Below are 72,089 nucleotides of genomic sequence, written 5' to 3' on the forward strand. Positions count from 1 at the left end.
TAAAAATATGGATGGATGGATATGAATTCAAATTAGTTGGCACTTCTATTCAAAGATCAGGGAAATCGATGTTCTCCATCATTCCTATTTAAATTGGAAGGAAGGTTCCTCCTTCCTAGACTTGTCTGCATATTCTCAAGCACAAAACAAACTTTTCTGAAATAATGGAGGCCTTCAATTTCATTGCTATGTTTCACATTTTCTGCCAGTAATTCTGTGTTCCCTCTCAAAATATTTCCCACGTGAGACTTTCATATACTGATCTTATCACCATATTCTTCCATAACAGTATTAATGTTTATTTTCTTTCAGGATTCATTTTTTTTTTGTATCAAGAAACCACGTTACTCAGTGTGGGGAAGAGTTGGGCCTCTTGAAGATGTTCCCTTGCAAGCTGATGAAAACGTATGTTTTCCAGGTCTTGATCACAAAGCACCTTTCAAAATCTGGATCTTGGTCCCAGTGCAATGACTTGAATGGTACCCTCAGCACCACCTGTGATAATCTGTACTATCTCTGTTTCTTCCATTTTTGCTAAAATAGAAGAAATTAATACTAGATAATAGATAATAAAGGCTGTAATGAGCATCATTTTAGTAGTCAAGAGTTTAGAGCATCAAGTAGTAGTGAGAGACTTTGGGAGGTTTCTTTAAGATCACTTGCTGGAGAAAAAAAACCAAAAAGGAACTTGGAAAATATCAAGTAAATGTAATGGTGTGATTTGCTAGAGTTTACACTAAGAAAAGATTAGTAATGTTCAACTATGATGAAAATATTCTAATGGTTTCTGTCAGTTCCTCAGGCCAAAATGTGAAAACAGATATTTACAGGGATATTGAAGGGCTAATTGGTCTAATTTCTCTTAACAGATGCGAATACTGAAGGCATCATAAAGCTAAAATGGGAGAAACATAATGAGTACTTTAGTTTCAAGCAGAGACATACACTTAGGTAGAAGCTAAATATTGATCTAGATATGCATGTAGTAGGAAAGAAACAAAGCTCCTTTCATTAAATTAACAGTGTGAGACAATTTCCTAGGTAGTTCCAGTAGAGCAGACTTAGACATCCTACAATATAACTGATAAATCAGAATAAGCTTTCATCAAACTGTCATCGGTCCCAGTCTGTGAATCCTGTGAATCCACCTGGGTTACCTCTGATGGCAAAAAAAAAAGTGTTTAAAAGAGATCTTATTTTGCAGTCATCTAGTTCCTCTTCGCCCATAGGTCACTAGCCAAACTTAGGAGAAAAAAAATCCAGAAGCTGTTGTTTTTTAAACAACATTTCATTTTGAAGTTTGCCCTCCTCCCCTCCTTTTACAGATCCCTAATGGCCATCACTCTAATTAGATTTCACAAGGGAAGTAATGAATTCCAAACTCTAACCAGTGTGCTGAAGAACTTCAAAGTAAACATTCCTCCTAGCGGCTGAAAGACCAAAGCCTGGCTGACTTAATTATAAGGCTTTGCAGTCAAGATGCGCTACCAGCCTTTGGTCCAATGTAATTCAATTTTCCCAGTTTAGTAGAACTGGTTCCATATTTGCACCATCCACCATAGGCACCTATAGAAGAGATCAAACTGCTCCTTAGCAGGATATCTGATGCCCTTCAAGATTGACTGGGATAGTTTTCCACTGCTACTCTTTTTGGTTCAGGCATGGTTTTGGTGATCTCTCTTGAACTTCTTCCATTAAGGGAAGGGATAAAATAGAATGGAAATGAAATGGTCCTTTGCATTCTGTGGCATTCGTGAGGTCTTTGCAAACCCATAAATGAACAAGGTACAGCGTCACCCTTCTTCTCTCATGTCCTCATGTCACTATAGGGTCTTGGCCAACAGTATTCCATTCTTCTCCTGTTTTTATGGGAGGTCTTGCACTCTTTAGAAATAAAGTGGTTTTTTTTTTCATGCCAAATTATCTGTGATTATTTATTCACCTGAATTTTTAAACACACCCTCTTTGGCAACACTTCTGCTCTCTATATTCGTGTTTTGACAAGCTTTTATTCATTTTTTTTCTTGGCATTCACCTCTTAAAAAGAGAATTTTGAACTCATGTCCATAACCACACTTGCATTTCCCAAGCACTTACACATAGAGAAAGGTAATTCAGACTCCTTCAAACAAAGAACCAATCTGATCAATCACAGCTGCTCAGTAAATTCAAAACACAAGCAATGGTCTCAAAGAAACATTTATTTGTGATCCATCCACAAGGTTGAAAATATCAAATACTGCTGGGCACCCTAAAAACAGCAATCTGCAAACAGCAGAAAAAAATACTACAGCAACTTCAAATTGTTCCCCCAGCTCTCTGATAAATAAATAAGAATAAAAGTTCTGCTTCCCACAGTGGATAAGGCAGGAAGTAGGAAAGAATCCAAAATTTCCTGAGATGGTCTGTAGAAACTGCATACTCAATCAGAATTTGAGAACAAAATGGTCAAAGTTGTTTTTACTTGATTCATTAAGCCAGATGATTTGTGAAAACAGTAACTTGGAGTGTAACTACTACATTATTGCAACAGCACTGATTTTCTCTGAAAAGGCCCTTACCTATGCCTGGAAATTTTGACTACTTACTTATGGAAGAAAGTTTTATGTCATGCTTCTATCTAGAATAAAAATGTGTCCTGACATTCCTATCCTTTTAAAAACTGCATTCCACACAGTGAGTCCTCTAACACTAGCCAAACTGGTCTAAAAACTTGAAAGGACATTTTAGTATCCAGGGGTAGACAATTATAGCTTTTGAGAGACATGAGGTTCACAAGCTTTTCAGCACAATTTTCAAAACTATTTTATGTCCCAAAATTCATAGAAGAGAGCTGGTTTTTTTTTTTTTTTTTTTTTGCTGTTGTTGTTTCATTTTGTTTTCTTTGCAGGTATTATGCTACTGGGGTGCCCTATTGCAGATCCAGCTGAAAACTCACCTGCAGATGTCATTCAAATACATCTTGTGCAAAGCCATGGGATTTCCATTATTTTGGTGTCTTCTAGGAATTCTCCCCTCCCTCTTAATAGCTTTAAGAGTATCTAATACATGTCTGATGGCTCTGAAATTTTGGGATGCTGCTTGCATGGCCTAGAATCCTGGCACAACCCTACAAATGTCTTGGTCTGTGAGTCTATCTAAAATTAAATACGAGAAGATTTCCTCAGTTGCATATGCAGTTTCTCATCTTGTGAGCTATGCCAGTGGAATTACTGACTCTACAGCAGCATTGCCCCCACAGAAGAATAAAAACACTGCAAATACGCAGGTGAGAAGCTTCTCCCTAGTGCTTTCAAAGTATTCAGCCACCCCACGTCTTGAAGAACAACCAGTACTAAAATGTTTGAACCTCTCACCAGGCAGTAGCTGTGGTGAAGGACACCAGAAATGTCTGTTGTTCCAAAAGAAATAATGGTCAAAATCATAGAATTGTAGAATCATTTGAGTTGGAAGGGACTTGTAAGAGTCATCTGGTCCAGCTCTTCTGCAATGAACAGGGACACCTACAGCTAGGATGCCCATCCAGCCTGACCTCAATTGTCTCTAGGAATGGGGCATTCACCACCTCTCTGTGTGTCACTGCTACATTCCTTTTATGATCCGCATCCTCTCAGCACGGCATGCTTGCCCAGAGTCTTAGGTGGTTACCATGTAATTAAGGAATAAATTCATCATATTTAGCACGTTTCTCCCCTTTGCCCTCCTAGGATGATCAGGTCCTGTCTCTGCCATGTCCACTGTGAACTGAATTCTGCCATAGACAGAGTAGTGAGGCTGAGAGTAGAAATGTTAACAGTAAGTATTCACAGGGGAGAGTACTTCTGCCTTTTAGTCAAGATATTCAGATGGGGCCCCACAGCAGCAGGGAGCCTGAACTTCTAAGTAAGAAATATGGGATTATCTCCATAACAAACAAGAAAAGATTCTTCAAAAATCTTAAACTCTCAGCTCGTGAGCCAAACATACCTCATGTCATTTATTCTCACAGTTAACTTCAGAGAAATATTGTTATAGAAAACCTTCCAAGTCTGCCGACTTGGGCTGTTGGCCAAGCTGAGTGAAATTTCAAAAAGCAGCTTCTCGTCTGCATCTTCAGCTCTGAAAGACAGCTGTGCTAGGCGAGGTCTGCCCATCATTGCCATCATCCTAGTCCTAATGGGATTCCACGGTCCTGCCCATAGATAATAGGTGCAGTGGTCATTCTTTGCTTCCCATGGTTAATTGTGATCCCCCTTTTTGATAGACTGAAAGCTTGCAAATGCATAGTATGCCTACGTAGAATTGAATTGGTTGGAGGGAGAGAGGGGAACTGGGACAAGTCCATAAGCATTCCATAGTCCAACTACGCCACGTTCTCAGGAAGAATTCTAACTATATGAAGACATCTTGATAGAATCATAGAATCACCAAAGTTGGTAAAGACTTCTAAGAGAATCCAATCCAATTGTCATCTACCACAAATATTTCCCACCAAACCATGTCCCTCAATACAACATCTGAATATTTCTTGAACACTTCCAGAGTTGGTAATTCCATCAGCTCCTTGGGCAACCCATTCCAGTGCCTGATCACTCTCTTGGAGAAGAAGTATTTCCTAATGTCCAACCTGAATCTCCCCTGGTGCAACTTGAGGCCATTCTCTCTTGTCCTATTGCTAGTCACATGGGAGAAGAGGCTGACTCCCACCTCAGCACAACCTCTCTCCAGGTCACTCCTGAGCCTCCTCTTTTCCAGCCTGAACAATTCCAGTTCCCTCATCTGCTCCTCATAAGGCCTGTGCTCCTGACTCTTCAGCAGCTCCATTGCCCTACTCTGGATGTGCTCCCAGGCCTCCGTGTCTCTCTTGTAGGGAGGGGTCCAAAACTGAACAAAGTACTTGAGGTGCAGCCTCAGCAGTGCTAAGTACAGAGGAGGCAACTGTTTCCACCTGAATTGTGGAGGGGTTTATTCTGCTCCCCATCCAAGACCTCCAGGTCAGAGAGTAGAGTACCCTGAGGATAATTGGTCTGACTTTTAAAGATAGATGTTAAGAAGCCATTGGGATCCTCAGCCTTTTCTTTGTCCTCAGTGGCCTCACTCCCCATTGCAACCAGTAAAGGATGAAGATTCTCTTTAGCCCCCCTCTTACTGTTAATATATTTGTTAAAAAAAAAAAAAAAAAAAAGTTTTTTGTTCTCTTTTACCCCAATGGTCAAGTAGAGTTCAAACTGGGCTTGTGCCTTTCTAATTTTCTCCCTGTACATTCTAACAACTTCTTTGTACTCTCCTCGAATTGTCCATCCCTTCTTCCACAGGTGGTAGATTCTCTTTTTTTCCTAGAGCCTCAGGAAAAGCTCCTTGTTCATCTACGGCAGTCTTCTTCCCTGCCAGCTCATCTTGTGGCACAGGGGATCACCTGCTCTCATGTCTTTAAGACTTCCTTCTTGAGGAGCAATCAGCCTTCCAGGAGCCCTTTTTTAACCCTCAGGACTGAATCCCAAGGGACTCTCTGAACCAATGTACTGAACAGCTTTAGAACCTGTGGAAAACAGCTAAGCATAGGAAGAAGCTTGTCAACATTGCTCTCTGCTTCTGACAGTATGGCGAGGAGGGAACTTTTCCTCATGGATGAACTCCCCTTTCACTACGTCTTTAATGTGCAGGCATAGAAATGTCTTCAAGATCATGATGCTGTCTTTTAATGCCTCTTCTATCCAACAGTACCTCAGCATGAGTATCTGTTTCAGGCTTGCTATATCCCAAGGCTGATTTTTGTTCCCTGATTCTGTTTGTTTCTGCTATGGCAGCCTCCAAGACTGCTGCAGAGCCAAGGAATGACGGGCTGTTTTTACAGCCTCAAATTTTGGCTTGAAAGAAAGTGGTTCATCATTAGCACGAGCAGTCTTTAACTCACTTGCTACAGGAATGCTGCTGTGTGCCCGATCTCTGATATCAATTGTAAGAGTGGGCACAGAACATCACCCTTTCCTTCCAGCCTTATCCATCTAGATGAGGATAAATCAGTATGTACAAATGCAAAACATAATTCAAGGGATGAATATCCACTCACACACTGTTAAACTTTTTTGTTATTTTTTTTCACTGTAGAAACTAGGAAATTATATCCCCCTCTTAGTTTCCTTATGCTAGCTTTCCAACATTAGGTTTTAAAGCTTTTTGCTAAAGTTAAAAATATTCTCCTACTATAAATCCTGTGTCAGCTCAAAAATACCGACTATTTTTCACTCACTGAATTGAGCCTCGTTCATGAAGATTGCTTCTGGAACAATGTGACAGATTATGAGTTCTAGCAGGGAAGCCTAAAATAAATCCTAATTGAAGTGCAATAGAGTATGACTCTTTTGAAAAAGAAGGAATAGAGGGAGGCCAAGGTTATTCAATTAAGGCTCCTTCAAGCTTTTTTCGCACTGAGAAGCATAGCTTTGTGAAAAAAAAACAGTCCCTTGACAAAGTTCAAATGTCATTCTCTTTCTGAAAGAGCATGCAAGTGAAAACTGATTATCACCAAATTGACATTAATAGGGCAGAATTTAGAGAATTAAAGGCTGGAAGGATCATCTCATGAAAGACTAATGGAGTTAAATATCATAGCTAAACATTTACCAAAGGGAGCATAACAATCTACAATCTAGGAAGGAAATGTTTACTGAAGAAATAAGAGGATTGGCTCATGCACATGGATACACACAAATAGTAATGAGAGCTCTGTGGACAGTAGGCTCTCTTTTTTCAGCATGAATTGAGATCACAAAATTTGTTTTAATTTACAAGGGCACATTTAGCTTTAAATGTTGTATTTTCAGCCTGTTTGTAATTTTCAAAACCAGAAGAGTTGCTCTGAAAGATGGATGGAAACGTGTCATTCTGAAGAAATCAGCCATCAGCTTTGTTTGAATCTTTACTCTTTGTCCTACAGGACATTTGAGTCAGAGCGATGTGAGCCCTCCATTTTGCAGGGCCTGCACTTTTTGCTAGAAGACTTTTATGCTAAAATGCTAATATTTACTAATGTAAGGACTTCAGCTAAATTTTGCAGTTAGTGGTCAACATATATGGAGGCATTCTTCACTTAGGAATCTATTCTTAAAGGAAATGACAGAAATATAATTTTTTAGAATCAGTACACTGGACCAGACATAGAAAACCAAACCATGTTGCAAAGAGATACGTTCCAGATTTTGAAACTATCTTTAGTTCTCACAGTCTTGTGAAGAACAAAAAAGCACTACTGATTTATAGCCCCTAAAATCTCAAGTAAATGTGGGGCAGCTCAGAAGATTTTTAGGGCTATCTCACCACTGTGCAATAATGATTTTTTTGACAGTATTGCTTATCATAGAACCACAGAATCATAGAACGGCCTGGGTTGAAAAGGACCTCAAAGATCATCTGGTTTCAACCCCTCTGCTATGTGCAGGGTCACCAACCACCAGGCTGCCCAGATCCACATCCAGCCTGGCCTTGAATGCCTGCAGGGATGGGGCATCCACAACCTCCTTGGGCAACCTGTTCCTGTGTGTCACCACCCTCTGAGTGGTGCCTTATGCTGACATCAGTGCAGACTGAAGGACTGCTGATACACAGATGTCACTATCAGGGCTACTCCTGTGTTGCAGCCATTGCTAAGCACATGGTTACACAAGCTGGGCTGTTTCAGTGGTGGGATAACCTAACGAGGGTTCCAAGCTAATCAAGGGAACTGAAGAAAGTCTGAGCATCAGATGTGGCAAGAAATGTCCACATCTACCCATAGGAGTTTCTCTAATTCACTTTTTACTCTGCTTACCTTTCAAGTTCTGAAAGATTTCTATGGGGATCATGTAGAACAGAAAGCAGAGATTCAGAAAGAAAAAGTGGTCTGGATAACCCTGTTTCATTTAATACCAATTTTATGAAGTGCCTATTAGAAGCAGCTATTAAAACCTACTAGAAGATCTGAGCTACCTGCCACAACTTTGTTTTTAGAACTGACGTTTTTTGACATTCATTCATGCGCAGGAAAGCCAAGCTCATAGCTTTCAAACAAAGAAAGCCAAAGCAGCACAGAAATGTTTTGCTTCACCAGTGCATGCACTTGAATATTCCTTTAGGACAGAGCCCAAAGAGAAATGTGAAAATACTTATATCAGATAGATAGGGCTTTCTATTGCTGTTACTGATAAAATCAGTTGAAACTGAAACACTGGGCCAAAATTATGAATCACCGTCTAAAAACATTACATCACATAACAGAAAGTGAAATTATACATCTTGAAATACAAACATTGCTTTTAGCTTCCCTTATAAAATGCTCTGTTGTGTGGGCAGGCGCACCCCGCATTTTCAGGTCTCAACCCATTTCGGATGTTTAGATGAAAAACAATCATGGTTATAAGTCATGAACCACATTTGACCAAGAACAGAGGAAACGATCCCTTGGATAAAATTGTGAAAATGAACTCCTGTAGTGGAGTGGCATATTGATTTTGTCTCAGATCCCTTTTCTCTTTCAGGAATCAAATGGAAATCCATCTCTTGCCCTTGCTCCTATGACTGTCAGAATCCAGGTTGCCCTGGAGACACAACGTCAGAATTGCAGAAGCAGAGCAGAGGCATCGGCCCTGCGGCCCTCCAGGGACTGTGCTGCTGAAATTCTTCTGCGGGCCTCCTTTGACCCTCATGAGCTTGCAGACAAAGAGAGGCAGCAAAGTATTTGTAACACGAGATGCTACTATAAATTAAATGCTTACTAATGACAAATCAGAAGGATGAATTTAAAAAGCTAGCTTCCCTGTTTCTCTGCATGCCTAAGGGAAAGCTAGTAATGTTTTTTAGCAGCATGGCCACAGGCACTATGTACTTAATGCAAGAAGAGCAGCAAAAGCTCTTGTTCTTGTGAAAACGTGATACCAGATAGCAATTAATAGCATCCTGGATACAAGAATATACCCAGTTGAGACAGTCCGTAAATCCACATACATTTCTAAATGAGCCATTCATCTGGAAACAGTGGGTAGTATCTGCTGGAAACAGAAAGTAGAACAAGTCTGCATCGCAGGATGAGCTTGCAGCCCATCCGCAGAGGGATGCAAATCTCTCAGCAGGTCAATACATAATTTCCTCTGTCACATATACGATTTGCTGTTCCTGCCACTGCACTGTCCTGTTAAATTACTGAACAGGAGGCTGCAGCTCAGAGAGGACGTAGGCTCTCTGAGAACAAAAGCCTGGTGCACACGACATCAGTGTGCACACATACACACGCTGAGCCATGGGACAAATGAGCGCAGCGCAGCTCCCTCTCTGCATCACCCAACGGCAAATCGAGCATGGAGTGGAAATGAGGACGGCAATGAGGGAATCCGGGAATACTGACTTGTTTGTTGTGTAGGGTAGGCACTACGAGCTCCTGCAGAAACCTGGAAAATGGGAATGGGTTAGAGGATAAAAGTTTCACGCTGCTGCTAGAATTAAAAAAAAATGGTATATGCATACAATGGAAAGGAACAATTGTGCTGCTTTGCAGAGAATGGACCCATAGTCCCTGCAGGGGGATTGTGAGTGGTGCTGTACAGAAAGACAGCAACGGGCAAGAGTTAAGCATGAGGAAAAGAAGAAGGGAGGCAAAAAAAAGATAGCTTTAGAAACCACGTTACGGTTGGGAAAGAGACACCAGAACTGCAGTGGCGCTGCATCACCATTTTACAGAAATAAAAAATAAAGCCTTTCTCAAACATATATCATACACTCCATTTTGATATATGAATGCAATTAAAGAGACCCATGTTCAGCACTGACATGAGCAAAAAATGTTAACTGCACAGTAATATTTACCCAAACCAATATTCAGTGTGATCCTGTATTTGCGCTCTCCTCAGGGCAAACCACAATCATAATTAATAATGCTCTTTAATAACTTAATAATGGGGCAGAGGCAGCTAATTTATTCATGGGTGAGGTTAATGAATGAGAGCAGGTCAATAGGAAGGCACAGACGAACAGTTCATGAAGTTTTTTAGGAGCTTCCCCAGCGGCAGTGAATCAGGTACAATCTGCTTGGGACCTTTAAGTGAGCAGCAGTAATAAAAACGAATAAATAAAAATCCTTCCATACAGATGCAAAATAATGTTTTCTGCTTTTTATCATGACCTCGCTTTAAGCTTCATTATTATTATTTTTTAATCAGAAATAAATGCGTTATTTTTGGCAGTGACTCTGCATAATATACAACTCAACCTGTTTGGAAACTCAGTATTATTATTATTATTTATTTATTGAAGTTCTCCACCTCAGTGATCTATATACAAAAGCCCGCTTCCTGTCTTGACAGGTTTATAGTGTAGGTTAATTTAGTGCAAAAGAACTAATGATCAAAGACTGTGCAATAAATTTGCCTTCTAAAAGGTAAAGCCTGTGGTGTTTCTTCTCATTCCCACACCCTGCCCAGCTTGTACAGTCCTACCGTGACCTGTAAATGGTATTTTTCTAAACAGAAAAAGTCTTTGCTGTTGTTCTTAAGCAAGTAGCAACAAGCCAGGGTTTACCATCACTATCAAGTTACTGTTACTTACTGAGCATTTGAACTGTGGTAACCAGCACGGCCTCAAGGTCTTTTTACTCACTACAAAGCAAAATGCATTATTGTAAAAACCATCTTGGAGGTGAGCTGGGCTAACAGCAGGCACGTGGGTATCTGTAATGTGCTTCAGCAGCTGAGCAGTGCCTTGTAAGCTGAGTAACTCCGCTGCTTTGGATTGCATGCTCTCAACCCACCCAGGAAGAAGATTAGGAGAAGGAAGCTGACAAGCTCTGTCAGAGCTGTAGGTGCAGGGATTGAATGAAGGCAGCATGGTGCTGCTGCCTCCGTGCTTGAAACAGCAGAAGGGAAGTTGCCTGCATCATTCCCCTGCTACATCAATCAGTGCCCGTAAAATGGTTCACACTGAGATACTGGGGCACAGGGGCAGAACTGAAAGGTGAAAGCAGGTTGCTTTAACCCAGCACATCAAGACAAGTCTTTAAGCGTACTTATATCATTCTATACTTGGAATAAGTTGATAATACACATATATACATACACACAATACATACACATGCCACATATGATTAGCAGTCATGCAGTAACATGCTTGGTAGCTTTAAGCTTGCAGAGCGTTGTTCCTCCTGGATCTTGAACATCCAGTCTGACCCCAGCTGTGAACATCACCACAGTGCATTTACAGAAACCAAGAATGATGAAAATCATGGTGAGGTTTTTAAGAGGTAACTGGACCTTAATTCTGAAGAACTGTGGTACTACAGCAGAAGGCGGATAATATTTCTAATAAAGTAGGAGAATTGGAGGAAATATTTTTAGTATTTAGTTATAGTCGGAAGGCAACATACTCAGTACCAAGTCTTTCTCTGACAAGTGCCATTCAAAAGCAAAATAAAAGCTTTGAAAATATCTGTTCTTGCAGAGGACAAGGAAACTAAAACAAGGATTCAACAGTTCTGAATCAGAGCCCAACAAAATGAAAAACAGATCTCTCTTCAAGCAACTATATCGGAATAACATGGCAGATGATGACACGGGCAAAAGTGCTCTACAGTGCTTTACAAAATTCTGTTTGAAAACCCAAATATACACAGCAGCCAAGGACGGAAGAGCAAAGTGAGCGAGCACTGACCTCTAGTGGACAAAACACAACCGAACTTGAAGAGAGTGGGAAGTTTCACTGTTCACATGTCAAAAACTATCACGCAGAAGCATAGTATTAGAGAATGGTTTGGGTTGGAATGGATCTTAAAGCCCATCCAGTTGCAACCCGACTGCCATAAGCAGGGACACCTCCCACTACACCAGGTTGTTCAAAGCCCCCAATGCAACCTGGTCTTTCGACATCTGTTGCAACATCTGGAGGCAAATTTTCTATGGCCATAAGAAAACAGTTGCACACTTTGAATTTATTAGGAACATAAGCATGCCAACTGCTGGAAAATTAACTGAGGCTATATTCTCTCTCATTTTTTTTATATTTATTAAATAACTTGGCACTACAGAACTATCTAAGTGAACGTTAGCAAAGCACGACTGATTTAAAGAAAAAATCCTCAGGAAACATGAACACACATGCTATCTTATCTAGCTTATATTGAGTCTTAGTTGTATTTTTTTTACAATTAAGGAGTGTTCAAATGAATAACACGAAATTGTTATTCATTTGGAACACAATAAATGAAACATTAATATGTTTGCAGTATCTTTCCCAAGGGATCTTGCTTCTGTCCTACCTTCACATTATTTTCTTTAAGTACCTTGGAGCACTTCCTTAAACTAATCCAAACAGAAACAATCCCAGGCACATAATTTCATATTGTGAATCTTTTGCTGAAATTACTACAGTGGGGTGTAACCCAAAGAGTTAATACAGGTTTCCTTTTCTTCATTAGTAATGTCAACCTTAAATTAATTCAGAAGACTAATCCAGGAGCTAATTAAGACTTTAGTGGCTTTTTTGTGTGTGTTTTTACTACCTTAAGATAGTGAAGTTTATGGGAAATATTTGGTCAAGAGGGCAAGATAATAGAGGCTTGCATCTGGCTGGGAACATGCACCTGGCATTACAGAAGTGCTTCATTACTGTTGTGGATTGTCCTTGTTTCCTTCTGAATTATTGGCTCCTTACACAAGGCAGCTCTTCTTTCCTCAGAATGGCAGGGAAGGGAAGAAGCAGGCGAATCTCAAGTCCTTTGTACTTCCCATTGCAAGTTCGTGAAACAAAGAAGGAAGAAATTCTGTGAGGAGAGCACGAGGCAACCAGATTATTGTCTAAATAATACTTCATATTATGGAGTACTCTGTCAGTCTTTGATTGATATGAAACCAATCTGTGTACCAAAGTTAGTGCCATCACGAAAGTGAGAATAAAATTTATCAGGGTGGCATGCAGTACAGAAAGTGATGTTTTGGTTCTGGTCTGTGACAGAATCATCTTGGATGTTCTCAGGAAGAATGCCACCACTCTCCAGAAGAATCCTTCAAAGAAGACAAACAGAAAACAAAACTTTTTTTTTTACATATACACATTTAATGGGAACAGTTTTAAACTGAGACAGGGGAGGTTTAGGTTAGATATTAGGAGGAAGTTTTTCTCTCGGATGGTGGTGACACACTGGAACAGGTTGCCCAAGGAGGTTGTGGATGCCCATTCCCTGGGGGCATTGAAGGCCAGGCTGGATGTGGCTCTGGGCAGCCTGGTCTGCTGGTTGGCGACCCTGCACACAGCAGGGGGTTGAAAGTAGATGATCATTGTGGTTCTTTTCAACCCAGGCCATTCTATGATTCTGTAATTCACACTATTCAGAAAGAAGCTCAAGCATCAACTGAACTAATTGTGCTCATATTGTGGTCTGGACCACCATATGCAATCTTTTCTGCAGCCATTAGAAACACTTAATTTGAAATAAATATATATACATATATTTCAAATTAAATGTTTCTAATATATATATATATATAAAATCCAAAAACTAAAAGTATGACAGCAGAATAATAGTTGAATCCCAGCAAAGGTGAGTAGATACCTTTCATTCAAAAGGTATCATTTGTTGACTTACAAAGTACTAGAAAGCACTTTAGGATGGAGAGGACCCTCATCATAATACTGCTGGGCAATGCTATTTTGATAACTAATGTGGAATTAGCACTATGAGTTCTTTTGCTTTCATATCTAGTTTACTCAGCACAAAAATAGCCAAAATAAAAAAGCTATTTGCCAAGGAAATGCACTCCGCAGACTTACCGTGTTGCTCTTCTAATATCAATGTATGGAGCTGCAGAGTCAAACTGTCGCACACACTTTGGATCAATTCTGTGAAACTCTTCAGCTGATTCACGAGGAAGTTTATAGCAGCAAGGTCCTACAGATGGACCCAGGACCACAAGGATATCTTTCACATTACATCTGTATTCAGATACCATAGCATTTACTGTGGCCATGGAAACTCCTAACAGTGTGCCTTTCCATCCTGTAAGAAATGAGAGGGTGAAAAAAAAATCTAAATTTTCTCTTCAACTTTATATTAAGTAAAAGTATGTTATTAATTAAGATTCAGCAAAAGTAGTGTTTAAAAAATAAACAACTGTCATGTTTTGTATGATGATGTGACATGATGATTACGTCATCATTTTATGGAGATTTAAAGTGGAGATAAATGTTTGCATTAGGATTCCAGAATTCCTTCCTCCAAGTGTCCTAGTTTCGGCAACTGGAACCTATTTTACAACTCCTCTGATCCCGCAACATTTAAAGCAGCTGAAGAAGCTGGGATTGTTCAGTCTGGAGAAGAGGAGGCTCAAGGGAGACCTCATTGCTCTCTGTAACTGCCTGAAGGGAGGTTGCACTGAGCTGGGGGTCGGCTTCTTCTCTCACGTAACCGGTGATAGGACCAGAGGGAATGGCTTCAAGCTGTGCCAGGGGAGATTTAGGTTGGACGTTAGGAAATACTACTTCTCTGAAAGAGTGGTCAAGCACTGAATGGGCTGCCCAGGGAGGTGGTGGAGTCACCGACCCTGGAGGTGTTCAAGGAACATTTGGATGTTGTGTTGAGGGACATGGCTTAGTGAGAACTATTGGTGATGGGCGGATGGTTGGATTGGATAATCTTGTAGGTCTTGTCCAACCTTGGTGTTTCTGTGATTTTATAAGTGGGGATATATCATGACAGAAACATGCTACAATCAGAAGTGTATTTTTGTAATATGTTGAAAATATTTTTACTGTTATTTGAGAGAAAAAAAAAAAAAAAAAAAAAAAAAGAAGGCTCAGGCCTACAGCCTCAGACTTCACACTCTGACATTATTCAGAATAGTTTGAAGGAAACACATCTTTGAGTCTTTCTATCTCAATTTGAGTCCTAGGAAGTCTTTGCATTGCAGTGTCTCACTCTGAAGGCCAGGTTATCCTAATAACATTTCCTGTTTTCTACATCCAAAGACTGAAATGACCCTATATCTGATTGTCTGTGTTTGTATTTGTAGCAACATGTGTTCAAGTTAGACATCAACTGAGGTGGGACTGGACAGGAAGGAAAGGATTTAGGAAAGGAAAATTTTAAGACTGTGAAGACTGTGATATGGGAATGAGGGCCAAAACTGGGGAGACAGACTGTGGGAGTTCAGACTGCAGATGGGAGATATTGTTGGAGAAGGCACTAGTATGTGTTCAGGGAACCACGTGGTAGGTCAGAAAAGGCAGGACTAGAAAAATGAAGAGGCAGCAAAGAAAGGAACAACTGCAGATCAACCATATTTTACAGTTTTTAGTGTTGAATACTTAACAGTTAATAACTTCAAATTCTTAAAACTTTCAAGAGCGGATAAAATTCTCCCCATCCCTTCTCCTCATTATAAACCACAGCTTTCCCCTTTCTCCCAGACAGTCATGATAGACTTCGCACTCCTATTCATTTCCCTGACCCAAACTCACTATGCTGGAGAACAACAACTTTATTGAAGGAATGTCAAAGTCTTCATCCTCTTAGAATGAGTCACAGATCTGTCTTTATTTTGGATAATTTTTTTGAAGGCATGAACAACTGTATGAAGTAGACGGTTACTCACAAGTTCCATGTAGGGGTGAAGCTTCCCACCATATAAAGGTGAGTACTAGCATCAAAGCTGTGAATAAGCTCTTAGTTCTGCATTATCCCTGATAAATACAATGTTTTTATGAAATAAAAAAGCTCCAACAGGAAAATCTTATCACAGTATACATGATCTAGCCTAACATTTGGGACGTATACTAAAGTCAGACATATCTGCATACTGTCATACCCATCCCTGCTTTGGTTTTACACTCATTGTCTAGGCCAACCAAACTTTTCATCCGATCCAAAATGATTTTTGTGGGCACTGGATTTATAAATGTTCTTTCCACAAGAAGTTTGATGGTGCACAGAAAATAATTATTTAGTTTTCACATCCAAAAAGTACACATAATTATTATTACAGCTATGAAATCAACAAATTTCATAGCTTAGTAAACAAGCTATTCTTCTAGTTATTCTTCTAGTCTTCTAGTTATTTTGATCTCTGTGTTTTAAAGTCCTTACCAGAATGAGCAGCACCACAGACTTTTCTGACAGGATCAGCAAACAGCAATGGTATGCAATCAGCCCCTGGAGCTGCTATTGTAACACCTTTCTGATTTGTAACTATTCCATCATAGCTGTTAGGCTCTGTCTTTCCCATAACACACACAGCGTTAGCATGATCAGTCTGTCAAAATAAAAGCACAATGTGTACAGTGGTGAGACAGTAAAAAACATTCTGATTAATGCAAGTTGGTTGTGGTTTTGGTTGGGATTTTTCTTGCTTAGAAAAATCTCTTCTGCACCAATTGCTATGCATGGAAATCAGGCACTCTCTTGTTCAAATGCCATGCAGATGTAACAGTAGAGAGACACTAAAGAAGTGGTATTGTTTGTTTGTTTGTTTTTTAAGAAAACCTGCATTGATTGTTTATCTGATTATTCTACTCTGTGGTAAATCAAAAGTTAGAATATACTTGGAAGAAACAATGCTGCTGCTCCATATTGTACCAACGGCTGACAGTCTGGATGGCAATTTCCTCATTTAAAGTGCCAGGATAAATGTTTTAATTGCTCTGCTTTTTGCAGGTCCTTGCTTAGAAAGATAAAAGTAATACCTTTTAGCCAGTGGTATATGAAGGAAGATTTGATTATTTTACATAAACCCGTTGTTTGATAATATACCTTGACTCTGTGAAAGTTCTCTGGATTAAATCCCGCAGCATTAGCAAGCCTGCGGAGGTTTTCTTTAACAACAGCTTGTGGATCCCTCCGCTTAGAACTGCTGAAAAGATTGCAGGAGCTTAGAGTTGGTATGTAGGAGATCCCACCTGTCCTTGTGGTGAATCCATGTAGGAAGATGTCATCTGACAAAGAGAGAAAGACAACAAGCACTTGCTTTCAACACAAGACTAGTCCAAATATTACATGTCTTTATACTGAAGAGAACTGAATCAGACAAAGAAGTTCAGTGCTGCTTTACCTCTTATTCAACTCTGCTATTTAAATTCTCCCTCTTGCTCATAATCATAATTCTCTGAGAGGTTTGAGGAGATGGAGGCCTGGCAGATGTTGCCTGGCTCCTGACAGAGGTGTTGTGCAAATCCAAGAGAAGAGGCAACTCACTCAGGAAAGGAGAATAGATTTTTTAATCAACATTTTAAAATGTTTAAGATGCCCCATCCCTGGAGGCATTCAAGGCCAGGCTGGATGTGGCTCTGGGCAGCTTGGTCTGGTGGTTGGCAACCCTGCACATAGCAGGGGGGTTGAAACTAGATAATCATTGAGTTCCTTTTCAACTCAGGCCATTCTACGATTCTATTATTTCAAGGTGGCAAATGAAGTACCAGTTCTCAAGACTTCAAGAATCTCAAACAGCTTTTTGAAGTGCAGTGGAAGGATCAAGAATTTCTCACATTACTGGAAAAGTCCTCTGTTTTTTACAGTACAGAGTCTGTACTGTGATCTCATGCACCAAAAGGAATTGCTGGGTTTCATGTTGGGGTGAGGGTTCTGCATGGCAAAGCTGGATCCTGAAAGAAAGCCCCAGAACTGGTATTTACTATCTTGATGGTTGACAAACTTAGTGACATAATCAGAGTTAAGTTTTGAAATATCTTTTGTGCAGTTGGGTAAAAGTCGCAGAAAAGAACTTGAAACATAATGAAGGCAGATGGTTTTAAGTAATCTGCATTCCTTTTATTTCCTGGATCACTTCAGACATGTTTTTAAGGGAAACAGAGTTCCAAATTTTTGCAGTAGGGAACCTCTTAGCTTTCCTCTGAACCAAGAGACTCCATAATTGTTTGAGAGTCATGATGCAGTAAGCTGGGCCATGTCATAGCGGGGACACTGAGCCATGAGTCTGATTAACCAGGTGTGCATGAGGCTGCAGACTGGGGAAAAAGTCCTACCCTGCCTTTCCAGAACGTGACAGTAATTCTCAAAGCGTGTAATTCCCAGATAGAGGGGAAGGGATTTTACTGTCTGCAAAAGTGCTCTCATTAGACCTAGGCCTCTTTCTCCTCTGACCATGTTCTGGAAAAGACTTGCAGGTCCTTTACTGTATTTGCACTGTCACTTCCACTCTTACAGACATGATACGCTATCACAATACCACACGGAGATATTTGCTTCGGTATTTCCACATCTTACCCATTTTGCAATACCCTTGAAGAGATGCATTCAGGAGCAGTCTACATAAAATCTGTTAGCTGGGATAGCACTCTACCTGGAATTAGGGAAGATTTGAGGATGGTGAGCTCCCCTTTCAGGCTTGGCAGGCTTTCCAAGTGCATCTGAATCTCATTTCGGATGAGTGCCATGTCCTGTGTAGAAACTGTTTGCTTTTCACTCTTTGGTCCAATTGTCTGCAGGTTATTACAATCAGATGCCGCAATTAAATCCTCAAATTCAAACTGGTAGACTGCAGTAAAGAGATGGTCTATATATACTTTCATTAATTCTTTCCTTAGGGGGGGGAGAATGACTTTAATGATGCTTAAGTCCTTTTCATCAAGTATTTGTTTGATGGTGTACAACACAGCAGCTGTAGTCTGAGCACATACCACCTTAAGTCCTTCCTTCATACTCTGGAAATCTCTTAGAGCTGGAAACAAGGATTCTTGTTCACCTTTCCTTTCACTCTCTGGCATCTGGCAGCACATGACATAAACAAATGGAGCAGGAGTGGAAGAGCACTTCTCAATAGTTTCCAGGGTGTTACGCAGTACTCCTTGAATGTCACTGTGTAAGTTGGCTGGCAGGCTGAACAGATCAATCAGTACTGCTTCCACCATATTCCTGGCTACTTAAAAATTCCTACAGGTAGCAAAAAAAAAAAAAAAAAAAGAAAAAAAAGGGGAGTGGGGGACACTGACACCTTCAGTTTAAACACAGTTATGTTGTTCAAGCAATGCTTTTAATGGTAACATGTAGATAACGTGACAGAGCAGTAGTACTTTTCTTAGAATTTCCTTTACTCCATAAAAAGATGATGCAGAAGTATGGCAGCAAAGTAAGTTTATGACAGAAGGGGACCTGGACAACCTTGAGAAGCAGGCCCACTTGAACCTAATGAAATCCAACAAGGTCAAGTGCAAGTTGTTGCATTTGGGTTGCAGCAGTTCCATATGTGTGTACAGACAGAGAGAACTCCTTGAAAGCATCCCAGCAGAGAAGGACTTGGGGGTTCTGGTGGATGAATAAGTTGAAGTAAGCCAGCAGTGTGCATTTGCAGCTCAAATCCAGGCTAAATGTATCCTGAGCTACATCAAAAGAGGAGTGACCAGCAGGATAAGGGATAATATTGTTCCCCTCTGCTCTACCCTTGTGATGCCCCACATGGAGTTCTGTGTCTGATCTGTGTCTGTTTGACCTGGGCTCCCAACGCAAGAAAAATATGGAGCTGTTGGAGCAAGGCCAGAAGAGGCCATGAAGATCATCAGAAGGCTAGAGCACCTCTCCTATGGGGAAAAGATAAAGGAGCTGGGCTTCTTCAGCCTGTAGAAGTGTCCAGGGAGATCTCATTGCCTAAAGGGAGCTTACAAAGAGAGATGGAATTAATACATGAGCAGATAGTGATAAGACAAGGGGGGACAGTTTTAAACTAAATGAAGGGAGCTTTAGGTTGGATGTTAGGAGGAAATTATTTACTCAGGATGGTGAGGCCCTGGGGCAGGCTGCCCAGAGAAGCTGTGGGTGCCCCATCCCTGGGGGCACTCAATGCCAGGTTGGATGGGCCCCTGGGCAGCCTGAGCTGGTGGCTGGCAACCTTGCCTGCTGCAGGGGGCTTGGAACTCGATGGGCTTTATGGTCCCTTCCAACCTCAAGCCACTCTCTGATATTGTGATTCTATGAAAACTACAGGAAATTGAAATTATTTTACATACTTTTTAATTTGTCTACTATCTCAGCTAAGTTTTATCCGAGATCAGAGATGAAAAAGGGTTTGTTCTTAACATTAGATTTATTGAATCACTTAACACACATTAACGTACCGATCTTCTTGATCTCTGACTGCCAAGACCTTCTGTGAGGGGTATCAAAGAGGGAGGTTTTCACAATTTAAACTTGCTGGGAGACAAGGAGTTTCTAGAACAATTTTTTGGAGGCACTTCATACATTTGCTGCTGAGGTAGAGCTCGTATCTGATACCCCTACTGGCAGTATTGGTGTTGGGTTCTGAATACAGCCACATGTTTTCTCCTCATAAGATATTTACTTCTTCCCTTTCGCATTACCAACAGCATCAGTTTGCTCATTTCTGACTTCTGTTCTGGGGGTTATATGTTAGGCATAGTTCTTCTTCTCAGGACACACAGGAACTCAGCACAGCATACTGAAACTTTGCCAAGCAGCGCAAGAAATAAACAATCCTCGTGTTTCAGTTTCTGCTAGCTGCTATCATCCTGTAGTACATAGCTTGTCTTGTGGATTGTGAGATACTTCTACTTTTTATTATATATTCCTATATTTTTATTATATATTCCTACACAGAAATGAACTGTTCATGAACACAAATTACTAGTTTACAGGAACAAAGAATTTGAGTGTTATGAGTCTTTAAACTTAGTGCTCTATTACCAGAGCCATATATATCAGATAATATCTGGGACCATTCTTCTGCCCCAGTTCCTCATTTTCCTCTAACTACACACGCTGACTTCACAGTATTTCATTATCAAGCAGAACATGCAGTGTGTCAGTGTGTACTTGAGACCTATCACCATGAGACACTTGGTGCCCTTCCTGGCATTTTGTGTCTGATAGTAGACCCTAGTTTCTACACTCAAATGAGAGGTCAAATACTCTTCTTGTTTTAATGGATTGTTTATTCAGAGCGGGTTTTACAGAAAACATCCTTTGTGTTCTTCATTGTTCTTTCCTCCAGACTGGAAGAAAAACAATCCTGACTGAAAATGGTGTTTTCCTTTCTGCGAATTGAACACTTACAAAGATTAATTAGAGACTATCAAAGCTGTTGAGCTGAAAGTATCAAAATGTGACAGCAGATAAAAGCATCTGGCAAGGAATTTACGACTCTTGATTTTGCTCAGGGTATTATTTACACAGAACTGATCACAGACATTAGAGAAAACAGCTTGCTCAGGAAACAGCGTCAAAAGAGGCTCATGTTAAAGATCGCGACTTGGGAAATCAGGAGATTTCCTTCCTTACCTTGGCACTCTCTGTGGGAGGTCGATAAGAGTATGACAAGTCCTCATCTAGGTATAGCTAATTGCCCCAGCAAAGGCAGTACAACAGAGGGTGTGGTAGAAAAATAGATTACTGTTCCACATACTGCTTCAGATATGTCAATAGAGGAGAGTTAAGTAGAGCTCATGGCTGTCCTCATACTTCCCCATAGAAATACCACCAAAGAAAGGGTGGAAGGAAAGTGTTTGCTGAAGGAGAGGTAACTGCCTGCATAGTTATTAAGCCATCTGTGCATTATCAGAAGTGTGCAGAGGCAGTTATTGAGATGTATGTACAGAAACAATGGGGCTGATTCAACCTCCAACCCTTCCAGTTTTGTAGCAGAGGCCTACTGTTTCATAGCAGTGTCAGAAGTACATTTGCTTAGAGTTATAGTAGAAATATATCATATAGTGGAAATATAGTTCATGTCTGCTTTCTAAGTCCCCTCCAAAAAATCCGACTCAAAATACAGTCTTGCCAAGCAAAGCAATGTTTTGGCTTATTACAGAATCACAGAATCACAGAATTGTAGGGGTTGGAAGGGACCTCCAGAGATCATTGTGTCCAACACCCCTGCCAAAGCAGGGTCCCTACACCAGGTCACACAAGTAGGCATCCAGGCAGGTCTTGAACATCTCCAGAGAAGGAGACTCCACGACCTCCCTGGGCAGCCTGTTCCAGTGCTCCGTCACCTCACTGTAAAGAAGTTCTTGTGCACATTTGTTCGAAACTTCCTATGCTGCAGCTTGTGTCCGTTTCCCCTTCTCCTGTCTCCACGTACCGCTGAAAAGAGACTGGCCTCACCAGAAATGCATTCCTGATTATTCAGGTTTTAAGCAACACGCTCTACACTCCCAGTGTTCCATGGAAAGTCACATTACACGTAACTGCATGAAATGCATTCAAAAACTGAGTTGCACGTTTCTGTACACAACGTAAGACAAATACTTGCACCAACTTCAAGTCAAGGCCACTTGTTAACTGTTTCACTTACCCTCTGAATCTCTGTCCGCACAAAAATTTAGACAGTAAAATGATCCTCTGGCACAGATTTCAAGAAAATATAATAAAAAATGATAGATGAGGAGAGGAGATCGAGAGTGACAGAGAAAGGCAAAGGTAATATAGAAAAGAAACTGTAAATTAAATAAAACCAAGTGGTAGAGGCAACCCTGAAAGATGCCTTGCTTTTTAGCAATTTTCAAAAAACCCAGATGTCTAATTCATAAGATTGGTCTAGACAAGATTGCTGGCAACTTCCTGCATCTGTGAATATTACTGGTCACGGTCACATTATCTTACAGAAACTCAGAGAAGGAAAGAAATATTTAACACTGGAAAAAAAGAGATACCCAGAGGAAACAGACCACTAAAGCAATCCAAATGAACAGGTACAAGAGCACACTTGCACTAAAATTTCAAAAACAAAGAACTAAAAAGGGAAAAAAGTCATAAAGAGCTCTTAACTTTGATTAAAATATTCTGCTTCTCTTAACTTAGAAGTATTCAGGAAAGGTGGAAGAAACAAACCACCACTTAGAATGAAAATACTAAAGTATACACAGTTTTTATCAGTAAACTCGAGAGTTTAAAGCACAGGAATTTACTTACACAGGCAGGAAGTTCTTTCAACCTCTTGAAAGTTATCATCTGATGTAAGCACACATTGCCAGCTTTATATATATTACATCTCACAGTCAGTCCTGCAGCTGATTTGCACAAAGTGGAAATTCCTATTCTAGGTAAGATTGGAGTGGGAACCTGTATTTCTTCTTCATAATGAGACTCTGCTCTGTTGCTGTCACTGGGCACAGGAAATAACAAACGGCACTGAAAAGCACTGCTGTGATTCAGTGCCTGGCTAGCACTAACCCCGGAAGCAGCATTAACTCCACCATGAAACCCACTTCTGTCATCACACCTAATTCATTAGCATTGCACAACCTTGGATTCAGAGATGCACTGCACACCAGAGCAGAACAAGGACACAAAGAAGTTAAGGAAGCACTTGTGCAGACCCAGAGGTTCCTCTTTTAAGGTACATGCAAGGCAAGGCACATGTAGCTGCATGTTCCAGCCAAGGATTTGGCAGTCAGTCAAGAAAAAGCACATTCAGCAGGACTCAGGGGTTACGAGAGGCCAACCCTCACCACAGCCTGCAACATGGAAGGCAGCTTGGCTTTGGAGCAGAGGGAAATTTCGCAGAGCTCAGTAAAAAGAGTCTGAGTGTTTGGACAGGGCAAAGAAGTGGTCAAAAGGCAAGTAGGGGAAAGAGGAATTTGCATCAGGGTTGTTCCAAGCCATTTGGTAATAAATGTGTTTTCTCAGCTGTGTTAAAATCAGTCATAGCAGATAAGTATATGGTAACTGAAGAAGCAAGCAAAAAAGAAAAAAAAGAAAAAAAAAAAAAAAAGAGAAAGAGAAAGAAAATATTTTTTTCCATGAACAGAGGAATTAGGGAAGTCTGATTTCCTACAAATTGCTCTCCTGTGACTCCTGTACCTCCTTTCCTGCTAGATGCCAAACACTCCTTGGGGGTCCTCTGTCATTTCTCCTCCCTTTTTCCTTCCAGCACATACTGAGCAAAGGGAGGAGAGCTCAACTGTCCCAGTTTTCTGTCCCAAAGAAAACTGAGGTGACTGTGTCCTCCTTCAAGTATCCAGGTACCTGTTTTCATGTTGTTTGCAGATACTGGGTGTCTTTGAGGCTTTCAGCCCACTGTCAGACATGGATGAAGTAGGATAGAGCGTAAAAATTAACAGCATGACTTGACAGGCAGACCAACAAAACCACTTCCTTCCCTTCAACCAGACTAAGCAAACGAAAAAAAAAACCAACAAAACACTGCAATTACTAGGGTTACTTTCAGTACATAGTGCTGAAAAGGGATAAAGAAAAGGCTAGAAAACAGCCAAGATACAAACCACACAATGTCAGGATACAAACAACAAATTGGTGGAAGGTCTCCAGCTGATGTGTTACATTCAGCTTCCACCACCTCAAAAAAGGGATTAAATAAACAGATCATGGGCAGAGATGAGCTTATTAAACGATAAAAATGGTTGGATTTAAGGCTAAAGCTATTTCCCCTGGCATTCAGAGGGATCAGTGTGGATGTGACACAAGACTATACATTAAGGAGTGGTTGGCGCTCCCTGGAGGACGGTGGGCCGCGCTTTGGGCGGGAAGGGGCAGTGAGGGCTGAGGTGGCTGTTGTGATGTTCTGAGGGTGGGCAGCACAGCGAGAATGTTTCTTGGGGGGACTGATTTATGACTTACAGTCTGACATCTTGGTCTTCTTTTGTCTTAAGCTAAGAATAATTTAATAAATTACACACAGTTGCTATATAGTAATGGCAATGATGTAAATATTCAGGCTGATTATGAAGGTGTGCTCTAAAGACCATTTAGGATTGCTGTATTAAAATACTAAGGTCCTACAGAGAAAAAAGCACTGATAATTCATTTTAAAATAGGCCTGTAGAAAGAGTTCTAATTCTTACTCACGGGCTTTGAGCAGCCACCCACTGGTCCACAAACAAAACAAAATTGTGTGTATGCAACCAAACAAAATTTCCCACAGGAAAGTCCTTATTATTGTTCTCTAATGTTAACAGGAAATAAAATGATGATAAGACAATTCACTTCTGTGTTCACAAAATCACAGAATCATTGGGTTGGAAGGGACATTAAGGGCCATCCAGGTCCAACCCTGTGCTATGGGCAGTGCCACCCACCAGCTCAGGCTGCTCAGGGCCCCATCCAACCTGGTCTTGAATGTCTTCAGTGATGGGGCATTCTCAGCTTCTCTGGGCAGCTGTGCCAGGGCCTCACTGCCCTTTCACGTCTTTTATAGGTCATTCATTTTGTCTGAAATGGCTGAGGAGAATTATCCTTCACTAACTGAAGTTGTAAAACAAGTTGCTGAGCAGCAGCATTTGCAGTCATCAGAGATAGAAAAAAACAAAAACATTCTTTTCCAATCACAGGTAATAAACCTTCTTTAGAGTAGCTTAATTCATTTAATTTATTCATTAGATATGGATGCATTCTGATGAAAAAGACATGAACATATTTGATTTTTTTCTGGGTGTTTGCATTTAAGCATAAGCTGTTCAGTTCTTCTCTGTGGTGTTTAGCCATTGCCAAAACTGTGTGTGTATCATTTTAAGGCTGCTCCTTAGCTAAGGCTTCCTTAAAGCAAGTTGTAGCAGAAACATTTATTTAATGCTATTTTGAGGATAAAACATTGAAGTAACCATCCCACAAAATACTCCATTTCAACTTAGAGCTTATTGCATTTATCCCACTGATTGCTTGAAAAATGAATGGGAGGAAAAAAAAAAAAAAAGAAAAAAAAGGAGGTTTTGAGAGCATCACTTTGGATAGATTTTTTTCTTGTAGTGCAGAATTTCTTTTTCCATACAGTTTTTAATTTGCATGTGTAATAGGTGTCCTATAGAGTTGTTAAATACCAAATTTACCTATCTATCTATCTATCTATCTATCTATCTATCTATCTACCTATTTGGTAGAATATTGGACATGTGTAGCTTTCCTGAAGACTGAGTACTCATTTCCATTGTAATCTTTCACAGAATTTAAGTTTCCAATTGTCACTCGTGCTTTGAGACCAAATGTCTGTTGAGAGGCGAACATTTAAGTCTGAGGAAACCCACAGTACTGTTCAGGCAATTTTAAGTGTGAGTGATTACTAAATGGAGATCGTATGATAACATCTGTGAATAGCTGTACAACTGAAATAATTGATGTTTGAGTTCCTGCACAAGGATAATTTCTCATAAGGAGCAGTGGATGGTTGGACTAAATGATCTTAGGGGTCTTTTCCAACCTTGATGATTCTATGATAACTCTGTGATTTTAATTGGTTAGGAATGGCTAATTAGCCAAGCCTTGCAGGAAGTTTTTTCTTACTGTACTGTAATATGCCATGGTTATTTTGTAACAATTAATTTTTGATCAAGAAATTTAAATAATTGTTTCAGTTTTCAAAAACTGACAGAACTCCAGAATCTTAGATAATTAATTTAGCTCATTTCTTCCTCTCTGACATCTTTTTTCCTTTAAAAAATCCCCCAAACCTTAGGAAATTCCATGCAGCCATAATTAGTAGTAGAACAACAAGGTTAAATAATTAGGAACTGTATGCAGAAGTGTGTTTTCATCTTTCAGTCTATTCCTACATGCATGTGTCCCATAAGACATGTAAAATGGTGATTTCCTGAACTGAAGATCTTTTCCATTAAAATCTTCTGTTTTCCTGTACTCAATAAATGGTGGCAGAGATACCAATCCTGCAAGAACTTTAACCCTGTTTACTGTAAGTTATGCTGAAACATTTTCTTCTTAAGAGCTGACAGTGTCTTATTAGGTTCAAAATATTGAATAGGAGACTCCATAGCACTCGTAATGCTTCCATTAGGGAAAAGATAATAGGCAGCTTCAATCGCGGTGCAAAATTCTCTCACTTAATACACAGTAGTTGGCTGTTACCCAGGGTGGGCTTCATCACAGCCGTCTTGCATCACCTGCAGATCATATTTAAGCCCATATTAGTCATCTAGGCTCCCTCTGGACAACGAAAAGAGACAAGCATTTCTGTGGCAGTGATTGAGTCCTCCCATATTATGATGGGATGATGAAGTACTGGTTCCTGGAAATGTTCACTTCTCATCCGTGAGAAGACACAGAAGCCCTTGTAGGGCTAGGTGCCTATTTCTTAAAGGTTTTAAAATAGCTGACATTAGTCCTTCACTCGGATATTACAGCGATGAGAGCAGGATAAAGTCTTCAGCAGAACAGGCTAGTTAATCTCCCTCATCGCAAGTACCCATCTATGTGTTTGTGTGTGTGTGTCTAAGTGTGTTTTTAGCACCGTGTGGTTTTAGTCTGATTTCTGTCTCTAAAAAGCATTAAGATTGCATTTGATCCTATGTAACTTAAAGTGATTCAAGGAATGCCTTATTTCATATTTTAGACTCTATTTAAGGATATACATCTAAAATAGCATTCCTCCATTATGTCTCTAAGGTGATGATTCTATGATTTCACGAAATGTATCCCTGATTATCTTCCAGTCAAACACATTTAAAGAAGTGAAAAAGAATCTTCTGGTAGATAAATTTGAATTACAGTGTTTAACAAGATACATGACATCCTCTCAAACAAAAGCACTCTTAAATGAATGCTGACATGTTTTACAGGTTAGATATCAGGAACTAGAAAAAAAAATGGATTCTATTATGTTAGAAATGAAGACAACAGAAAGGGAAATATATCTGCAAGATGATGCCATAGTGGTGACGAAGTATCACTGCGAAAGTCTAGAAGCTGAAGTAAGAGCTCTATATTCTGAAAATATGAAGCTGAGGTTTGATACAGAAACAATACAGGAAGAATATGAGATGACAGCTGCAAGAAATAGTAAATATCGGGAAAAAATAAAAGCTCATAAAAGTCTCTTTTGGGAGATGGAAAGTAAAATGCCCATTGTGATTGAGCTTGCTGAAAAGAAAGCTATTGTTATAGGGATGAGAACAAAGAAAGAAGAGTTAATGAGTGACCTCCAGAATCCAGAAGGCTCTGCTATAAAGCAAATGCAGGTATTGTATTTCCTCATTGATTCATTTCTTTTCCTGTGCAACAATTTTGGCGCAGCTTAACTGATACAATTATTTGGTCTAATAACTCTATATCTGTGATGAACTGACTAGGGGAATAAAGATTCATTTAAAATGATAAATTAATTGAAGAAAATAAGTTATCAGCTGCAGTAAAAAAATCATCAGCCCCTGTTATATTATTGTGGAGTTCATTCTCTTTAGCTGAATGAGCTCAGTTATGAAAATATTAGGGAGCTCTTAATTAAAATATACTATTGCCAAGTGATTTTGTGGTTAGTAGGATAAAGTTAAATGCATACTTTTAATAATTCTGTGGAACACTGCCGTGATGTTACACTTTTCTTGTAACAGCACTGCATTCATTCAATGCTGGATGAGGAGCTACGAGAGATGGTTTAGTAGCTTGTGGCACTGATAGGAATGGGAGGGTGGTTGGACTAGATGATCTTGCAGGTCGTTTCCAACCTTGTGTTTCTGTGATTCTGTGATTCTGTGTAATGTTCTTTCTAGGGATCAAACCACAGCTGAGCCAACAGAAAATAGGTTCGATGAGAGGGTGATAGAAAGCAGGAGATAAGAAACATTAAATTGTTTTTGGCGTTCTAGTTTTTTTGACTGTAATTGCAAGAATCATTAAAAACTAAAAATAAGCTGGCAGTTCCCACCACAAAAATTTGCTAATATATGAGTGAACACATGCATGAAGGTGAAATGGTTTCAAGCTACGGCAGGGGAGATTCAGGCTGGACATGAGGAAGTATTACTTTTCAGAAAGGATGGTCAGGCACTGGAATGGACTGCCCAGGGAGGTGGTGGAGTCACCGACCCTGGGGGTGTTCAAGGAAAGGCTGGATGTTGTCTTGAGGGACATGGTTTAGTGGGAGCTACTGGGAATAGGTGAACGGTTGGACTGGGTGATCTTTTAGGTCTTTTCCAACCTTGGTGATTCTATGATTCTATGAAATGAAATCACAAATTGCAACTCTGATACAAGTGGCATTGTTGAAAATGCAGTATTACATTATTCAAGTAAAATGATAAAAATTTTTTATGCAAGGAATTTTTGAAACTCCAATAAAATAAATACCATTTATGCTATCATTATATTATTATATTTACACTTTCCCACGAGAAAGAAAAAGTCTATCTCAAATATTACAGTAAATATTCCTTGATTTTGAAAAAAACAAACAAACGAAAATATTTAAAACAAGATTATAAGCATCCAAATGAGTTCAGATTTCTGTGTTGTAGTTTCTTGCATACTACAGACCAATAGTGCATCTTTTAAAGTACATAAAACCATAGATTCAGGTTGGCTATTGGGAAAAATTGCTTCTCTGAAAGAGCAGTCAAGTGCTGGAATGGGCTGCCCAGGGAGGTGGTTGAGTCACTGATCCTGGAGGTGTGCAAGGATCATTTAGATGTCATACTGAGGGACGTGGTTTAGTGGGGAAATATTGGTGGTAGATGGATGGTTGGACTGGATGATCTTGGAGGTCTTCTCCAACTTTGGTGATTCTATGATTTTATGATATTTTTAATTACTATTTTAATTATCTTTAATTACTAATTTCTTATTATTTGAGTGTGAAATTATATATTAGAGATTTTCAACCCATTTTTATTAACTAAATGCGACTGTTAAGTAGACAGTGAGTAGATATATTGTGCAACCTTTGAAACGAGGGGATTTCTTTATCTTAACTTAAATCTGCAGGAAGAAATTGCACTTATAAAACAGGAAATTACATCAGTGAAGGATTTCATCAAGAAAAAAACAGATTTGCTGGAAGAAATTCAAAAAGCTCATGCTAAGCTTAGAAAAGAAATTGAGGTGAGTCATTTTAAATAAAACATAATTGCAGTTCTCTGACAGATTGTAGATAGTACAGATGAAGTTTGAAGTACTTGATGCATGGTTGCTGGCCGTGCATTATTCAAGTATATACAGTAACTAGACTGTCTTAAATTCATGGTACTGCTAATTTTTCTGAAGTCCAGATCTTCACTGGGCTCATGAGAAAAAGCTAAGAAAATTTTTTCTTAAGTCTTCTAAGACTTAATCTGTAAATTGTGTTCTGAAGAGGCCACTGAATTATAGTAAAGTACGTTTTATTTCTGCAGTATATTTTGAAATATTTTAATTCTCACTGCTGACTTGATTATTCATTACTTGTCCCCCCACTGCTGATACCTCATCAATGGCAGAATGAATTGCACCAAAAAAATGGCTTTCCAGTGAATCTCCCTAATTCGAGTTACGTTGAATTAGGGATAACACAGGAGCTCCTAATTAGCTGCCAAGATAAAATTCTGATAGATAGTTTAGCTCTTCTCTTTTTCAGTAATTAAATTGAATTTTTATGGTTTGTTCCACACTGAAATAATTTGCATGTCTGGAAAGTTTTTTAGTTTGGAAGTTGCACTTCATTTGTCTTTTTAATTCAAATAAATTGCACAAAATGTGATGATCAAAGCATGATAATGTAAGGATTAACTGAACTGAGGTTACCTCTGGTGCCCACTGTAAAAAGCAGGAGGAAAAAAGAATAATTTTTCAAGTGATGGAGAGCAGCACAGAATTTTTATACTAAAGAGCAAAGCACAGCTACTTTGGTGTTGGTCTCTGCTATTCAGCATCTGAAAAATATTTTATTACCAAGGCAACAGCTTCTTAATAAAGTTCTCTAAACCCATAGTGAAATTAGGCAGCCTAAAAACAATGTTGTGCTCTGTTATCAAAACCAATTTAATTAAGTAGAGAAGGTTAACATATTTTTCAATTTGGATTATAAAATCTTTGTGTCTCAGAAGCAAGCAGGATTAAAAATCAAATGGTACAGGGTATAATTTTTCTAAAGAGTTCTCTGTAAAACAATCCAGCATTTTGTACATAAAGGGACAATGGACAAGCAGAAACATTGATGCCCAGCAGTCCTCAGCACAACCCAGGAAAGAATACGCAGTGGAAGCATGTGAATAAAGGAAGACACTGGATGAAGTCCCACTAAGCTACAAGGATGGGATTCAGCTCAAGACACTGGTTCCCATTATAATCAATGGAGATGTAGTCAGTCCAACTGATGCAGAGGTCACTTCAGTTGGCCAAATGTGGCTGTTTACAGTAGGGTGAATTGCATAATCCAGTCTTTGTAGATTTATACTATATATTGGCTGGACTTCTGCTGATCAAAAAACAAGAATGTGGATCAGGCATATGCCTCAAAAGCTAGCTGTCAGTCTGCAAACTGATCCCACCTCACGCCTTCAGAGTTTGTCATAGTACTTTTACATCTTGTATGGATTTTCAGCTTCTAACCATGCTTATGTTAACAGTAACTGACCTCCTCTCATTGGTTTAAAGAGAGGATGTGAGATGCCATATTTCTAAGCTTCCAGGTAAAGGAAATCTTCGTATCTGATTAATGATTTGTTATTGCTGTAGAACTTCTTGTACCTCAATTCAGCAATGATTTCAAGTACTTATCTAAGTCTTACTCCATCCCTGGAGGCATTTGAGGCCAGTCTGGATGGGTCTTTGGGCAGCCTGATCTGTAAGAAATTTAATGACTTACAGGAAGTCACTCTCAGTGCTGTAGCTCTGTTGCAGCTGTATGCCATCATGAGCGTTTAATACAATGTAATAATGTTTTATCTTTCTGGCACTAGAATGCATTGCCACTCATACATTATTCAAATTATGCTGAGGCCAAATTTTCATTAAGAGAAATTTCATTAAGTATATTTCCATTTTTATTGCAATGAATGTTTCATGCTTTTACACTTCAGAAAGCAAATCTCCAAAGGGTTGTCTGTGACAGCAGTACTTCTCAATGGGGGCAAAACTGATCTGGTACTGCATTGTTACAGGTTTGCCTTTCTGAAAAACAATAAACAAACATTTTTCTAAGTGCATGCTAACAGCGAAGATGCTACAGAGGCCATCTGGACTACTTCATTTGTATTCTTATATCCAAACACTCTAATCAAAGAATGAACATTTCTTCCTTTCTGACTTCTTACCCTGGAACATGAAATGCTCCATGTACAAAGCCTTGCCACAGCTGTAAGATACTCACTCATGATTTTTCAGATGGAATTTACTTTGTTAAACATTGGTATCAACATTGAATTAGTCACCTAAGCTTTTGATGGAAAACAGGTTGGTTTTTTTTTTGTTTTTCTCCTACAGGGGAGAAAGAGGTATGATTGACATTTTCCCAAAGCAGGTAAATAAAGTAAACTAGATCAATGGCTTCTTAAATGTTTCTGTGTTTTTTCAGTACCTGTGAAGTCAGCATGGACACAGTTGGATGTCAGAATTGACATATACAATTAGGTGAACAGAACTCTGTAAATAAATAAACTCTGTTGTTTTTGGTTTTTTTTTCCCCTTCTTCTCTCCATAGCCACAAGCTGTTTAGGAAAAAAAGATATTGCCATGCTTTACTTGAAAAACTTTTGAAGTGCATTTTATTCTATTTTTTTTAGGTACAGAATAAAAGATACGATGCTATTCTGAAACGTTTGCACTGTCAGCTGAACAAACTGCATTCAAATAAAAGACAATGGCACTGGAACATTCAGCAGATGGAGAAAAAGGCAGAAGAACTTAGAAAGTGTCTTGGAGAAGTGGAGTCATAGATTAGCATCTAAAACAAACCTAATGAAGCTATAATGCAATGCAGTATGGGTAATTTTTTTCCAGGCAGGATAGGGTATTTTTGTTATTTGTTTGTTGGTTTGGTTGTTTTTTTTTTGTTTGTTCAAATACTACAAACAGTAAAGTAGCCCAATACCTGCGCCAAAGCAAGGTGATTTCTTTTGTTCTTGTTTTTTAATTATTATTTAAAAAAAAAAAATTATCTCATTCTAATATCTTTGGAAATACTTTCTTTTTTTTTTTTTTTCCTACATATTTTTTTCCTCCAGAAAAAATAGTATTAGTACATATTTGCATTCTTGGGATACTACAGCTCCGATGGCCAGTATTTTGTTGTATGGGAAATTCATATAAATAATATTGCAACCAATATTGCAGCCATAAGATTGCCAGGGTGTCCTCACGTGGGTAAAAAGTGGACATAAGCTTTCCAGCTATAAAAGGCGTAGGAACAAGTATGTTCAGATGAAACCTTCAGATAGTCCAACTTCAAATGCTCAAATGTATGTTTCCCCATAGCTAAAAAGAAGAATTAATAGGTGAAGAGAGTACTGCATCCAGATGGATTTTGAACTGGAACAACTCACTATCTAGAGCCAGCAATTACTGGTTATAGATCACTGATAACAGAGGAACTAGGAGCATAGAGGATATTAACTAAGCAGCCATGTAACACTAAGTGCTCAATGCTGGGTAAGATCATTCTTAACAAAAGTGACCACCTGTGACTCCTATTAAAATAATGAACAGTAGATTTTTTTTCTTTGTCTTATTTTAGTTGTGTGCTTGTCATTCATGGAATTTACAGTACTTTGTCTATTCTTATACTTCAGGTATTAGTTCTGGCTAGATGTAACCAGAGACATTCATCTGTTGTTTGAAAGTAGGTAGCTTTTTATTTACAATACCGTCCTACATAATTTAGATTTATCTTTATACCTGACTATAAAATGAAGATGTTAGCAAACAAAGTGTTTTCTGTTAAGACTGTTAAACTGCCCATGTGTTGTCAGTTTGGGAAAGCAAAGTTTAAAATGCAACCCTATTACTGATTTTCATAGGACATTCATATATATGTATATATGGTTTCCTTAATATGTTTTTTAAGTAATACGCTGTTCAACTCTCAGCTTAGATTTATCTGGTCTTTTTCTATTACAGTATAATTGGTGAGACTAATTTTAACACAGTACTGTAGAAATAGATAACCTGAATATCCTATGCTATAGTAAGTGAAATTTGATAGGAATAACTTCATCCATTAAAACTTTTTAACCTAATTTATTTGAAAAGGAGGCAAAGACTGACATCTTACAACTTACCTCTCATCTTAACTACCTTTCTTTTCTGATGTGAATCACACATTCATTTCCTGTGAGTCTAGAAGGGGCACCAACAGATCTTTGTACACAATACATTACTGTAACATTAAAGCTATTTCTCCCTATGTCCAGCAGAAGAGCTTGCATTTGATTTGTGTACATCTCCTAGAAATGGATTCAGACTTGAAAAACTAGAATTTCCTGTTTATTGGTAGTTATGGGCCTTTTATAACTTACATTATCTTGTTTTTAGAGTTATTTTCTAATTACATCAGAACCAGAACAGTAATGCATAAGGGTATATTCTGGAGCAGCTACACAAGGTAAATCAACAGAATTTACTTGGGCACTTCCATTACCATAGTTGTAATATCACAGTTTATCCTTGTGCATTAGTACCACTTGAAAACAGCTCTTGCAAACAGTCCAAACCTTCTAACTTAACAAAAATGTCACACATTGGTTTTCTTTTTGACCAACAAAGATGCCTGTTATTACTTCTTTGAGTCATAGGAATTTTCTGTGCACCTGTAACACAATTCAGTCACGTCAAGTAAATAACTTATTCTCATGTGTTACCTGCTTGGTTGGTTGGTTGACTGGTTGAACTTACTCTCAGTATGTTTTAGTATCATTTAACAAAGGTGAACGTGCAAACTGCATGTCATGCTCCACTCCTTTTAGTATTACATCTTGTCCTACACAGACCTTCCTATTTTCCAAAGCCTAGAGTTTCTAATACTCCTTTTTGTTCTGTGTCTTCCAAGAAAGCTCATGGTTTTACCTCTCAGGGTCCTTATCAACTTAATGGATCTCAGCTATTAAAGGTGTTTCCCAGCTTTCTTGCCGTAAGATAGAAATTCAGGCATTCATTTTGCTGCGTATGTCTATGCTATGTATAACGGTTCTGCTCTCATTTTTGTGTCATTAACACAGTACACTAGAACTAAGTTTATCTTTTATTCCATACCAAATAAAAATGTCAGTTTTGGTCCAAATAAAACTGCCACAGTCTTACTATGAATATTGCATTTATGTGTTGGATCATCTTTAATAAGCATTTGTTGAAATGTGTTAGCCAGTCCTTAATCATGGAATCTTAGAATGGCCTGGGTTGAAAAGGACCATAATAATCATCCAGTTTCAACCCCCTACAGTGAGCAGGGTTGCCAACCAAGCTTCCCAGAGCCACATCCAGCCTGGCCTTGAATGCCTTCAGGGATGGGGCATCCACAACCTCCTTGGGCAACCTGTTCCAGTGTGTCACCACCCTCTGAGTGAAAAATAATGATCCTTCCACAGGGATGTTTTGCTGATGGTTTTATGACCATATAGAGTATGAACCGACATGGTATGTTTGGAAGTTCACCACATTGCAAAAAGTCTGTTCCAACTCTGAAACAACTAATTTTAGGATATTGTTGTTACTGACATCTCATATCACCATCACATTTAAAGGCTATTTATCCCATGTAAACATGCTGGTTTTGTGTCTAGCTCAACTACCTTGACACATAGACTGATTTCATTTCTTATCTTTGAAGCTTTTATTGTCCTCTTTCCCTCACCAAACGTGTATAAGTTTAGTCACCAAGTACAGCTGAAATCTGCACTTGGTTGTTTAATGTGCTAAGAATCAGATTATGCAGGATGAAAATATTTTGCACGCTTCCGATTGAACAGAACTTCGCATCCCAAAGTACTTTGATATTTTCCCATGTGCAGCATTTCAAATTTAGAATTGTAATATTTAACAGGTAGATAATAAAAATAAGAAAGGCATAAACATTTTACTAGTGAATTCTACTTAATCAGAGAAAACTCATCAGGGAAAAAAATCAACTGAAATGGGGAAATAAAACTTAATGTCTTCCCTAAACTTCTAGCATTCTGTACAAGACATGAAAAAGAGAATATATTCAGCATAAAATTGCCTAATACTAGCAAATCTGGGCAACCTGCTGAGGCATGTTTTTCTTGGTACAGTGGTATTGAACAGTAGTAGGTTGATCTCAGGGCATTTTTTTTCTCTTAGCAAGCAAACACAAACAGTAGGAGAATGATTTATGATTTTTGGAGAATAGCTCAGTAAGTGCACTTTATGTACAGCTCGCAGCACAGAAGCACGCTGCCCAAGCCCGTATCAATCATTTCTGAGGGTGGGTGTGGTAGTAAGGCAATAACTTCGGGCTTTAGTGCTCTGCAGGCGATGGCAAGAGGAGTGACTGCCCTCTCAGAATAGCAAAACAAATAGCAAACAGCAGCAGAGAAGCTAATGAGAGTGTGGGAAAACTTACCAACCAATGAGTCTTACTGACTGTTGATAGATTCCAATGATAGTGTGTAAACAAGTAGGAAAGTACCACGGAAACTCCACACTCAACAGCCTTTTGATGTGTGTCAAAGCATGGCATGCGACGCAGCAATATGTACTGATGGGTGGTAAAGAGAAGATTTTCCCCTCGCTGCCAGCTGACACTCTACATGAAACCCTTTCATATGTTGTAACAACAGCCTCTGATGCTGAAGAAGAGGAAGTGTAGCAGAAAATGTAAAAATAGTGGTCAAGATCTTTGTTCCTGTCAAGCCTACATTCAGTACACAACTTAAAAAGGAAAATGAGTTGGAGACAGACACCAATTGCTTTGCTTCCACTGCAGAGCTTGCTTTGATAATCAGAGTAGCATAGGCACTTTCAGAGAACCATTTGCACAGGCATGTGACAGTGCATAATGCATGTTATTCTTCTGTGGATCATGCATGATGCTGTAGAGGAAGAATTGTGATCACACTGAGCACTGTAGCGTGCCATGCTGCTTAGGGTGAAAAAAGTCTTTCAGAACCCTTACCCAGTTTTCTGAAATGCACAAATATGTCTTTATCAAGATCTTCATTAAAATGCAGCAGCAGCATGTAGCTCTGAGTCATGTTGAGGCACCAATTTCTTGAGGGATCCCAACAAGTACTGAAATATTTGTCTTTTACTTATCTACTTTGCAGAAGGAAAAACTTTTCAGGGGCAGGGATCAGGCAGCGCAATGAATTGCTTCAGAAATGTGAATCTAGCAAGAACACTTTGCAGCTTGTTTGAAGTACCCAGCTCAGTGCACTTCACAGAATCACAGAATTGTAGGGGTTGGAAGGGACCTCCAGAGATCATTGTGTCCAACTCCCCTGCCAAAGCAGGTTCCCTACAGCAGGTCGCACAGGTAGGCATCCAGGCAGGTCTTGAACATCTCCAGAGAAGGAGACTCCACCACCTCCCTGGGCAGCCTGTTCCAGTGCTCCATCACCTCACTGTAAAGAAGTTCTTGCGCACATTCGTGCGGAACTTCCTATGCTGCAGGAACTTCCTTTGCTTTTTCCAGCATTTAGAGGAAGGAACATGCAGTGACATAACAAAATATGCACTGGAACAGGTTGCCCAAGGAGGTTGTGGATGCCCCGTCCCTGTGGCTCTGGGCAGCCTGGTTTGGTGTTTGGCAACCCTGCACATAGCAGGGGGTTTGAAACTAGGTGATCATTGCGGTCCTTTTTAACCCAGGCCATTCTATGATTCTTCTATGAAAATTAAAGATTACCCATAAACTACAAAGTACAAAGAACAAAGCAAGATCATCGAACAAAATATCTACTTTCCCCAGCCTCCAAAAGAAGGATAACTCCACTGCCTATTTCTCCATCTGAAGTAAAGAAGGAAATAACAGCTAGGGAAGAAAGTTTTATCATGTCACTGAATATACTTCTTTGACAATGAGTTGCTATGATGAGCAAAGGACAGCGCTGTGTTGAACAGGGAGATTTCTCATGTGAGAAAATGACATGAATGCTTCTACTTTCTGTAGTAATTTATTTTATCCTTTTAAGTTAATATAATCTGATTTTAGATAATTTGGTAAAATTCTCTCTGAATCTTTTCCAAGAGGAGCAAGCTTCTTAATCTCTCATTTTACTTAAATACCATATACTGTCTATTCAAAACGTATTGACTAAATGCCACTTGTCTGCTTCAGTGTTTCACTAGTATATACACATTATATTATATCAGTGAAAAAAATCAGAGTGTTTTCAGTGAAGTTACAAACACTTTTCTGAGGTGGAAGTTAATACCAGTTTGAAATGCAGCCTTTTCTCCAGCAGTGAGGCCTAATGGTTCCCTCAAGTGGCGAAATGTATTTTTACATGGTAAAGGCACCTTCTGTACCTGTGCTAGGGATTGATCGTTTCAATCAGCACTTAACATGGGAATAGCTAATATTTCTGCACAACATGGTAAGTATTGATCTGCTTTGAAAAGAGGGAAAAACTGACAAATTTCTTCAGGCCTTCTCTTCTAATCTGAGTCAAAGTGCAAAGTCCACTGTAAATACATGCATTTCACATTTTTTTTAATTAAAAAAACATTTGGAATGTTTTTTTGTGTGTGTGTGTGTGAGTGTGCTGAAAACAATCTTCTGCAAACTTTTCACTTTCTTCTTGAAACTGTTCTTTGTGAGGCCATTGGCTCCCTGTTGTTTGCTGAAAAGTATCTTTCAAAAAGATTAGGTGCCCTAAAAATGTCTTACAGTGGACTAAAACTGCCTATACCTGGTAGTTAAAGATTTACAGCATATTATAAACCAATTTTTTCAGGCTTCTCAAATAACCCTGCCTAATATTTCGGACTGAATCATTTGGCCTGAAACTGCATTTCTGGCTCAAGGTCAGTGTTCTGGAAAGCTTAAGCATAAGGTATGAAAGCCATCGCTTGAGGCTCCCCAATATGCTCGACAGGAGAAAAGCATCCCATAGCTGATGCAGTTCTTACAAGCCCTATGGCCAAGTCTGGCTCCATTCACTATGAAGGGATAGTAGCACAAATACCCTTAGATTAAAAGATTCCATTCAGTAGCTATTATTCTGTATGATAAGCCCAGAAATGATAAGCTCGGGCACTCTGTTGCTTACTCCTATTAAGGCGTTTATTTCATGGCTCTGTGCTTTGGAGGAAAGGATTGAACTTTGACAGAAGCTTTTTGTTGAATGGTTACTTTTAGGCTAACCAGTCTAACCTATTGTATCCTAACTTCCTAACACTAGAATTTACATTAACAGGCCAGCAGCCTTCTCAGTCAATTTAGATAAATAGTGCTGCGATTAAAATTTTACCATCAAGTTCTGCCATACCTCTTACAGCCTCTAAAGAACTGTAAGGTCCTGTTCTGATGTGCTGAAAAAACCCTATTTACGTTTTGTACATCTCTACTAACATTTTTACTATATCAAGTTTTGAGTTCTTACTACAGCTAAGACTTCTTCACTTGGTAACACATTTGTATTAGATTAACTGATACAGTTGGAAAGTCAAGCAAACATTTCAGCAGAGAAGAGCTTGGGTACCTGACATTTTTTCCCAATTACATCTGTTGATTCTTTCTTTATAGTCATGGAAGGAAATAAACACTTCTAGGAGAGTTTCTCTGATCTGTTTTACATGACTACATTAGGATGACAAGAACTTTGTCTTAAAATTTCATTCCTCTCAACTGAGTGTAAAGAGAGTGAACGGTCAGTAGCTCAGATGTGAGTAATATATTCTCCTCATGTCTAAAGTTTAGATAAGATGTATTCAAGCCATAAGTCCTTATGCCAATAACAACATCATTAGCAAATGCTCAACATTTCTTCTTTTTGGCTGTTATTTTTTTATTTCTGGCCGTATTTATTCCTTTGCATTTCTCCATCTTTTCCTGTTGATTTCCTGGGCATTAAGCTTCTCATTTATTTTACTACATTCATTGCCACCTTTTCTATATGTTATACTGGGGAGCAGTGGAAAGCTGGTTCTAATAGCTATTTCCATTTACCAGTGAACCAGAGCAGGCTTTTAGCTGATTTCCTCCTCCTTGGTGGAATATTCTTTGCTTCTTAAGTGCTGTTTTAGACCTCTCTCTTTTTTTTTTTTTTTATTTGCTTTTTTTTTTCTATCTACTTTTCTCCAGACAACTTCACTCATAATTTTCATCAGCCATGGGAATTTAGCCATTTTGCAGCATCAGTTATTGTACAGGGGATTTACCTTGCCCATTTTAGACACCTATTTAAATGTAATAATTCACATTCTGGTGGTGCCTTGCCCTTTGCACTGACAGAAAGGAATTCGGATGGGAAGAAATCTAACCTTTGGATAACTAATATGAGATGAGATGAAATACCCTGGGGCTCTAAGTCATCATGACTTGCCTTCCAGCCCTGCCTATTTTCCTCTGCAGAAGGTGTCCAGGGCAACTAGCTGTAAACTCCTGGTAGATGATTAAAATTACATGGCATATATCCCATCTATCATCTCCAGTTATTCCTCACCGACTCCAGGCCAGGAATTAATACAGCTCTACCCATTGCAGTGAGACCCATAATTGAGTTATGCTGTATTGAGAGCAGTAATACTTTTGGAGTTAAAGGATCACAAGGAATAATTTTAGAAACTTTAATAAGTTGTGTGACCTCCATGCTACATTTCTGAAATTGAATTCTCCCATGGCAAGACAATTTCTTCCCTACATCTTGGCTTCTGCCTCAGACAAGTCATAAGTAATTTTGATATGTTTCATGGTTTATAAAAGCTCTCTCTCCTTCCCACTGCTGTATTCTCTTGTCTTTCGTTTTTTAGCACACTGGTAATTATTTTCTGAATTATTAGGATATTCAGGCCAGCTAAGAGTGCCTTTGTAGTACTACCACTACATCTTTCACTACTTTCACCTCTTCTCCCAAGTACATTTTAATTAAAGATCTTCAGCATTCCAGTCGTGTGAACCATCCATCTCACCAGCTGACAATATACTTGCATCAGTGAGAATTTCTACTCTCTTCTTTCTTTTTCTGCATAGACTTTAAAAATTAGTATCTAAGGACCAGAAATATGTGGTCCCTGAAAAGGAGGATGAAGTTGGGAATATGGGCAAGGGCCCATGGAAAAACTCATAGAAGAAAACATATAGAAGTGGAAAAAAGTGTGACCATTTGGAAGGAATATAGGGCTAGATAATCTCCAGAGGTCCCTTCCATCCTGTGATTTTGTGTGATTCTGTAATTAATTAAACACATGCTACCATGAGTGGAACCAAAAGAAATTGGGGAAGAATAAACAAGCCTGTCTTCATTTTATACTATGGACCCCATAGTGGAACTCAAGATTCCTAAGTCTGAAAAAACCTCCACAGCAAGCAGACAGTCTCATTTTTCTCCAGCCACTGAGGAGTCACAGCCTACTGTCACTGTCAGTTAGCATATACATATACTGCCTGTTAACATATACTATAGATGGACATGTTCCTATGTGACCTAATTCGGGGATTCATGCTCTGGTAGGGGGATTGGACTAGCTGATCTTCTGAGGTCTCTTCCAATCTCCGGCATTCTGTGATTCTGTGAAAAACCTAATATCTTAAGGATATTCAGCCATGGACACAACATTTTGCTGTCTTCTGCTCTAGAGAGGAAGCTGCTTAAAAGTCCAAAGTGGAAAAAAAAATTCTCATTCAAATTACGTTATTCTGCCCTTCAATGATGTTCTGTAGTTCCTGCACTCCTAACACACTTGAGGTCCCTCCTTACAGGCAGGGAACAGAATTTGAGTTCCAGTGAGTTACCTGTAATAACGGAGGAGTTGTATAGTAGGTCTCTGAACAGAGGATTAAGAATTCTTAAAGTAGCAGCACATGGAGGAGAAAGTCAGCCCAGTGTAATTGTTGTCATGTCCAGTCCTACCTCTGAGAGAAGCCGTGCACACAGCAGATTTGATCTAGGTAGGAAGAAAAGTTTTTCTCAACAGATTGAAGCTGTGCACACAGCAGATTTGATCTCGGTAGGAAGAAAAGTTTTTCTCAACAGATTGCTTGCATCACTGTACAAAACTACTCACAGATTTGCTGGAAAATCTCATTTCTGTAGTCATATCCATTTTCATGAGCTACCCTTTGTAATCATCCAATTATCCATCTTACTGCTCAAGAAAACAGTGAAACAATCATTTATCACAGCTCTGCAGCAATTAGTGCTCACAAAACAACAAAGAAGTGCCTCACTACTCAAAGAGGGATCGAAGTATGGCATCGAAGGTAACTTGTTCCAATCATCATAACACACTGCAGTTTTTACAGTAGCAACTGTGGTTGTTTCAGTGTTTTTGAATGCTTCAGTGGTTTTGTATGCTTTGATTCTTAAGAATTAGACCTAGAAAGAAGCATTTTCATTAGTAATGAACCATTTCAAATCTTGTTGGTTTTTTTGTTTGTTTGTTTTGGAAGGTGGTGGTAGTGAAAAGTAGGATATAGTAGACCAGTTGCTTATTTACTGCAGATTCTACCTAGTTTAACTCCACTCACTTCAATGAGCATGGAGTTGACAAAAGGACCACATCCTAGCAATTATAGCTGCAGGTAGTTAGTCATCACTTTTAAGATTGAATCAAACTTACTTTGCCTTCATGCTGCTCGGGCAGCTACAAATGGCTTTCTCTCCATTTGAGAGACTTTGTGATATTTGATTTTTTTCCCTCAATGCTTCTCTTTTTTTTTTCCCCTTGGTATTACAATGTGTTACTAGCTGATGGCACAGGGAATTTTGACTACTTTTTAGGTTATTGCCATCAGAGACATCCATAACAATGCTTACTAGACCATCAGGAGGGCTATTGTTTTTTTGGTTGTTAAAAGAGAATTTTGAACTCTAATCAGTGTATGCTTTATTTTTCTGATACCATTTAGTATAATAATGATCGTTTTTGATACATAAGAGTGGAAAACCATGTACATTGGGAAATAGAAAACAAAAAAAATCTGTCATAAAAACATAAAAGAGCAGTAGATAAGAAAAACAGCATTAAAACATTGTTTTCAGAAGTAATGGAACACATGAAGAGCAGACATATTGTGATGCTAACAACTTTAATTAATGATGTATATTAGGTCAAGTATAAATGAGAAAGAGAAGATCTGTTAACAGAAAACATGTGCTAGCATACTAAAATTAGAAATTTAGAAATCTGCAATACAAAAGCAGAGAGTTCTGATGAAATGCTTGATTGGAAATCCTGTTGAGATTTTTTTTTTCTCTTCTGAATGGAAAATGAGGCGTACTTACTAGGGATAACAAAAGGGAAATTTTGTCTATTGAATCCAAATGACATGTGAAATGCACACCCTCTTTGTTTTTTTCTCATTCACATATGACAGCCATCTTTAGGGTGGAGTTCAGGGCATGTTTGCTTAACCTAACAAATTAGTTTGAATCAACAGCCAAGTGGGAGTACTTTTTCAATGGGACTTAATGATCATGAAAGTGAATGGCCTGTTTCATGGCCGCCAGTTCTCTTACTTTTGCAGATGGGCCTAATAAACACCAACTGGGAATGATATCAGTGAAAATACTGATGCAGTTTTTCAGTGATGGGGTTCCAAGTAATTTGCCTGGAAACCATCTTCCTCCACAGCCTGCACTTGGGTGTTGTTTTTTGCTGATCAGTCCTCCTAAACAGAATGGCAGAGACATTTAGCAGTGGGTTGCACAGCAAGGCAGAAGACCACTTGCAGAGGAACTTGCTGAAGCTGTGTGTGATTCTTCATGCCTAATCTTAACCACACCAAACACGAGAACTACTAGGCTAGATTTCTTGTGCAAAGAACAAGTACTTCAAAAAGGTGATAAACACTCTCCTCAAATAAGGTTACCCACAGAATTGACCCACAGTGATGTCCCTGTCAACTGCTCCAGTTGGCTGTGTTGGAATTTGTCTAATATCTAGCCATTAAAACATTCGGTGATGCAAGCTAATCATCAAAGCTTCTTGGACTGAGAAAAAAAATGCAGGCCATGTACATGCTAATATTGATGACTGCCCCAGGTAGCATCAGTCAGCCGGGGGATATGAATTTTTCTTTTTCTGTGTGCTATAGAGGGAACCAACACATATACCTTCAGCTGGATTTAATGAAATCAAACCAGATTCTTTCAGTTAAAATAGAGCACTGATGGAACTCACTTAATTGTACCCATGTGAAATCTGAGTTACTAGTTTAAATAAAACCACTATTTTCATTCAAAATACCTTAGCCACTTATTTTTGGTAACTAAAACCACATGGAGGTGCTTGTCTCTTTCCACTGTCTTTAATAGAGGCCTAAATATGCAAATAATATATAGCTAAACTCTGTTGAGGCTGTTAATGTGTTCAGAGCTTAGATATTGCATTATTAGTGCAAATTGGATGAGCTGCTGTGAAAGGTGTAAAGTTTCCTCTTGGCTAAATAGAGGCCCACAAAAAGACTATTTCAGCTAGTGATCTGGAGAATGTAAAACAAGACAGTTCTGTGCATGCAATAAGATTCTTGTTCTGGCCTGCTCAGGGTGTTTGTACTCCCTCAAAGCTTAGTCCAGTTGTAGAGGATGGAGATGGGTCTCTTGCTTTTAGGTTTATAGAACTGCAGTAATTCCATGAATATCCACAGAAAATGGAAAAAAAAAATAAAAGATTCATACAGGAAAGGAATTCAGAGCAGGACTCTGCAGCTCATAATTTTGTTGCTCATAATCTGTGCAGAATTCTGAATCAATCTAAGATCATGCTCATTAGGTTTATGTAAGGTCATAGAACCACAGAATCATAAACGACCTGGGTTGAAAAGGACCACAATAATCATCTAGTTTCAACCCCCCTGCTATGTGCAGGGTCGCCAACCAGCAGACCAGGCTGCCCAGAGCCACATCCAGCCTGGCCTTGAATGCATCCAAGGATGGGGTATCCACAACCTCCTTGAGCAACCTGTTCCAGTGCATCACCACCCTCTGTGTGAGAGGATCTGAGCCTTCACCTCTTAATATTACCTTACTACAGTGTCATCCTAGCAGATGACAGTGAAGAATATCTGCAATGGCACCATATGACTAACTAATATAAATACTCCGGCCAGTCCTGAGTATTTATATTCGTTGTATTGAATCTTCTGCTTACTTCAGTTATCAGGTGTGTATCTGGCTACCACTATCTGGTCACTTACTATCAAAAATACTACAGTGAGCAGACATTATTCTATCTTTATGTTTGTCAGGAATAAAGGCAGTCCCATTCAGAAAAGCCAAGGCAAAAAAGTTGCTCTTAAATTTTAAATTACCATTTGTACTGAGATACGCTGCTAATGGTTCTGCCAGCATTTCTCACTATATGATGTAGTAATGGAACTTGGCCCTCTAAATGGTGACATTTTTCCAGGGGAGGTAATTGAACAAATCCACATGGACAACTTTACAGGCAGTGGTGGTTGTGGTGGCTAAAAAAGTTTATGCTCCTTCCATTCAACCATGTAATGTTTCTTTTGCTGTGTTGTAAATGGTTGATCTAATATGAGTACAGCAGTTTAACTTGCTTTAATTTTAATTAAAAAATATACCCTTAAACACATAGAGAACTTAGCAACTATGCTAAAAAGTGAAAAGCAGACAGAATCTCTGGTAGTGTTCCTCCTTCAGAGCAGAATAATCTGTCATTTACTATCCCAGAGCATGTAAAATATGGCAAGAACATTGCAGAAGACAAAGCCATGACTGTTCTCCCCAAAATACTAAGATTTGTAGCAGTATTTTCCAGAGAAGAAAATATGGAAGTTGCACTTTTACATAATATAAATACTGTAATCTGATGCCACTATTTAAACTGGGACAGTTTAATGGATCAGTTCCCAAACTTTTTCACTGGTTCCAGTGTGTTCCTCAATTCCCTTCTAGTTGCAGCTACAGTCTTTTATTCCCATTTCTGATTTGTACTTTTTCAATAAAACTTTTGTCACTTGTACAACTCTTATTGAGTTCTGGTCCCCTGTGTATGAACTACGGCTCTCATTTATTTCTCCTCCACTGTCTTTTCCCACAAACTATAGGCCATTCTGCTTTTCTTCTGTGATGCTCAGAGGTAAAAATGCATCAGAAATGACGGCACTCATGTTTGCTACTTGACACTGTAAGAAGGATGAATCACTTGCATACACTTTTGGTCTGCAAAGTGTCTATCTACCAAGTCCAAGCTGTCTCACAAAGCTCTGCAAAAAAATTTGTTTGGCACAGTTGAGGACAAAAAAAGTCTGCACTGAACTGATTGTTGTTTTCATTTTCTTCATTATCAATTCCATATCTGCAACTCTTTGACATGGCAAATCATACAGAGAGAAGTGTGAGGTGTTTGTTAGCGGATGGCCTAGCACCAAAACAGACCAATTAGCAATGTCCCCATCTGCTGCCTAGGCTCATGCTTGCTTCCTGCCTGCTCCTGAAGCCAAGAACGGAACTGGAAACCTTGGATTGTATGAATAGCAGCTGCAGCTGCATGTGGTCCTGAGATCTTCTTGCAGGAGCTGAAGAACAGAGGTCTTGTTGGCACCTTAGCAAGGCTAGGCCTCTTCTCTTAACATTTATTGCTGTTCGAGTGATCATCACAGGGTAGTTGAGGTGCATTTGAGCCAGAAGAAGGAATTGATGCTGATAGCAGAGCTCTTACATTTTCACATCCTTTTTGTGACAGAAATCACCTTGTCTAGTGGGAGAAATCAATGCTCTGAGTATCATCTCTATTAGGTTAAAATCATGAAGCTTAAAACTGAGTCTGATGAAGAAGCTGAACGGTGTCTGGTGAAAGCCTGCTTCAGAATTGACCTTTTATCTAGCAGGATGCTACATCTGCAGAATTCATGTATGCAATACCAAGCCATTAACTACTGGTTAAATTAAATGAAACAAGAAGAAAATACTTGCACGCATACTCATCTCCTATTAACATGGAAACAGAGTATGTTTTCTGGGTCTGCATGCTAATAACAAAGCACATCTTATTTTTATTGAGATAACCTAAGATGATCAGAGGGCTGGAGCACCTCTCCTATGAAGAAAGGTTGAGGGAACTGGGCTTGTTTAGCTTGGACAAGAGAAGGCTCTGGGGAGATTCACTGTGGCCTTCCAGTACTTGAAGGGAGCATATAAACAGGAGAGGGAATGGCTGTTTACAAGGGTAAATAGCAATAGGACAAAGGAGAATGGTTTTAAACTGAGATGGGAGGTTTAGGTTAGATATTAAGAAGTGACGCACTGGAACAGGTTGCCCAAGGAGGTTGTGGATGCCCCATCCCTGGAGGCATTCAAGGCCAGGCTGGATGTGGCTCTGGGCAGCCTGATTTGCTGATTGGCAATTGCACATGGCAGGGGGTTTGAAACTAGGTGATCACCGTGGTCCTTTTCAACTCAGGCCATTCTATGATTCTGTGATTCTATGAGACTTCAAATGCACCCTTTTGAAAGTTCTGTTTGCAGGTGTGGTAATTGGGTTTTTAGCATGTGTTACAAAGGTTCTTGGAGATCCATGGATTATTTTTGAGGGATCTATTAAAGGCTGCTGAGGAAAGTAGATCTGTTGATTCTTAGCCTAAAGCATCTTCAAGTTTGAAAGAGCTGAAGGCCATTTTGCTGGGGATAAGGATGGTAAAACTGAATGAAAAAAATAGGGGCTTGGGGAATATAGATTCTACCTGTGGGATCTATTCTGAGCTAATCTTTGTGAGAAATGTATGGCAGAATAAAAACAGAATTTATTCCCTCTTCAAGGCAGTAGTGATTTTACTTTCCAGAAGCTCATTTTAAAGGATGCATGAAGAGCTTTCCACAGCAACTCCAGAGCACCCAGCCTTTTCCAGCACAACTCCGAGTGGAACAGTACTGTCTGAAATTCCTCAGTGTGTGGAAATTATACTCCTGAGGGCTATGCCAAAAATCTTAACTTCGGGTCCAGGGCTGGAGATGAGCTCTGTTGTGAAAGCAGCAGATTCTTTGCACTTCTCATTCAAGCATGGAGAAATTTGCATTTGTGTCAAGGCATGTTTTGCATGAGCTTTTGTATATCCAAAGTCTAGAAGATCTCCATTGGGCACACAGGTAAGCATATCACAGAATCACAGAATCACAGAATCACAGAATCACAGAATGGCCAGGGTTGGAAGGGACCTCAAGAATCATGAATCTCCAATTCTAGCTGCAACTTCCTCTGATGCAGATCATATTTATAGCAGTAAAAGCCCTGATAATCTGCACATCCTAACAGTTCTGCTTATCTGTTTCTTAGTGGGTAAAGACAATCACGACAAACAAGAGTTTTACGAGGAACTGAACTGAAGGAAAATGCCTTCCTGTGGTTTTGCATCTGGTGAGGATGTCTGATGCCCGAAAAGAGCTTCCCCTTTTGCTTTCTCCTCCAAAGGAGCACTAACAGCCATGCTTTTCATCAAGCACTTGACAAAATTGTGTATTTTTGATCCTGCTTCTCCTTTGCCAGATGCTGTGATTGCGCTAGTCTCTTTTTCTTCGGAAACAGGACTGAAATAGCTTGACAGCTGATTTTGCTTTTTCAAGCAAATTATCTAGAAAAATTAAAAGCAACAATAACAAAAAGCATATTCTGTAACCTGTTCCCTTACTTGTTGACACTGATTTGTCCTATAAGTGGAGCCAAGATTGCTTAGTTTAACTAAGAGTACAATCATAGAATCGTTGAAGCAGTGAAGAATAGAATGATTTGGAAGGGATCTAAAAGCCTATCCAGTTCCAACTCCACTGCCACGAGCAGGGGCACTTCCCACTAGATCAGGTTACTCAAAGCCAACCTTGCCTTGAATCCAATTTAAACTGACCCTTTTTCAGTTTAAAACATAGCACTATTTGTGTATCTTTCTAAGGCATAAGTCAGAGAGTCAGTTCTCATTCCTGGTGTAAACCAGGAAAAATACCGAGCTCTGAGAAAGAAAGTGACCCATATCTCTTATATCTATCTGTATATTTCTTCTGTCAGGGTTACATTTTCTTCTTTTTTAACAGCAAAAATTGAAGTGGGTGGAAGGAAAAAAAAAAAAAAAAAAACTACACAGCATAATAGGCTGTTCTTTTTCCAAAGAAAATTAATTGGGAGGGATTAGAGAGGCTCTCCTCTCAGGAGTCTCATCCCTGTTTTGTCCTATGGGATGCCTACATCTGGTTCAGTTTAGCTCAATCTCAGCTGAATCTGTCTTCGGTATTGACCCTTCATCCAGTTTCAGATGTAAGTTGGAATGCTGCCTTTTCTCCCTTGCTTGCATCTTGTCATTTTTCTTTCTCCTACTGCTCTTATTTCATTTTGGACTTGTTTGCTTTATGAAAACCCCTGTAAATCATCCTAAGATCCACTGTCAGGAAGAATGCTAGTTACAGTGATTTTGGCTTGATCTCTTTGGTGTTTTTAAGCTGCTTGCAGTAGCTGTACTGTGTAATCAAACCCTGACGCTGATCAAAAGCGAAAGGGAGCCAGTAGATGGCACCATTTATTATATTATAGAAGATTCATCACCAAAGCCTGGAGGGTTTTTCCCCCTTAAACCTGGTTGCCAGTAAAAAATAAATCAACCCTCCATTTTTAGAGATGTTACTTACAAGCTTAGTAGAGACCTCACTTTATATCGTTTCTCTGGGCTTCCTGGGAAGAATTCAGTGGCAATGCCTTAAATGGAAGAACATTTTAGAAACAATAATGGAACTAGAGGTCAATAGGATACAGCCCAGGGGAGCTTTCTTCTGTTCTGCTCTTAAAAATATCCCGTTGCTTCTTTACTTTCTCCATTCTATTAAATAACAGATTTGCTTTGAGGCGTATCTCCAAACCCAGTAACTCTGGAAAAGATTCAGGCAATGGTCAATTACAAACATGGTGTAGCTCTTCTGTTACAATTAATAGTTCTATTTTCTTACAGCATATAGCAGCTGTTATCTAGGGCTCTCAGAGTGCTTCAGAACACTAATGAAGTACACCTCACAACACCTCTGTAGATAGGCAATATTAATTCCCCAGGAAGCACAGTGACCCCCCTGGGTGCTTGTATGGTTCTGCCTTTCAGAGAAATAGATACTCATGTGACCAAAGATTGCAAAATGGGAGTAAACAGTGTAATATATGTTATGCTATTTCAAGCATTTATTTTTTTCCCAGAAGAAGAAAATAATAATAATAAAAAGAAAGTAGTTTTGCCTTACAGGACTTAACCTTTGCAACTTTTTTTTTTTTTTGTAGGGGATCAGCCTGCTCTCTTTCCAATTAGCTACATGTATCCAGCTGGTAGTGTATGAACTGCTTGTGCTTTAAAGACAGATTAGTGACTTCAGCATCATTTACTATTAAAGGTTAAAAGCAGCAGCTCTTTCTAATCTCCTGCTGCACAGCCAATGTAATTTTAATACTGTACGCTGTAGAAAAGGAAAGAAATGCAACGCTGAAACATTTAACAGGATATATTTTTCCATCTTTATTTTAAGTTATGAAAACTGTCTGCTAAAACGCTACTAAGTGTTTCCAGTCAATGATAGTTTCCTGGCATCAAAAGATTAAGAAAATTAAATGAAATATCCAGCAGAAAATAAACCAAGCGAAGACAAAGAAAAAGAGAACAACTTGAATTTTCTATATTCATCTGCCTGCTACGTGTATCTGCTTCACCGGTCTGTCAATTTTAATTGGGCTGCAACCTACTGTAGCTGGGTTCACACTGGTTCAATTAAAAAATTCTGTTGTTCCTTTATTTATTTATTTATTTTGTTTATTTATTTATTTTCCATTTTGCCCACAAATAGGAGTATTGTAAGAGTAATAATGTTAACCCCAGAGTCCTGTCACGATGCCAGGTCAGGTAATTATCTTCTGCCTATGTACATTTCAGTTGTCGTTTCAGCTGAATAAGTTAGCCTTTATTTTCCATTCCCGATCATCGTGTTATATAACAGTGCTGTGTACAGTTAAAAACCCACCCTGATGTGGCCGTGTTTTAATGACCACTACACTGATTATGAACAAATCAGGATCTCTTCTCTTTCTAGGCTATTTACAACACTTACTTGCAATGCTGGGGGGTGAGGATTGATCTAACTTCATGGAGATTTGCAGCCTGTTGGGGTGGACTCTATAGATAGTCAATAGGTTGTGGAAACTTTGCATAGTGATGAGGTTATGACAAAGAGCAGTGGAAGGGTTTTCTGCTCTTCATCTGGAAGATCTTCATCAGCAAGTTAGGTAAGGCTAAGTCTTTGACTTTTAAAGTGATACAGCTTGGGGAAAATATTCCTCTTTCAGCCCATCTGATAAGCCTGAACAAGCTCAAGCAAAAAGATGTGGGACAGTTGTTGAAACAATGGTGATATTGCCCTCAGTGTAGAATGCTTGGAAATGTCATTTGCACATGTCGTTTTCTCGGTAGCTATTTGTTCCAACTGTTTAAAAAAAGGATAGCCCACTTCTCCCCAGAAAATGAACACAAAACTTGTTAAATCTAATTGAATGAGTTCTTTCAGAATATGTTCTTGTGGCTGTTCTAAAAACTGCATGTGGTGTTGCTGAAAAACTAGACAGCTATACACAAAAAGATCATCTTTGCGGTTAGACTTGATTATCCTTTGGTTGGAATTAATGGTCTTTAAGCTCGTTTCCAACCTGAGCAATTCTATGATTCTATGATTAAACTCAGCATTGTTTGACATTTGTGTGAGAAATGTTGAACAACTTCGTGCTTTCAGTGCTGTATCCCCTGCACCCTCCAAAAAAAAATAAAAAATGATAATAATGATTTAAGAAATTGAAGGTAAATGTTGAGCACAAAGATTCCTCCTGCTTTGGTTACCTCATGAGTGAAGAAAAACCTGTGTTACAAAATGAGCACGACAGCAATGAAGTGCAATGGGCATACAGGAGATCAGCAGAAAAGAGACAACATAACAGCCAGAACAACAATCTTCTTCAAAGGATCTCAGAGCCAGGGAGGTGTGCACGGATTCAGATGTGAGAGATGGATCTACTTTTCACAGGTTTTAATGGCAGTTTGGCACCTATGTGCCACTTGTGTCACAACTTACAGATACAGATAACTTTGGCTTCATAAAGGTGAAAACTGAAACTGTATTTTAGGTTTTGTAAAGCTCTTGGTCAGCTTCTGTTATCCACACTGTCTCTCCATGCATTTAGCAAGCACAGTAAACTGTCGTCACATTTTCTCCTTTGGGATCATAAAGGCCTCGCTCAGCAGATTTCCTCATCCTAATACAGCAATTCTTTTGATGAGCTCATCTGAATTAAGTGGAGTTTCACAAGAGCTGGGCACATGGCAGACAATGACCTGAGGGGAGGTGAGGTCTTCTGGCTCTGGCACATGCCTGTTTTAAATTTCCCCCATTTCAACCTCCCAGATCAAGGAGGAACACTGTTGTTTTCGCTATATGGTGGAGATTGGAAGATACAAGACATGCTGCAGGGCTGATGGCCATGCTAAACTCTTCTTCAGAACTGCCAGCAGTAGCTTGTGTATGCAGTCATACAAGAGCACCACAATCCGTTTGCTTACAAAACATGCAGAGGTGTCAGGTCTGTAGCAATCCAATTAGGTTACATGATTTCTAAAGCTAGATGATTCAAGAAAGCTTAAAGGAGAGTTAGCTCTGTGCTGGCTCAATGGCTGCGTCAGCTATCCGAGTGGGTGTGCTTGTAGCTCAGGCTGCTGAAGCAGGTGGACCTGTTCTGTTTTTCCCCCAGAGCAATACTAGGAAGAACACAATTGAGTTAATTATTAACTATCTTTGTTATTATTTATTAAATGAGAATCCTGATATATATTGGAAAGAAATAGGCATATTTCTTGGCAGGGGAAAAAAAAAAAAAGATCAATAAATGGATCTCATTATGCATTTTTCAGATTTCTTGACTGAAACTGAAATATTAAAGTTCCTCTGTAGTAGCTGAAGTGCTATTAATTTCTGTGGATCTTATTGTTTGACCTTTGCTTTTGTCAAAATCTCTTCCTTCTAACCTTTAGTTTCAGATACCTGCTTGTATTTCTGCACATCCTGTTCCCATTATCCTGCTCCCATTATCTCAGCACCTGAAATGTGTGAGACAGAAAAGCAGCTCCATGCCATGTATATCTTTTTTTTTTACAGCTCCTGTTTTTGTGGCAAATTAATCAAAAGCTGCATGGGAGAAAAGTTCCTCATCCTTCCCCCTTGGCAAAAAGCCTGAGTAAAAGGGAAAGATCAGTCACTGTGTGCTAACAGTGGCTGGCCTTTTTAATTTCATGTGGAAATTGGAATCAGTGTCCAGCCCTCCAGAGATATTTTGCTGCCAATCCTGAGAAGCCAAATCATGGCCGTTACAAAATCAATGGCAAAAATTTATTTTGATTTCACTGGGACCACGATTTCAGTGCAGATACATAGAGCTAAGAAATTATGAGGCTGATCTCATCTGTCACTTCAGAGAAGGAACTGGGAGAGCTGGTTGTATCCGTACAGGAATGGAGGCAATGCAGCTTCTCAAGTGCTACGTGTAAGGTGATCTGCAAGAAACCTACAAAATAAAGGCAAATGTTGGGAAGCAGTGTGGCTGCATGTCACTTTTGAAGATCCCAGAATCACTAAGGCTGGGAAAGATCACTAAGATCATCTAGTCCAACCATCAACCCACCCCTACCATGCCCACTGACCATGTCTCTCGGTGAGATCCACATGGTTCTTGCACACCTCCATGGATGGTGATTCCACCATCTCCCTGGGCAGCCTGTGTCAGTGCCTCACCACTTTTTTGGAGAAAACATTTTTCCTAATATCCAACCTGAACTCTCCCAGTGCAACCTGAGGCCCCCAGACCAATTAATCTCTGTGAAACTTACATAAGTAGAGTTGATAGACCTATTCAATTTTCAAATCACACAACAGAGAACACATTTTACTCATGTGTGTCATATCTGGCTCCAACAGAAACCAAAATGCTGATCTTGACAGTTTTGCTGGCATGAGCTCTCCCATTGCCTCCTGGTCTTGTAGCAAAGCTCCTTCCAAATCTGACCAGTTGTGGGGAATGTGTCAGTGGTTGGCTTTTGCAATAGATTTGAAAGATCTGAACAGTAGATTGCTTCCTGCTCAGTTGGCTTACCCATCTTCTTGATGCATACCGATACATAATGATATTTTTTCCAAGTGTTCTGTGGGCCAGTCAGCAAATTTGACCCACAAAGTTAGACATATGAATGTCTTCCAGTACAGAAATGACATTCTTGGTCTATTGCTGTTAACTCAAGTGCAACTTCATCATGTGAAAGGCTGAAAAAGAGATGATCAGAAATGATCTGTAATAACCAGCAAAACTCCCAAAAGAAAGCTAGAAGGAAGAAAGGGAATCAACGCAATTTTTAAATGTGCCACTCCCCCTTTTATCGTGTTTCTAATCCCATTTTCTCCGCTCCTTTTTTCTTTTGCTTTGTTGTTGTTTGTCCCTAGCATTTACATTCTCCAGGCTTTATAACGCTTCATCTTAAGGGGGAACCTGAAGAGCGCATTTTGTCTGCTCACTAATAACCTGAATTTTTTCATCACAGAAGCCAATCAAAGCAGAGAGATTACAGGAGACGGAGTACTGAGATTTGCATATTAACAGCACAGTTATTGAAGAATAGCTGCCTCGTACTGGGAGCAAACTGTGCGCTCCCATTGGCCAACAACAGCTGCCAGCCAATGCAGACGGGGGATTCAAAGGTCATATGTTGTTTTTCTGTTTTTTTTTATTCTTCCTTGAGAGTGCTAATATAAATCAGATACCAAAAGCACCGTGAGATTGTTCAGCACTGCCTCTCCAACACACGGCATCGCTGCCTCCCCATTGGCTCACGCAGCTCCATCCCTGCGTAATGGATCATATTGTGTATATTAATACTCCAGCTTTACAGTTCTATTTCCATTAGAGGAAGATTGCCTGTGAGCCTCTTAGTGGATAAATAGGAATTTACAGCTTTCAAAAATTCTCTTAAAGCTTGCAAGATCCAGGGAAGAAGGAATTACACATGGCTATTTTTGAAGCTTTAGAAGGTCCAGAGGACCTAATTGTGTGCTCAGATATGTCTGGGCAGCTCCTACTGAATTCTTTGGTTGCAATACTTACAAGACAGCTAAAATAAGTCTGTTCTTTTTTTTTTTTTTTTTTTTTTTTTAATTAATTTTTAATTAAAAAAAAAAAAATTTAATTAAAAAAAAAAAAATACATAGTAAATCCTTTAGTTATTAAAAAATCAGACCATAACATCTTTGGGGTCAGGTCAGCCACATTCCTTCTCAGAAAAAGATGAAGGAGCAAATTCAACGCAGATAAAGACAACAAATAAAGACAACAAAGTTAAGAAATATATTTGGAGAGTGGAAGTGGTGTGATTTATGAACCAGCCCTTGATTTCACAAGCCAATTTACACTGAAGTTGAAGTGTAAGCTGCATGAACTTCTCCGTGTATGCTTTTTAAAAGTGGGTGCGGGCTTACAAAGGAAAGGGCCTGTGCTTTAAAAGACAAAATAGAGGTGTTCTCCTGTAAATAGCACAGAAGAGGATGCCCAAGTTATAAGTAAGCCTCACTTTCATCAGGGCTACATGGAACAGAGATGCCCCCAGCAATTTTTCCTTTGTATAGCTAGCTGTCTGTATCGTAGCTGAAAAGCAAGGCAATACCCACCAAGAAATGAGAGATCCACATCTGCACCACTGGGTGAGGAGTGGCTCCTGCTCCTCAGCAGAGGTAGTTAACATTTACCTAAAGCAGCACATTAATTCCCACATTTTGTCCTCTACACAGATGTCCTTGTGTCGCTTGGTGTAATTTGTGTCAGTGCTGTTTGTCGTCACTTTTCAAAGTGAAGCTGTGACACCAACCCTGCCAGCCAGGGGGAAAAAGCTGCACACGGAGGCGAAGAACGCCAGCATTGCTTCGATCAAATGGAGGCAGTGGTGTGGAAATCGCTTCTGTTGCATAAGTGTGTTTGCTGGTAAACCTGGAGTGATGGGCTAGTAAGCAAACATCATTAGTCCAGTACCTGTGGATGCAGCTCAGTGCCATATTGGTGCAAAAAGTACTGTGAAAAAAAGCCCACAAAAGCAGAGGCTGGACACTTTTCTATCAGCTTTTCTTCCTGCTACTAGAATTCATAGCTGCCTTGTGCAATATTTAATACCTGATGTTAGCTTCCACCCTTCAGCCACAGCCACTTTTCACGTACCGACTGATTGTCACCCAGAAGTGAGCTGAAACCCATTATGAATGGGCATACAATGGCCTTCTCCAGCACTAAATCACAGCCACCTCCACAGCAGAACAGGGCCGTTTGCAGCAGCCCTACATGGTGATTCGGGCAGGGAGGAGAACAGCCTTCTCCCAGTTAAACAGCAGAGTTCAGACTGGCAAACAACTTCTGGGTGTGTGGTTCAGCTCCAAAGCTGAGTGAGACGTTGGGCAACTCCAGCAGCACTGCTTGTCTCTGGGGCAGCTTCTGCTGCACCCTCTGGGCCCAGCATCCCTTCTTGGGATGTGTGATGGGGAAGGCACATGGGAAGGTGAGGCCACGCATTCCTGCAATACTATATAAAGCAATGGCTCGGGTGTCACCTGCCTGGGACACAAAAGCAGCCCTCTAGCAAGGGTTCTCCCTGCAGGGTTCTAGTTTGAAACCACAGCCAAATGGGAGCCCTGCTGACAGGACACGCGAGTCCTTCTGGCAGGAGGATCCCAATCCCATGGAAAATGGGCAGCTCTTAGCGCTGAGAGCGCAGCGGATTGGAGCACCGCCTTCAGCCGGCTCTTTGCCAGGCTGGGCACCTGTCCCCGGCCCCGCAGGGGACCTCTCCCCACCGTCGGGCTCTGTGCTCCCCGCCTTCCTCACCGCCCACTCCTTTTTCCTCCTCCTCCCTCTGCTCCTCCGGGAGCCTGTCCTCCCCTGCACACCTGCCTTGCCATTTGTCGGCGGCTTTGCTAGGAGGGGAGAATTTTCCCTCGCTCCCTTGCAGCATCCTCCCCGGCACATACATACACACACATACACACACACACACACACACGGAGGCACGGCGCTGTGTGTGTGTGCGCGCGTCTCTGTGTGCAGCAGCGGCGGCCGCCGCCTCTCGGCACCCCGCACCGCCGTCCCCGCGCTCCCCGCCGCCGCGGGGCGTCCTTCGCCCGCCGCAGCGCCGCCGGCCAGGGGAGGAGGAGAAAGAGAAGGAGAAGGAGGAGGAGAAGGAGGAGGAGGAGGCGGCGGCTCCGCTGCTCCGCTGCTCCGCGGCCGCGCACCGGCAGCGGTAGGTACGGCGCGGGGATGGGGAGAAGAGGGCCGGGGGAGAGCCGTGTTGCCCCGGCCCCGCTAGAGGCACCCGGTACCGCTCCGTTCCCGGAGCTGCGGGGCTGTGCGCTGCCCCCGCCCGCCGCGCCCCCGCAGCGCTGCCGGGCACCGCGCTCCCTCCTTCCCTCTCTCCTTCTTTCCTTCCCCGGAGAGTCAGAAAGTTTGCTCTCCTGGGTGCCCGGCTAGTGTTGTTGTTATTGTTGTTGTTCGGGGTCCGCCTGTCGTAGGGTGTTGTTTTTGTGTTGTGGTTTGTTCGTGTGGTTTTATTTATTTTATTTTTTTCTTCTTCTTCTTCTCCCTTCTCCGCTAGCGGGCTATTTATGCTATTTATTTATTTATTTATTATTCGGGTTATTTATTTATTTTTAATTGCGGCTGCCGTCGCTGCAGAGGAACGGAGGACCGGAGTTCTGCCGGGTAGGGAGATCCCGGGGCACCCCCCACCCCCATCCATCCCCTCCATTGGCAACGGAGGCTGTATGCCCTAACCCTAACTCCCCCATTCCCTCCCCATCTGGCTGCTTGAGTCCCTAGCTTCGGCTGACAGCTGGGTGGCTGTTAGGAGGTGGCCGTCCCGTCGCTCTCTTCTCTCCTGTCTGTGAGCGAGTGCCTTAAAACAGTGAAGCTGTCGCAGCCGGGAGGTAACAGCATCCCGCCGGGGAGGGACGGGGACAGCCGGCAGCGGGAGCGGCTGCCGTAGGAGCTCGCTGATGGGAGAGCCGTATCCGACCCTGCTGGGAGCGGTGTCGGCTGCGGGTCGAGTCCTTCTCTTGTTCCTTGAAGCTCCTCGGAGGGGTGGCTGCCAGTTGTCTGGTATGGAAAAAGCTGCCTCGCGTTCTGCTCTTTAATTTTAAATGTGGTTTTTGGAAGGCTGGGGCTGGGGAAGAAGGCTGCGGTCCCGGTAAATTCAGGGCAAGGAAGCAAGTCCATCCTTGCCATGGACTGTGGATTTGCTGAGTGATTACTTTCTTCCATCCCTCACTGGAAGTTCTGCTGTAACACGTCAAAAGCTTTGATGCCTTTTGCAGTGCACCACCTTCACTGTTATTTTTCTCTTTCCTATGGAATTTAAAAGGGAATGATAAAATCTGTAGACAATAAATAAGTTGAAGGAACTTTGAAATAGTGCATGTTGTGCACTGTGCAACACTGTAGATATGCATACAGGAGTATTAAGTGCTCTGCAGCTCTTAGCTCTTATGTCAAACCTTTTCTTGTAATGCATTGTACAGAAGCCCCTCTATTCCTTTAAGTATGACTGCTGTGGTGTTGGTGCTAAGGTCCCATCTCATGCTATGGAGGTGCCTTCCTAGGCACCCACGTTGGTTTGGTCCTAGAAATACTTCATTCTCTTGCTTCACAAAGATGTCTCTGTAATTATATATATATGTGTGTGTGCGAAATTGACGATCGTGGCTTTTGGTTCTTGATCTTTTCTCCTGATGCTCTTATTTATTTATTGGTGTTAGAGCCAAACAAAATGTGGGGGCTGGGGAGGGGATTAAGAGGAGGGAAAGGAATCGTCTCAGACTCTTCGCCGCGTCCGTGTGTGTGTAAAAGCAATGATATAAGGAAATGAAGGCACCAGAACAACCCCCAGCTGAATTCTGGACACGATGCCTCCCTCCCTCCCCTGCATGTGCTCAGTGGCACTGGGTGTTCTGCAGCGTGTGGTATTTACAGAACTTGCAGCCTACTGTAGCTCTGGAGTAGTAAGGGAATGCTTTGTGTCCTCAGAAGCCAGAGAGTCTGTGGCAAGTCCACAGAACTATAGGTACAGTCAGGGAGTGCCGATGCACGTGGGAGAGTGCATGCATATAAATATCACTGGGCTGCTAGAGTTCATTTCTCCTCAGGATAGTTTGTCTTCCTTGGCCTGGAATATTTACCTTGAATTTTGAGGTGTTTTTACTGTTCCTATCTCAGTGTGTGTGTGTTTTAATACTAGTCTTAATCTCTGTCCTAAGTAAAATAAACCGGTAATAGCTTTAGAATACACTATTGCCAGGCAAAGTAGGCAATAGATCATGAAATCAGACAATAGTATTTTGTTTCCTAGCAACCCCCTACTGTGAACAGAAAACAAAACGGTGGTGGATGCTTCCACATCACGAGAGCTGGATGTCGGCACCCTGAAGTAGGCACAGAGCTACCAGCCATGCCATCAGATTCGTCCCATTTGTTTCAGCTGCTTTGCTAACGTTCCCCTTTTGTGAGAAGGGGCCTTGCCAGTGTACATGCAGTTACATGGTTAAAATGCCACTCCGCTTTCTCTGCTTGGTAGCTGTGTCTGTTAGAGTGAGGAGGGTGCAAAATAAGTGGTATCTGTGGGTTCTTTTTTCTGCCAATACGAGTGATTTGAAATACCCTTATTATTGCTGGAGTATTTCTAAATCCATGTGATCATAGATCCTTGAGAATCCGTTTTATCCTCTGCTGCGCCCAGTATGCAGTGTCTTGGACTTTGTCTGGTTAATTGCCTTTTAGCTTTGTGTTTTAAAACCTCACTTGTTAGAATGGATTAAAATGAAATTCTTCGCCACCCACGGGAATGGGAGGTAAAATCCCAAGTGCTGCTCTGCCACTTCTACGCTCTTGGCACCCAGTTCACCCCTTAAAAGAGCTGGAGCTATCACGGTGCAGCAGGAATGGGTTCTAAGCCGCGATCTTTCTTGAAGTGCTTTTGATAATGCGGTAATTCCCTTGGTTAGTCTCTGAGCGCTGAAATGGAATCTCGACCCTGGACCAATCTCAGATGCACTTTGTGCACTGCCATCTATCCGAAAAAATCCATTAGTGCAGGCGGTGGATGTAACCCTGTGTCTGTACTTACTGCCTATCAGGTTTTGGCTTTCCAGCAGGTGTTAACACTGGGGAAGCTGCTGGAGGGACCCAACTGCAGCACGGAGAGGAGGTGGGCATCTGTACAGCAGTGCAGGGGATTTCTTGCACCTCTGCTTCCTGTATTTCCTTTGTAGCAGGGGGGTTGGAGCTAGATGATCTTAAAGGTCCCTTCCTACCCAAACCACTCTATGATTCTATAGTGATTCTATAATCTAAGTGGCACCAAGCTGTCGGCAGAGTTTTACCTACAAGTCTTAGGTATCAGGTAGAATGAACACGGTGGTGGTTTTCCTGTTGGCTGCACTAAATTCCCAACAGCAAAGGTATCATTTCCATCTTGGAAAACCCAAAAATTGTGAGAAATATTTGCTGTAGGGGAAACAGCAAACATAGTCTTGTATGCATAAGCAAACAATTAGTGTTTGTCCTAGGTGTGTGAGCTGTGTTCTCTGAGTGATTTTTGGAGCTCATAGTGTTATTTAAGAGATCCAATAGATATAATTACTCATATGGCCTGTAGAGGTTTTTTTTCTGGCACGTGACATGTACTCAGGTATGACAGTGTCACAACAAAAAGACTAGGTGTCCTTTCAGTGTCCCTTCCAACTGGAACAGCTCAATGATTCTTTGCAATGCTCCTTCAATAAAAAAGCAGTTGAAATGCAATGGTCAGAGAATACTCTAATCCTGATAAATATCAACGAGCAGCTACCTTCTTATATAAGCTTGGAATCAACATTTTTTTAGTGTCATAGCATGCATTGACAGTTTAGTAGAGAGAACATTAGTTGAATTTTGGGAGGTTTTATGGTTGGAAAGTAGACATTTGTCCAATTTTTCCATGCTATTTCTTTCTCTTGTGGCACTCCTCCCAAACCTAGAAATTCAGTTAGGTAACTCTGCAGGTTGAACTTGGTACACTGCCTCGCTGCAATCCCATGTAGCTTCCACCTGTATTTACCAGGCAGCAGAGTGATGGAAGGCAAAGAAAACAAAAAGTACAAACAAACAGAGCAAAAGAAAACAAGGATGGAGAGAGAGAGTTTGTGAAGTAGGCTGCATATAAACAATGGAAGACATTTGGAAGTGATTCTATATGCTGCTCGTGAAATTCCTGTTATGCCAACTGCATTTCTTGGTAGTGATAAGTGTAAAACTTGACATCTGCTGTCGAGTAGGTTGGAGAGTGGTGGAAACCATCAACCCATGACTGAAACCAAGGGGTATTGCTTTTGTGCCTTCTTGCCACTTATCCCTCCTAAATTCTGTCTTGGAACAATGAGTTAAGTCAGTTTTGTTTAGATGCTTTGGGTAGAAATGAATTACGAAATTGACAGTTTTGTTTTCTCCACTTAACTATGCAATGATGGCAGCAGCTAATGAGCTAGCAGGGAACATGCTGCTCATCTTACTGAGATGCACGTACTGTAGTCCTTTTAATTTTAATCTTTTTTTTTTTTCCACAGGGCTGTTATTTATTTAATATATTTTTTTTTAAGGGTACCACAGCAACAAGAACATACAGTTACTGACTGCATGTTTAAATCTTATAGGCTTAATGACTGTCATACTCTTGGATATTTACCAAAGTATTTATTTCCTTTTTTTTTTTTTTTTTTTTTTTTTTTTTTAAGGAGCAAAAGCTTTATATCAGTTTTGGCCTCTATTGAAGCTTCATTATTACAGTCCTGTAACGTGAAAGCAGTAAGCTGTCAATTCTTGCCAGATATGGAAAATAAATAATCCATGTGATTACAGAAACTGAGGATTTGGTTCAGCAAAACATTGATTTGCATGCCTTACTTTTTTTTCTCCCATCATATTCTGAAGCTCATCTCTGCTTGCTGAGATCAATTGGATGTAAGCATGCGGTTAAAGTTAGGCTTGTAATTAAATGCTTTGTTGAATAGGGGCCTCAAACAAAACCTATAACCTTCGGAACTGACATCTTTGTTCTGGAGTAAACAGAACTTATGTTGAATTGTTACAGGGTAGCAGAGCAAAGGGAACAAAATTCGGGAAACGGCAAATTCATGAGGCAGGAGGTTTCAGATTGGGAATTTACTGATGGATAACAGCATTGCTGGAAGTAATCTAAAATTAAGACCCAGCAGGAAGTAATAATACACGGTTTTGCAGCAAGATTAAAGAACAGCACAGTTTATGGTTGAGCTGACTACTGAAAGGAGTCCTTTTTGCACTGATCTTCTACGAACACATCTGAAAACTGAGTATCATATCAACAGAAATTTATTGACAAATTCAGTGGATCTCAAAGAAGAGCAACAAAATGCTCAGGTGTCTGGTGAATGCAGCTTGATGTGAAATATTCAGAAACAGTTATGTATTTAGCCTGGCACTCAGTATAGAGGTTGGAAAGTGACACTGACTGTAATACACTTCAAAAATTTCAAAGAAATCTAGTTTTACAGTACATTACCTTAGATAATAGAATCACAGAATGATTTGGTCATCTAACCCCACCTCCCTGCAGTGGCAAGGACATCTTCCACTAGATTAGGTTGCTCAAAGTCTTGTCCAACCCAGCTGTGAATACTTTCAATGATAGAGCATCTACAGCTTCTCTGGGTTGTATGTTCCAGTGTCTCACCAACCTCTTTGTACAGTAAAGGAAGTAAAAACTTAAGATGAATTTTGGGCTAAAATATCACAATAAGAAAATGTATTAGAGCCTATATTAGACCGGGTGCTGTGAGAGTACCTCCTTCAGATGTTTGAAATTAGAGTTTTAAAGGCAAGTCATTTTTGTAGGTGACTAACAAATGTACTAGAGGAAGCAATTCTGCATTTTGAAGGTATTGGAGTACAGGATCTAACAGTACTTTTTCATGTCTCTGTTTTGTTCTGGTTTGAGCTGAAGGTTACGAGAGAAACTAGGTCAGATCTTGGACCAGCCATCCTTGACTTAATTTTTTTCAATCTGGAGTGTTTGTACTTTGGCAAGGCAATTTTCAGTGTCAAGACAGTTGGGTTTTATGTTTTTATAAATACAGGACTCAAAACAGGGTCATCATATGGGCTCATGTTGAGCTGATGTTGGGATGATGGATATTCAAGGATCAGCTACAGAAGATTTTCTAGTAAACGTCTGTTTTTAAAGTTCTTTTTTTTTTCTTTCTTCTTTTTTTTCCTCCTCTTTTGAAAACAATGGGCATCCCAGGGAGGTGTATGGGGCACATAAGTGACAGCTTCTGCAGAATTTTATTTGATGATCTAATGAATCTTACTGCCATCAGGTAATTATGAAGAAATAGTGTCCACTAATCATCTCTCTGTGTCTTTCTCCCACTGCTCCCCTGCCTCTATTCCCATCGTGGTCTCTCATCATGGTGCTTCCTGGTGATCTGGATGGTCTGTGTGTGGTGTAAGACCAGGCGACTCGTTCCAAAAGCTGTACAAATTGCAGAGGAGAAGGTAGATTTCCTTCTGCCATGTTTTTGGATACCTGACAGCTGATTGATTAACCAAGGCCTATTTTCACAATCAGAAGTTTAAACCAGGTGATTTGGAGTAAGCCTTCCATGCTTGATAATGACCAAATCAGCAATTTTGCATTAATACCATATTCAAATGAAAGCTGATCTGGGCTACAGCTGCTTAGTAAGGCTGACCTTTGGTTTAAACAACTTGTGTAGAGGGAAGGGATGTGCTGAGGGTGTAGAAGCCAGGTGTAAGTTTTCTCTAGATTTCCTGTGTGCAGCATAGTATGGGAAAAAAATGCTCTATAGACAGCGCACTCCCAGTATGCCCTGTGTTATTGCTTAAAAACACTTTGACATGTAAGGCAGGTTCAGCCCTTTCTGGACTTTGTATCTGAAGACTTGGTTGGTGGTGATGGAGGTCTGAGAAGAGGTTGGCTGAAACTGGAGAGAGATTCAATTGGGCAGAACAGAAAGGTGAGCACTTTGCTTGTTGCCAGTACATTGTTGATGTTGGAGGGGCAGTTTCTGATGGATGGGTAATTACTTTATGGTAGACTAATATGCAGTCTAGTGGATAAAGCTAAGTAGCTGAAGATGGTGGAGCTGGATAGATTGACTACTGTAAAATGCTGGTGATTTTTACTCGAGTACATTTAACATAGTTAAATATTTAAATGTTTAGGATGTGAGCTTTTCATCAGCACGTGGTGAAGAACAGTTTCTCTGCGAATGGCACACAACTATTTTTGTATGATAGGTTTGATTTATGTAGACTTTAAAGGGGTTTGTGCCCTACTCACAGTATAGAAGAAGTTTCAGTAGGTAACAACTGTGTTGGGGGTGGAATATAGTGAGGGTCTGACACTGTTTTTTACAACTCTGTTTGTATCCAATCATACCTGTTAGCAAGCATTTTGACAGAGAAGCAGAGAAGAAATGAAATGGAAGTAGCTGATAAAGGCACGGGATGAACATGGGGAGGTGGAATGCAATAACCGGAGTGATGGCATGCTCTTTGAAGAGGTGCTGATGCTTGCGCCCTTGTAAGAAGAGTCAAGAGGACTTTCAGCAATGACAAATAACTTTGTTTCATCTGAAAGTAGCAGATCACTCCCTAGAATGTTGCTATGTAATATCCTAATTTAGTAGCTCCTGTGCGTGTAGAGAAAGAGCTCGCTATTGCTACTAAGTGACGCAAGCACTTCCCTCACAGTCTGCAGCAGTAGAGGCTTGTAGTTCGGTGGCAAAGATCCATGGCTTAATCTCTTCTGATGACTTACGATGGATGCTGGCATTGCTTCAGCACTGACTAAGTGAGCCACTTAGTTTATTGAGAGTTTTCCTCGGAGGTGTGACCCTTGCTTAGCAGTGAAATCCAATGAGATCACAGCCCTGGTAGTACAGTTATGGATGCATCAAAGAAGTGTGTGTTTATGGTCCTCAGTTGGCAGATAAGGATGGCAGGCAGCTGGACGTGAGCAAGCACTCTCTGTGGATTCACTGGCAGTAAAAGGGTGCTCTATTCATATATCCTCCTGCCTCCTCTGCATGTGTGCATCTGGCTCCCAGAGTCTTCAGGTGGAGTGAAAGCAGAGGTGTTCTTGGCAGGCTGCTGCATATGAGAACTGAAGACATAAAGGACCTGGAAAATAAGTTCGATTTTAAAATCCTCTTTTTCAGTTTGCTTAAGAGGAGCATCTCTCAGGTGAATATCATTTTAAAAAATGAAAGGGCCCTTGGTCAGTTTTTGCTTCAAGGTTATTCATATCTTAGCATTAAGAGGAAATGCTGTTTATGCTGATGACTCTTCTTCTGCAGTGTAATCTCCAATTTTGCATGAAGCAGATAGCAATTACCATTTTATTTCACTGACAGCCTGTGAGGGAGCACATGTTTCCAGTTCCTAGAGGGAGCTGGGCTCAACTTGATCTGACACACTTCAGGTGAAAGGCTGGATGTACTGTTGCCAATCTACTTAGCTATCCGGTTGCTTGCCAGTTCTGTAAACAAGGTTAATACTACTACAGAAAATGTGTGAAACCAGCTGCAGTACGTGTGTCATTAGTTGAGTTTTGCAGTTTTATTTTCCATCTTGCATTTGTTGAACTTACATATAATTTTGTAGAACATAGATAATGGGTAGCTTTTATTGTTTTCTTTGCATAATAAAAGGTGGCTGCAATTTCTGTATGGGAAGGAAACTTTTTTATTTTTTAAAAGTAAAAGGTTGAAAAAAATGGAATCTCTTTTTATGCTTCTTGGGAATTACTAAGTGAGGTTATGTAACTGCATAAAGTCTCTGGGGAAAAAGAAGTCTCACTGACAGTGAAAGAACGAAGTAGCTGCTGAGTGTAATCTGCTCTCCTTGGATAGTGGTGAGAAGGAAGCAAATGGAGCTCTGTGCAGTCAGATTGGGCCTCAACCTGGGAGCAGCAGCACTTCTGATAGTACAGTTTTATATAAGATGAGATTGCCAAGCTTGCATCTACGTTTACCTTTTCCTTGATAATAAACTTGATTCTGCTTGGTACTGTCTACTACAAATAAAATGGAATGGATAAGAGTAATATTTTTCCAGCTCATGTTACCCAAGAATAAAGGTAATAGTGTGACATGGTCAAACAACAGTGTAATCAAGCAATTCTTTTGTATCAAAAGTGTAAGAGCTGTAAGAGTAGCTAGACAATGGTCATCTTGAAATCATGCAGAAAATCTATTTCTTTTGGTTCTTCGGTGTCAAACAGCTGTCAGATGGAACTGAATATTGAATGGGAAGCAGAACGTTGAATTTGGTGATGGTCAAGATGAGATGCTTTGACACCCCTATCATCACTGAAATATAGCTGTGGTGAGCACTGAAGTCAGTGCTTTTACTGTTTCAGGGGCTCTTCAACATCGCTTCATTCTAGATGAATCAATTTATTATCAGGGAGGGCAAAGAGCAGTGGCCACTCATATCGTGAATGCTAGGAAAATGAAGACCTAGCACTTGATGAGAGACTTTCTTTTGTGATAACATCATTGTCAGCATAACGCAAATGAGCAATATAGGGTGATACATAAGCCTCCATGTATTGCCCTTTTAAAGAGATTTAAATTCACTAACTCAGTGTTCAGTGGAAAAAAGGGAAATGCAGAACTAAAGGCCCAAAGCTGAAATAAACAGCACTTATGTGAATGCATGGTGGCTCACTGAATATGAGAAACGTTCAGCGAGTGGCTGTAAGCATCCATGCAAGGGAAAATGCCAACTTTGTAATGCTGTAAGTCATGTCTCCAAGGAATCCCATGAAATGGCCATATGATTGGGTGTTCTGCAAACATCTCCTACAGAGGGGAGGGGAATCAACTCTTTGAAAGGGCTGATAACTGCAGGACAAGGGGAAATGTTTTTAAGTTGAGGGAGGGGAGATTTAGGTTGGATGTCAGGGCGAAGTTCTTTACAGAGAGAGTGGTGAGGTGCTGGCACAGGCTGCCCAGAGAGGTTGTGGATGCCCCGTCCCTGGAGGTGTTCAAGGCCAGGTTGGATGGGGCCCTGGGCAGCCTGGTCTGGTATTAAATGTGGAGGTTGGTGGCCCTGCATGTGGCAGGGGGGTTGGAGATTTGTGATCCTTGAGGTTCCTTCCAACCCTGGCCATTCTGTGATTCTGTGATCTCACGAGCAAGTCTAGCAGCTGCAGAAGCAACATGAAATGAAAACTGCTGAAGTAGGTTTATTCCAGTGCTGAGTTCATTCCTAGTGAGAAAGAACAATCACTGAAGTTAAGAGTTGGCTGGAGCAAAGAGTGTTTATATGCCTTCAGTTATTCCTGGTTGTCCTCTGAGAAAGAAGATCTTTTTTTTTATTATTTTTTTTTTGCTTCCGCTCTGTGGTTCTCAATAATAAAATTGTATTCAGGATTGAAATTGAGCAGGAGTTCTGTATAAATTTTATACGGCAAGATAATCCCTGGGGAATCCATAATCTTAGGAAGGGAACCAATGATGGTTTCAGAAGGGCTGTGACCAACTGCAGCTTCCAGTTCAAGTGGAAATTTTCTTCCCTTATCTTGCAAATAAATAGCACTAAATATTTGAGGGAAAAAAAGGAAAAAAAAGAATTAATGGAGTCCTCAGCAGCTATAGAAACTGCAGAAATTAATGCTTTGAATGAAAATGGAGATCAGGAGGAGCTCTGGCATATGAGGACAAAAAGTCTGTTTATAATACACACAATAAGTACAGTAAGAGTAATAGGCAGCATATGTTACAAGAATAAACAAGTTCATTAAAAAATGGTAGTGCAGAAAGGATGCTGCAGGGTACTGGAATAGATTATGTGAACATTCTGGAATCTATATCAGTTGAGGTCTCATAAAATACGTTGATACAACTGTGTTATCTTTAACGGAGGCAGCTGCCCCTGCTGTGTAGCTGTTTCCAGTTCTGTTTGCCTGTGATTCTCACCAGGTCCTACAGTAAGTGGGATAAAAGGAAATGGAATAGTTGGAAGGTTCATGAGTTAAACTGAAATCCAGATGGTCAGTCTGTTATCCCTCTTTATATCAGAATAATGGATAACGTAGCAGTCAAGATATAGGAGATGCTGGCAGTTGAACATGGATAAGTTTCAGGTTTGAAAGCATTTTCTTTCCTGCTAAAACAGTGTTGAACACTTTGCTATGTTGTGCTGTTAGGCTTGAAGCATTTAGATAAGTTCACTTTTTCATGTATGATCCCTTGCTAACGTAAGTTGAGGTTCAGCCCTGGGTGGTACAGAAACACCAGGAAGCTTAGACAGAATAAAACTGACCTCACCTCAAAGTGGTTTTGCAGACATAGCCCATGTGGTTAAAGCACAACTGAAAATAAACTGTAGGAATGCCAGGCCAGGCTATTTAGACGCTTGCATCTCAGTTACTACAGTTCTGTGTGTTTTCAGAGTTGCATGCTTTAGACCATGTTGGAGGAATAATTTGTAAAAAATGAATTCAGTAGCATGTGGTTTGTGTTCTGCATAGTAAAGTTGTCATGGACTTGTTGGAGTACTTCCAGTTGTGCTGTATCTGGTTGGAGGAAGAAAGTTGTGTCTGCATTCTAGGAAACGTGTGGTACCAGTATCTGCCTTTCTCCTGACTTTCACTCAATAGTTAAGAACAGAAGCAGCGTGCAGATCAATAAAAATAAGTGAAGATGGTAGGAGTACCAGAATACGCAGACTTTTTTCAGTGGAGAATGTTGAACTCTGCTAGGAAACCAATTGGTTCCTGTGTATTACATATTAATGGAAATTGAGTTCTTTTTATGTGAGTAATAAGTCAAGTGTTCTGTTAAGATCTATGGGGCTAGATTCTGATCTCCAGTAATTTAAATCTCGAGTAATTCAGATGTGGGGTTATTCATGATTTACAGTACAATAACAGATTATAATCTGGTTCTTATTCCTTAGGATTTTAGTATGGTTAAAAAAAAGGGATATTCATCTTCATTTTCTAAATGTCTAGCAAGTTACCTAATTAATCCAATACAGTCTTCATTCTGGAGGAGGTTGTTTAACTTGAATTTCGTTGTCAAATACCACACAGACAAGCTCGTGTGGTGCTAACATTAACTAATGATAAGAACTATCCAGATATGCTGTTCTATCATTGACTTGAATTAGTGCAACTCCAATTGTTTTCGGTAGAGAAAGGCCACACTGCTGAACGAAAGAAAGCACTGTACTCTGCAGCCACTGTGCAATTAACTGATGTAACCCCTGTGCTTGTCATGCTTTGTGTAAGATCCTGCCAGGGTGACCAGCTGCAGGTCAGTTGTGTGAGAACAGAGACCCTGGGGCTTAGAAACAGTTTATTAGGATAATACTGTGGTGTGAAGATCAGCTGTCACAGTAGTCGCTAATGACAGTGTGTGTCTATTTACTGTATATTGTCTAAATAAGAGTAGCTTGAGTTGGGATGTTTTGCATTCTGGAGGAGGGTAAGAACAAACAGCTGAATGGTGGGGGTGTGAATGTGGAACTGGCTTTTGCCCTGCTTACTGCAGGTTCTTCTTCAATGGAGATTCCTCTGAGGATTTTCTATTAGAAAAGTGAGTACCCAGCACTCAAATTAGGGTTGTTAGTTATTTTTCCCCCTCCTGTTGAGCCACTTATTTTCACAAAAATGAAGGATTCTGCCCTATTTCGGTTTTCACTGATGTCAACCAATGACATCAAAACGTACCAAGGAGAAGGGAGAGGAAATAGATGAAGATGCAGGGAATGACAAAGCTATCCTTTAAGCTTTTTTCTCAGGAAGCTGGGCTAAAAAGATTTTTCTTAGGCATTTCTTTTTCCAGAAGAAAAAAATCAGAAAAGTTGAACTGAATTCCTTCATCCATGTCAAGGAGTACAAAGCATGTTGTCACTTGCTGGTGTCTCTGTATATTTGTCACTGGGAAGCCCACAGCAATGTGCTTTCCAAATGGTCTGTGAAAAATGTACACATAATCTGTTTTTAAACAAAATATATCTTGCTTTTTACCATCAAAGCAAAATACAGCTGCTATGTTATGTAGACCTTTCGTTGCCCTTAGGGTGTGTCTAATGGGAAGTCTGGTGTGTTACTGCTGCCCATTGCAAGCTCTTCATCACAGTGACTCTTGACAGATTTCCAGAGATTTTTTTTTTTCTCCTCAAAAACATCTTAAATAATGTGTAAGTACGTTTGAAAGAGTGTCTTATTTCAGCTTTATAAGAACATCAGAGTTTTTTTTCTCAAGAGCACAAAGAAAACTCTATGCTTAAGATTCAGTTTTGCGAACCCTTCCCCCTTCTTCAAACATTCATATGGAAATACAGCATTAACTGTGAAATTCCCTAGCAACCTAAGCAGCCTAGAAGAAGGGATCCAAAACCCAGCAATAGTCAATTCTCGAGAGAATTTGTACTATCTATTGTTAATATTCATTATATTTTAATAAGTGATTTGAGAAATTCTTTTCAGAGTCTCTTCCTTTCTTTGAACTGCAGCAGTTGTTTTGTTGGAATAGCACAGCATTCGCTGCTGAAAAGCAGGACCCCAAGCCCAAGCTTCGTTCTCATCAAATCTCTCTTGAAAATCTTCAGAAACTCCAGTTTAAATTTAATTCCCTTTGCTAATTGCTTTAACGGCCTGTAATTTTTTCTGATAAATTGTTCATTGACAGCTGATAGAATTATTACTTTATAACATAATAAATGGTTTGATAACTCGGCTTAATGAGGGAGCTCGTAATTTCAGATACGCGGTGGCAGCAGTACGTTCTGCCATGTGGGGAACTCTGACAGCTTTTGCGCCTCTTAATTCTCTCATTAAGACCAGTCATCCTTGGAAATCCAGAGCTGGTGTTACGGTATGCGGTGTCTCAGGTGCAGAAAATCACTCAGGCATTGCTTCAGCTCAGCCTTATTCCCAAGGGGGCAGAGAAGTTCTGGCAAAACATCCCCCAGCTTGGCAGTGACAGGACCAACCTGTAGCTGTCACATGGAGTGATCTGCCTTAGCCACTGAAACAGGCTACAACGTGATATTTTGGACTTGTTTTCTTCTTGGAGCGTTCCTCTGCTCTTTATTACTTTCCTGTTCTTTGCTCCTTCATCCTTTCTATTTACTTTCTCTGCTTTTCTATGGGAACAAGATTGTTGAGCTTATTTTCTATCTTTATTTTTCTTTAATTTGGTATTTGAAGTTTCCCATATGAGCTCTTTCTCTGTAATACCTTTTCATCTACTGTAGACTCTCTTTTTTATATTCTATACAAGTGACAGCAGTGTATGTGTTTGCCATGTGCAGTGAAGATGCTTAGTGGATGTAGCCCAGCAGAGCTGTACGGCCACATTTCTTGTTATTCCAAGGCTTAAAAACTTGAGCATCTCTTTCAGACTTAGGACTCAGTCTGTCTTGTCACCTGAAATCCTCACTCTCAAAATACATTCTTTTAATATTAATCTCTGTTATGCTCCTTTCATTATATGAGATCAGTAGCATAAGAGGCTACCTGCGCCTACTAGAATAGTTTTGTACAGTTGTCAGAATTCTCATGCGCTTGCTCAAAGGTGCTTACTTTCATCCTTACTTTGAGACAGTTGTTCCAAAGAAAGGAATATTTGTACCATACATCACCATTAAATAGGCTGTGTGTGGGCCAGACAGTTTGAGAAATGTGGTTATGGCATTAAAGTCCGTAATCTCAAAAAACGTACTCACCTGTCTTTAAATTCTGAATGTGAGTGTGAAGTAGGTACTACTGGAAAGCTAAATGACTGGTGAGCCAAAGTAATTAAGGGAAAGTAAATAATCTCTAAGGTTCTTGTTCCCCATGAAACTAATTTTGTATCTTAGTCTTCCTGTATTTAAAAATAGTTCCCTGCTAATTCAAGACTCTTGTGTACTATGTGTGTGAAGAGCACTTCAGTTCTAATGAAAGGGGCAGATTAGGGAGTTATTTTCAATGGGTATATATACATATATACACGAGAGAGCTTCATTTTGGCAATATAAATGAATGAATGTTCCTGTGACAACAGCTTGATGTGCAAGACAGCAGGCGGTCAGTTAATAATCTTCTGATGGCTTGTGAGTAGACCTTTGGTTTTGTCTTCAAGGCATAGAGATACCAGTAGTTTCACTACTTGTCTTCCCCCAGCCTCTTAAGCCACTCACTTTTGGGCCATATATAAGCTTTCCTGTTTCAATT

The 72,089-nt window shown here is 40.1% G+C and overlaps 3 protein-coding genes across 8 annotated transcripts in view; 2 read left to right on the plus strand and 1 right to left on the minus strand.

The window, feature by feature from the left end:
- Positions 1 to 9,792: 9,792 nt before the first annotated feature.
- On the minus strand, positions 9,793 to 23,098 carry LACC1 (laccase domain containing 1). 2 transcript variants are annotated; one of them, XM_042868464.1, is made up of 6 exons: positions 22,865 to 23,098; positions 18,285 to 18,874; positions 16,739 to 16,920; positions 16,076 to 16,241; positions 13,765 to 13,990; positions 9,795 to 12,998 (listed from the first exon to the last, which is right to left on the minus strand). In XM_042868464.1, exons 2-6 carry the CDS (start codon positions 18,850 to 18,852, stop codon positions 12,824 to 12,826), a joined length of 1,317 nt encoding a protein of 438 aa, XP_042724398.1. In that variant the 5' UTR covers positions 18,853 to 18,874; positions 22,865 to 23,098; the 3' UTR covers positions 9,795 to 12,823. The 2 variants fall into 2 exon arrangements, with proteins under 2 accessions (XP_042724399.1, XP_042724398.1); XM_042868465.1 differs by lacking the exon at positions 18,285 to 18,874 and having other exon boundaries at positions 9,793 to 12,998; positions 22,865 to 22,886.
- A 1,783-nt stretch (positions 23,099 to 24,881) lies between these two features.
- CCDC122 (coiled-coil domain containing 122) lies at positions 24,882 to 32,544 on the plus strand. Its single transcript, XM_042868592.1, is given in 5 exon segments — positions 24,882 to 24,961; positions 24,963 to 25,242; positions 27,478 to 27,876; positions 29,618 to 29,734; positions 32,392 to 32,544. Coding segments are annotated over 5 exon segments (1,029 nt in total).
- Positions 32,545 to 56,974: 24,430 nt separating this feature from the next.
- ENOX1 (ecto-NOX disulfide-thiol exchanger 1) overlaps positions 56,975 to 72,089 on the plus strand; it is a 365,715-nt gene continuing 350,600 nt past the window's right edge. For 4 of the 5 annotated variants that reach the window (XM_042867022.1, XM_042867020.1, XM_042867019.1 and 1 more), the window contains exon 1: positions 56,975 to 57,065. The gene's annotated coding sequence lies outside the window, so the exon portion shown is untranslated. Of the gene's footprint in view, positions 57,066 to 57,844; positions 57,920 to 72,089 lie in introns of those variants that run through there. The other variant, XM_042867017.1, reaches the window with a different exon arrangement.

This window comes from Lagopus leucura, unplaced genomic scaffold (genome assembly GCF_019238085.1).
Source record: "Lagopus leucura isolate 7727_CA_CO unplaced genomic scaffold, USGS_WTPT01 Super-Scaffold_100001, whole genome shotgun sequence".
Classification (NCBI taxonomy): domain Eukaryota; kingdom Metazoa; phylum Chordata; class Aves; order Galliformes; family Phasianidae; genus Lagopus; species Lagopus leucura.

Excerpts from the sequence above, each read along its gene's own strand:
- LACC1 (XM_042868464.1), bottom strand. The coding sequence starts at position 18,852 with ATGGTGGAAGCAGTACTGATTGATCTGTTCAGCCTGCCAGCCAACTTA. Across the intron at positions 16,242-16,738 it reads AGAACTTTCACAGAGTCAAG|ACTGATCATGCTAACGCTGT; the intron begins GTATATTATCAA and ends TTATTTTGACAG. Across the intron at positions 13,991-16,075 it reads CTGTGGTGCTGCTCATTCTG|GATGGAAAGGCACACTGTTA; the intron begins GTAAGGACTTTA and ends CATTTCTTACAG.